Raw genomic sequence first — 72,089 nt, 5'->3', positions numbered from 1 at the left:
CACGGAAGAATATCGTATAATACTACTATAGAGCGTAAAGTAATTCCTTATGCTTAAAAATACGGTAACAGGAGGGCGGGACGAGAGTTCGGTGTAGCTGAGAGTAACGTTTGCTTTTGGAAGAATTAGAAATTGTAATTATTTGCAACTACCAGTACTAGAAAGAAATTCACTGGTCCTCACAGTGGAAGACATCCTGACGTTGAACCAATATTTTTGGAATTCGTCCGTGGAAGGAGGAAAAATGGACAACCTGTAAACTAATTACGCCATAAGAAACAAAGCAAAAGGAGGTGGCTGCAGTTCCTATAATACCGAGGTGAGAGTTTCAGGCTAGTCGTGGATGGGTTGATCGCTTTATGAAAGGGGCGGGCTTATCTCTACGATGCCGTACAACAAAAGCTTCCACAAGATTTTGAGGGAAAAAAAATCAAGAATTTCAGCTCTATGTCACCACACTTCGGCAACGAAGGAATGTTTCGATGAGCCAAACAGGCGACTTTGTTGATACGCCAATTTGGTTTAATATGCCACATGATTACACGACTGATGAAAGGGGAGAAAAGACGTTACCATCAAAGCATCGTGGTGTGAAAAACAGCACGTAACTATAACGCTGGCAGTCACAGCAGATGGGCGAAAACTTCCTCCTCTCTTAATCTACAAGCGGAAAACAAGTCCCAAGGCTTCTAAAAATGAAAAGCTGTTCCCTGTTGACGTCATTGTTCGAAATAAAGAGAAGGGACACGTGACAAATTCTAACGCTTGACTAGCTGCGAAGCGTATGAGAACTCCAAACTACAATTAATGCTATGTCTATACGCATTTCGTGGTCATCTTGCTGATGACGTAAAAAAGAAGATGCACAGTCTAGGCAGTGATCTGTTATTATTCCTGGAGGAATGACTTTTGTGTTAAAACCATTGAACGATAGTGTAAGTAAAGTTTTCTGAGGTTACTTTCAGGAAGAGTGCAAGACATGGTTTTGCGAACCAAACTGTAAACTGACTCCGATACGAAAAATTAAGATTGCTGCACCCCACATTATTACACGCTTGATTTCGGCCTCATGGAGAAAAATCGAAGCACCAATGATAGTAGAATCATTCGAGAAATGCTGCATTTTATATACTCTGGACGATCATGAAAATGGTGTGCTCTGGAACGAGGACGACGGGGGAAAGAGTAAATGAAACTGCTTCTGATGTAGACTCCTCCGAGAATACCGGAAATGATGACATTAGTGGATAATGATGAGTAACGACCGTGATGTATGATCTATTTATTTGTATGTCATGTAGGTAATCAATTTAGGACATATTTTTTAATAATGACTGTGTCACTTAAGAATGGGTGGTGGCTTAAAATTGTTGTTTTGATGCTTCATGTATACATCCACTGACGTGTAAATAAACGGAGCCTACTAGTGATAAGCCAACAAACTCTTTGTTTACAACTTTAACTTGGGGGGTGCATTACATTCCACGGTGCATTAGACTGGCGTAAGTACAGTATACTGATAATGGCATCCTGTATTCCGGGCATAGTCTCTCGGACTAGTTTGCCTACTGACATGGGGTGCAGTCGGGTTACGCTCGGAATTACTCGGAGCTTGAGAGTTCTCTTGAGTGAATACATATTAGTGGGCGTCGTATCGATTCCCAATTTCGTTATTTTTGTGTATTCTTGCGGTATGTTGCTTCTTCAAGTTATCAAAACTCCTAGGATTGGTACATTGACTTTTTCCTTAACCCCCAAACTGTCTCGATGTTTTTGATCGTCAATGTTGACAGTTGTTTTTACACTGACAAAAAGATTGGTTTCTCGTACACATGCTACAACAGAGTTAGTGCTCTCAATGTTGGTTACTTTAAGCTGCGACTTATTGTTGGCCCTGACGCCATTTCCTTAGTTAACAGTTTTCTTACCACGGTATATGTAAGCACCTGTTTCGGGTCCACTGTTAGCCCACCTCGTTTCTTCGGTATTACACGCCAGTGTGCAAATGTTCACCGTCTTCATCCACATCTGTTCCCACACTGACATCTTTCAGTCCTGTATTGTCCTGGTGAACATAACACTCATTTATATCGTTCGAAATAATGTTGCCCATCGCTGATAACACATTGTCTTCTGTAACTATGTTTAGCACTAGTCTTCCAATGTCAGTTTCATGCTCCGACGTCGTCACAATAGATTGTAGGCACAGACGTGAAAATACACTACTGGCCATTAAAATTGCTACACCACGAGGATGACGTGCTACAAAAGCGAAATTTAACCGACACGATGAATGTGGTGTCACCGCCAGACACCACACTTGCTAGGTGGTAGCCTTTAAATCAGCCGCGGTCCGGTAGTATACGTCGGACTCGCGTGTCGCCACTATCAGTGATTGCAGACCGAGCGCCACCACACGGCAGGTCTAGAGAGACTCCCTAGTACTCGACCCAGTTATACAGCCGACTTTGCTAGCGATGGTTCACTGACTACAGACGCTCTCATTTGTAGAGACGACAGTTTAGCATAGCCTTCACCTACGTCATTTGCTATGACCTAGCAAGGCGCCAGATTCAGTTACTATGTCTTCTGAACAGATAATATTGTGACTCATGTACTGTCAAAAGCGACGTTCATCATTAATGGACTAAAGTTAAGTATCAAACTAATTACGTCCGCTTTCTGAATTCTAATTCCTTATCATGTTCCAGACCTCACGTCAGTATAGTCCTTCCCCTTTCACGCCAGCCTGCGTGAGCTAAAACGGGTGCATTTCGGCCTCTACTAGTAACTCGGTGTTGGCTCTTCTGCCAACACAACAAAGAAGATGCTGTGATATGCAAATTATTAGCTTTTCAGAGCATTCATACAAGGTTGGCGCCGGTGGCGACACCTACATCGTGCTGTCATGAGGAAAGTTTCCAACCGATTTCTCATACACAAACAGCTGCTGACCGGCGTAGCGCCTGCGATGGTGTACTCAACGACGAACCTGGGTGCACGAATGGCAAAATGTCATTTTTTCGGATGAATCCAGGTTCTGTTTACAGCATCATGATGGTCGCATCTGTGTTTGGCGCACATTGGCGAACGCACATTGGAAGCTTGTATTCGTCATCACCATACTGGCATATCACCCGGCGTGATGGTATGGGGTGCCATTGGTTACACGTCTCGGTCACCTCTTGTTTACATTAATGGCACTTTGAACATAGGACGTTACATTTCAGATGTGTTACAACCCGTGGCTCTACCCTTCATTCGATTCCCGCGAAACCCTACATTTCAGCAGGATAATGCACGACCGCATGTTGCAGGTCCTGTACGGGCCTTTCTGGATACAGAAAATGTTCGACTGCTGCCCTGGCCAGCACATTCTCCAGATCTCTCACCAATTGAAAACGTCAGGTCAGTGGTGGCCGAGCAACTGGCTCGTCACAATATGCCAGTCACTACTCTTGATGAAATGTGGTGTCGTGTTGAAGCTGCATGGGCAGCTGTACCTGTACACGCCATCCAAGCTCTGTTTGACTCAATGCCCAGGCGTATCAAGGCTGTTATTACGGCCAGAGGTGGTTGTTCTGGGTACTGATTTCTCAGGATCTCTGCACCCAAATTACGTGAAAATGTAATCACATGTAAGTTCTAGTATAATATATTTGTCCAATGAATACCCGTTTATCATCTGCATTTCTTCTTGGTGTAGCAATTTTAATGGCCAGTAGTGTATAAAAGCTCTGTACTTTACTATCGTATACATCCGGTCGCTGCATGAAAGATCCATGCGTAAAAGATGGAAAGTTGCTCAGGTCACAGGAAGGAAGTAAGAGTAATCCGACAGATTACAGACCCGTAACACTGACGTCGATTTGAAGTAGGATTTTATAACATGTACTGCATTCGAAAATCCGCCTCGGTAGCTGAGTGGAGGCCGGCACAGTAGCTCAGCGTGTTTGGTCAGAGAGCTACCTGCCCATTGTAATAAAAATATTGAGTGATCGGATCAACGAACAACCTGAACGAGTGTCATCGGACGTCCGCCACGAACAAATTCAACGAACAATACAGAACAAAATAAGGTCAAAGAAAAAAAGTAGTGGCCAGCGCGGCCGAATGCTGTGCAAAGGGGCCCGGGTTCGATTCCCTGCTGCGCAAGTCGCTGAAGTGGCGTCAAATCAAAAGACTTGCACCAGGTGACCAATCTTCCCGGCAGGAGGCCTTAGCCACACGATATTTCATTTCATTTCCGTTCCAACATTATGAATTACCTTGAGGAAAACGATCTGTCAGAACAAATGCAGGAAATACCATTCTTGACAAGCACAACTAGATCTTTATTCTCATGAAATAGTGAGTGCTATCGACAGGGAGCCTCAAGTTGTTTATATGTTCCTAGATTCCCAAATGGCTTTTGACACAGTTCCTCACAAGCTGTTTTTAAACAAATTGCATGCCTGTAGAGTATCGTATCTGTTCTGTGACTGGATCCATCATTTATTATCAAAAATATCACAATTCGTAGTAATTGAAGGAAAGTTATCGAGTAAAACAGAAGTGATAACTGGCATCACCCAAGGAGGTCCTACTGGCCATCTGCTGTTCCTCATCTATATAAAAGGATTGAGAGACGATCTCAGCAGCCGTCTTAGATTGTTTGCAAATTGTGCTTCATTTAGCGTCTAATAAAGTAATCAGAAGATCAAAACTATTTGCAAAGTGATTTATACAAGATATGTGTATGCTGAAAAAAGTGGCAATTGATCCTAAATAAAGAAAAGTGTGAGGTCATCCACATGACTACCAAAATGAATCTGTTAAATTTTGGATGTATGAATTCAACTACGGGTCTAGGAATTGCAATTATGAAAAACTTAAATTGGAATGATCATATAGACAATGTAGTGGGGAAGGCAAACCAAAAACTGTGTTTTATTGACAGAACACTTAGAAGACGAAACAGGTCTAGTAAAGAGGCTGCATACACTGCACCTGTCCACTTCCTGTTTGAATATTGCTTTGCAGTATTGGATCCGTACTAGATAGCACTGATGGAGGATATTGAAAAAGTTAAAACAAGGGAACCTCATTTCGTATTATAGCAAAGTAGGGGAGAGAGTGTGATGGATATGATATTCGAGAGTAGTAGGAGAAGGGTGGCGTCAGTGCATTTGGTTAATGCGGGTTGTCTAAATCAGGGGCAAGGATGCACTCAGGGGCAAACCGATTGTTCTCCTATGACTAACTGGTCATTAACCTACTGTTCTGCTAACAGGCTCCTTCCTCTTGATTCACAGGCCCTTAACCTATTGTTTCCCGGCACCTCCACCGAGCCCTCCCCAAAAACCCTCAGGAAACCCCCAACCCATCCCCTCCCCCTCGCTGATGCAGGTACACTTTCAGCTCCCAGTTATTCGAATAGCCTCCTCTCATTCTTATCAATTGACTGACTACTTAATTAAATTTATCAATTAATTAACCTCTCCCCCTCTGGTAAACCCCCACATCCCTCCTTCCCCCTCTCCCTGCTCCACCCACAGCTGGAAATTGATGGCTCTGCGGCAGAGAGAAATGATCTCATAACAGGAAATTCAAGGGTATATTCTTTATTTATAAGAAATTCTGTTTGCGGGGTTGGATTTCTCTTGCTCATTGTTCTCTGCTGTTTGGGAACATGCAGGTCTTGTAGGAAGTATTTCATCAAATGCTTTCCTCATTTTTTTCCAATCGTGCAAGGAATACTGTCATGAAACACCTATGACATGTAATTACACTGGTAAAAATTTTTCAAGCGCGAAGCATGAAGCATCCACTGGACCACGCAGAATGCCACCGCACGCACTGCCAGGAGTCAGGGTGCACTGGCAGCCCCTGCAAACGCGGCCATCAGCTGCCGAGCCACGTGCAGGAGTCCATTCATGACCCGCAAGCATGAGGCTGTGGCATCCCTTTCACGCTTGACACCTGAGAAATTCCTGTCGAAACAAGTGTTTTCCTAGCCACCAAAGCTGATGCATGGCTTTCATAGCTGTGGGTCCAGTACCGATCGAGATGTTTGCATAGAGGCTCACCCTCGCAGGATGCAGCTAACAGGTTGTCAGTGTTACACTGACGTCATACGTCTATGTAAATAACAGCCAAGTCTCCCTCTGGATGTACTCTAGAAATCTGATGCAATGTATTCACAAAACATTTACGAAAATATCCCAGAATAACACAGGTTGCATTGTTGCTAGAGATCCTTACGGGATAGCCCATTCGTCATGCATTATGCTGTACTGCCTTCAACATACATCTCAGAAATGGTAAAAATTCTCACCACTAAAAGCTTTCATCTTGTCTGTGCATGGTTGCGAAAACACCCTTTATCATAAGAGCATTCTTGTTATTTGGGAAGAGAGCACTGTCTAAGCACAGATGGGAAATTAAGATGTGGATTTAACTTAATAATTAAAAATCAAATTGGACACTATTAAAACTACGTCTAACAAATATAAGGAAAGAGTTGTTTTCTGTATCTAAAAGTGTATGCTAAAGTTAATAAAGACTTAGTACAAGAATATCTGCTTCTCTTGTTTGCTAATCTACCAAAAATCCTAAGATATTTCCTAAATACAATGATCTGTGGGCATGAATTCAGATGTGGAAAGTGGGTAGCTGAAGACCTTGAAAAGTTGTTGAAACTAGGTAGCTGAAAGTATAGTGAGCCCCTTTTCGTACCTATATGAAGAATTTAGCTGTCAGTGCAATATGGCGACCGGTACAAAATAGGTTTGCCACTGAAAGTCTCGTCTGCAGAAGAGAATGGCAAACAGTGCTGCCACACCGGCAGTAATTTGGCGGTTGAATTCAGGGAGAGCTAACCAGAATGCTCCATTCATTCACAAGAATTCCTTTGTGCTGGGACACAATAGCCTCTACAGACTGGTTCAAACAAGATGGGGGCAAGGTATCTACTTAAAGTTCAGAGAGTAATGTGATGTCTTGTTTGTTCAAGTGTTCAAAGACAGGATGAAGCATACCATCCGTCCCTGGCAGGATTGTGGCATTAGGACATCTCCACTGTAGGTCAGAGCTTCGAATTCTGTTTGTGAAATTGTTCTGAATTTCCCATCTTTGCTTAGACAGTGCTCTCTTCCCAAACAACAAGAATGGGTTTATGATAAACGGAGTTTTCGCAACTACGCACAGCCATAATGAAGGCTTTTAGTGATGAGAACGTTTACCATGTCTGAGACGTATTTTGAAGGCAGGACAGCGTAACACGTGATGAACAGGCTGTCCCACTAGGATCGGTAGAAAGAATGCAACTTGTGTTATTCTGGGATATTTTCATAAGCAGAGGGAGACTTGGCTGTTATTTACATAGACATGTGACATCAGTATAACACTGTCAGCCTTTTAGCTGCACCTACAAGGGTGAGCCGCACCTATGAGAGCTATGCGTCAGCCATGGTGGGTAGGAAAGCAATTGCTTCGACAGGGATTTCTCATGTGTCAAGTATAAAAGGGCTGCCACCATCTCATGCTTGTGGGACCTAAACAGACACCTGCACATGGCCCGGCAGCTGATAGCCACATCGTTGCTTTGTGGGGCTGCCAGTACACCCTGACTCCTGGCAGTGTGTGTGGTGGCGTTGCGTGCAGTCCAGTGGAGAGCACATGGTTCGTGTTTGAAAGATTTTTACCAGTATAATTACATGTCATAAGTGTTTGATGACGACATTCCTCGCACAATCGGAATAAAGAAAGTAAATCAATCAATGTGATTACTCCAGAATGAGATTTTCACTCTGCAGTGGAGTGTGCGCTGATATGAAACTTCCTGGTAGATTAAAACTGTGTGCCGGACCGAGACTCGAACTCGGGAGTTGGAGTCTCGGTCCGGAACACAGTTTTAATCTGCCAGAAAGTTTCAATGTGATTACTTCTTGCACGGCCTGCATCTTTCCTAACAGCAGAGAACAACGAACGAGAGAAATCCAACCGCACAAACTGAATTTTTTATAAATAAACAATATACCCTTGAATTTCCTGTTATGAGGTCCTTCCTCTCCATCGCAGAGCCACCAATTTTCAGGTAGGGAAAGGGTGGGGAGGGGGGGGGGGGGGGGCTGGAGGGATGGGGATGTTTACCAGAGAGGTAGGACTAATTGATCAGTTTAACTAAGTAGTCAATGATATTGAGAAGAATGAGAGGGGATTATTGGTTCAAAAATGGCTCTGAGCACTATGGGACTCAAGAGGGGATTATTCAAATAACTCAGAGCTGCAAGTGTACCTACATCAGTGAGGGGAGGGGGTGGGTTGGAGGTTTCCTGAAGGCTCAGAGGGGAGGAGAAGGAGAGGGAGAGGTGGGGAACAATCTGTTAAGGAACTGTCAATCAAAAGGAAGGATCATGTTAGCAAAACAATAGGTTAATGACCTGTCACCACAACAGGTTGACCCTGAGTGCCTACTAGCCCCTGATGTAGGCAACCCACACTAACAAAATGCACAGACACGGCCCTTGGCCTACAACTTTTGAGTTGGGGTGACAACCAGTAAAACAATGGCATTTTTCATTGCAGTGAAAATTTCCCATGACATTTCAATAAACTGTGTTCTGCTCCGAGTGCAAGAATATTTTGTGAACACCCACACTGATAGGGAGAAATGATCATTGTAATAAAATAAGGACGTCAGAGCTTGCACAGAAAGATTGAAATGTTTGTTTTTACCATGTGCTGTTAGTGAGTGGAACGGTAGAGAAATAGTGTGAAGGAGGTTCGATGAACCATCTGTCAAGCACCTCAGTGTGAATTGGAGAGCAGTTATATAGATATATATGTCGGATATCATTTGAGGTGAATGGAGGGTTAAGGTTCTAGCAAACAATGATAGTTTACTTCTTCTTTTCTGCTTAGTGAAGAAAGTGTTCCGACTCTAAATATCGTTCAGTCGACCAAACTTCAGTCTATAGTCTTCCTTCCTTGAAGCAACAATGGAAGGATCGTTGATATTGCGCATCCCTGAAAGTGCTGTCCAAATAATCAATCTCCCTTATTTATTTCCACGCATCGGAAAAAGAGATACTGACTGGGATTCATTTCACATGTGGCGAAGTATCAGATGCTAAGGGGAACTGTTCCTACAAAAACTGTTGAATAAAGAAATAAAGACACTTAACCTAAGTCCCACTGACTGCTGTGGCTTGAATTGTTACCTTGAGTAAAATAAATATTTGTCTCCAAGATCAAATCTTTTCCCAAACTGGTTCCTCTGAGGCTACTGACAAAAATTTATTTAAAATAACGTTTGTCTGGGGGAGATGAACAAGTCACATAAGACTCATCCCTGGGAAAATGAGATCTACATAAATGTTAATTATTTTGCCATAGGTATCTTAGGATGTAGGTAGGTGCTTGAATATACAAATATACAGTATGCTGAACTGTTTATAGATTTTTCTCATGCACAGTATTGATGTGTCTCACATATAGGCCAACTTCTACAGCTTTTACAATTAAATTTTACTTTCATTTTCAAATCTTCTGTTAATTACTAAATGCCCTTAATATATGTAAACGTTTATAAATCAGAAGGGATGATGGTTAAGGTACAGCTGGAAGGGTGGTTTGAGTTTTGTGCTTGACAAAACAGTTAGAGGTGTGGAAGTCCTTCCCAGTGTATGAACAGGCGCCGACAAGAGAGGTGGCAGCCTCTTTGCTGCAGGAGCTCCTCATAACACAGACGGCAGACAGCAGAAGCAGATAGCAGGGCCGTACAGAACAAGGCTGGCCACACAGCCTGCTCACACACACAGTGACACGGAAATACTTGTCGCACCCACTGCAACACACTCTGACTGTCTTGTGCTTACTGCAGTATACAGTCTAATATTTAAACTTCTCATGTTTCAGGTTCCTCTGGTGAACCTGTATCGTCCTGGATCGGTAAGACCCATTTTAGCTTTTTACTTTTACTTTACATTATCCATAGATATTTCTAAGTACTTTGCCTGGTCACAGGTAAAGTACATTTCTTTTGATTACATTCCTTTCATCATCAAAATTAAACGAGTATGTGGACTTACTCTGGGGCCCCAAGTCCCTGACTGTACCAGATGTCAAAGAAATGATGATATGTCCCAGGATGATGTAGGCTTCAGGACTCCAGAATGTGGTTAGGCCACTACTGGGAAGGGATATCTTCTTCACATACATTTGCAGCAATCCTTGTGTATGTGCTGTATCATACGAATTTGTCTAGTGCAGAGGGTTGTAATGAAGCTGTGTAGAGTGTAGAGGTGACTTTGTGTCCTTGATGGTGAAAGAGGAAGTGACAGCAGATATCACAGCTAACTTATTCTTCTCCAGTATCAAACCAGAGGGCAATAAACATGAGGTCACAATATGACCAACGAACCACAACTGACACTTTTGTACCCAGTAATTAAACATGTCTCTGCAGAATGCCTGGGCATTGAAACCAGGGTGCAGACATATAGTTTGGTGACCAGAGAGTATGTCTGAACATCAGTCTGATGGAAACCTATGGAAACATCTTGTATCATTAGGAATTATACGGAAAAGTCATAGACTGAACGCCTACCCATCCTGTTCATCGCTACAGCCGCAGAGGCTGGTTCCAAAGGCGTGTCAAAATTCTCTGAATCTTCATGTATGTAACGTCTATATAGGCAACATTTATAAAATTATTAACAACTTTTTGCCTTTTTGGCCCTGGTTTATTTTCCAGAGAAACACAAATACGTCATACAGTTTTATTTGGAATGAGAAGCTCTTACGTGGAAATGAGCTATACAGATCTCTACCTGCCCTGTGGTCCTCCAGCCCACTGCTGGATGGAGTGTCATTGTATCTTTAAAAACAATGCTTCGTCTAACAGAGAGAAGGTTCTGTGAAGTCGAACTGCTACCACAACTGGAGTAGATCAGCTGGAGTTTTCTCCAAGACATAGACATCTCGCTCGATGCTCTCCCAGGTGTACTTAATAGGACCAGTGTCATATGATATGAAAACTTACACAAGTGGCCTCATGTGTGTGGAGTGTTCCTCAAAGCATTCACACTTAACTGACAAAAGTAATGAATTGGACTCCTGAAACTACAAGTCAACACTGGGCGCTAAAGGTGGTGAAACAGATTTACGCAGTTATAATCAAACAGTACGTTAAGGTACTGATGGCCGGGAGAAGATGATAGCAGTGCATCAAACACCTCATTTCATCCTGCGTACTGAACATGTGACTTGAACGAATTTGATCACTGCCATTGGTGTGCACCAACTTATATCGTGACACGTTACTCCTGATGTGTATTTTCCAAGCTTATAGGGCAAATATTCTTCCAATCTCCAACACTTCGACCACTGTCGGCAATTCAGAGTACACTACACACCTCTCAATAAGATAGTTGGGACTGAATGAGCTGGTGCTGTGGTCAGACACTGGACTTGCATTTGACAATACAGAAGTTCCAGCTCCATCCCTCACAAACCTGTCTTGGGGTTTCCGTGATGTCCCTAAATAGCTTACGGTAAATTTCTAGATGATTCTCTCAGAAAGAAAGCAACCAGTTTCCTTACCTGTCCATCCCCATCCTTTCCCAATCCAGCCTTGTGCCCAACCTGCAGCACTCTTAGCATCAAGGGGACATAGAACCATAACATTTTTCTTGTGCCCACAGCAATTTCAGTGCTTGTTTTGTGCAGCGAGTGTAGGTACACATGTGGAGCGATGAATTGTCTGTCACAGGTATATGGCAATATGGCTGTTGGCAGGATGCTGTCGTCCAGCATTAAAATGGGTAATAGTCGCTGCATTATTATCCATCAATCCACAGCCACAAGCCACGACAGTTGACAATAACAAATTACAGTATAAATACAGTGTTCACATGTCGACGAAAGGCTGTAGAGGTAGTGATTTTCCTTGAATCGGTGCTGTGTCCTCACAACATTGGCTAAATGGTGACATATGTACTGATATCACAGATCCTATGCCATGTATGCTCTTCTGTTCAGTGTATCCCAACCATGGGTGCCAAGTCGAGTGGTATGATTTATTTTGCTGTGTCCAGAGAGTAAGTTTGAATGGAGTGTCATTCTGTGGACCCGACATGGCAGACAGCCCATATATGTGACTGCTGTGAGTGCCACTGTGGTCGAGCTAGTATCAAGCATGTATGGTGGTATAATGAGTCAGCTGCAACTAGAGGAACCAGCAATGTCTTCCAGCACGATCACCAATTTTTAAGAGGCGAACAAGCCTACAGAGAAGAACCAGTGGCCAAAATGTCATGGTGGCCAATGTGTCCATACTGTGGGGCGGACCTGAAGTGTTGGAGTTACTGGGCAGCTACATGGAGACGAATGTGCAGGTTCTGGGCAGAATTGTTCCTGAGGGCCTCAAGAATTTGATGCACTACACTTCTGTCACCTGAATGTCACAACAGTCTGTGAGGGGCATGGCCACTGTGTGGACATAACAACTTGGTGGAGTGGTTGGTGCCTGTTCACAGCCAGATGGACAGTGATCCCAGTTGAGGCGGAGAACCTGGCTTCAGCATATCAAGAGGAGCACTAACTGAGAACTTTTGCACCTGACAGTTGCATGCTGGTGACTTTATGGTTGGTACAGTGTATCATGTGGTATACTAGCTGTACATTTGGTACATCTGATAGCAAAAGCATTCCACTTGCAAGTTTTTGGTTGTTGTGTGACAAGGTGTGGTTGGTTATTGATTGCACATAGATGTGTGGGTGTGTGTGCAGTGAATGAGAGCACTTCAGTTTGTTAAATACATGATGTGAGTGTGATTAATTGTATTGATCCTAAAATGTTAGCTTAAATTATGCTGTGAACATAACTCTCTTGTTGAGACTATTCTGCTTGAAATTCATCTTGTTACCTGTTCTATGTCAAAAATCAATTCGTTGCATTATTAGATAAATTGTTTCTGAAAAAAAAAAACCAGTAGCAGCTGCAAATGAACTTTTACAGAGCATAATGTGTAGTTCGTTGTGGTATTATATGGTGACAGTGGTGGTAGTAAACAAATACGCAGTTTTGTGTTATGATCCTAGTTAGGTCCTAGAGTGTTTTTATATTCTGTCTTTTGCTACTGAAGTTGTCTCACATATTACTACTCGTTATGTGCCAAGCATTGTAAATTTTTGTCATTGTTAGCTGTGTACGATTGTCCTAAGGTAAGGTTATTTGATGGAAGATACTTTTTATTGGTTGTTTGGAGCCCAGTGTTGGGATCTTTATAGGCTACAGAAATATCTTACTTAAGGAAACTGTATTTCTAATCTGTTGATGTTAAACAAAATAAATTGAGTCCCTCATGTACACAGCTCTCAGTCCAAACGCCACTTCATCTAAATCCTAGGCCACACATGTGACTCACTTTTTTCTTCAATAGCATGTGTCAACACAAGTAATCTGGAAGGCAAGCGTTAAAAATTCCAACCACTGTTAAGGAATGGTTCCTCAAGATATAACGCCAGCAAACAGTCCTGGAACTAGAGTGGAAGAACCTTAGGGAAACTCAGAACAAGCTAGGCCAAAGACATTCTTCAAAATTGGGCAGAGCACTAAGAGCTTTTGTTAGCTGTGCTAATCTAATGAGCATGACTCTCTTTTTTATTACCAGGGTGTCCATAGTAGTGGAAGTTGTAGAAACGTTAGTCAATGTGCAGTCTGGTCATATACTGAAGCATGTTTCTCGTCCTTGCAGCAAGTCTGATGAACGGGTAGCGAAGAACGAAGATTGGTCTGGGCCACCTGCTGCACCACCACCACCACCACCACCACCACCAGCAGCAGCAGCAGCAGCAGCAGCAGCAGCAGAGGAGGGTGCTGCAAGAGAGATGTCCGTGGACAGCCTGAGCCTTGTCGCTGGTAAGTGGGGCAACTTCTTGTATGCAATTTAGTAGGCGCCGCTACTTCCTGCGCACCTGTACCACACCCTGGAAATGTCACAAACGTTCATGTGAGGCAAGCACTGTATGTACTGTTTGGGCCCAATCCTGTGACCTAGCCTTTGCTTCAATCCGCAGAATTTTGCCAGGGAATGCAAAAATTATGGAACCCGTTTTGAGGAACTTCAGAAGTTTCATCCAAAGTCTATGATCGTATATAGCTATAGGTCTCAGAACTCTAGTTGGCTTCATGGAGCTGTGAAGGTTCGATAGATTCTTACACTTTTCTGTGCCGAATAAGTTCAAATGTGGATGAAACATGTCATTTGACTGTAGCAAACGCTTCTGATGAGATTTCCTCGATACCTCTTTCTGAGTAAAGAAATTGTTTGGCAGATGATAAAATTGTCGCAGGTTCTTTTTTTGCGCTCCGGTTTTGACCCAAGCACATAGTGAATTAAATCAGAAACGAGCTTTGGTTAATGCGATAGCAAAAGTATAGTCAACCGCCCCACATTAAGTAGCATATGATTTTTGTGTCAACCTTAATGAAGTTCTGCCACTTCAATCATTAGCAAAACGGTATTCACCATTTTCACAAAACTACTGTTTTAAGTTCACTTTTTTTTTCTCCAGGGAGTAATGATTGATCCATGACTAACCTACAGAAATTCAACAATGCTGAGAGACCTTTGAACTGACTTTGAGCTTTTTAAATGCACTTTTGAAGTTTCTCCTTAGGGCATTTCGCTTCTACATTGACAACATTGAACACCCATTTCGAAACTGGTTCTTAAGACAAAAATTCATTTCCTGCAAGATGTCTACCTTTTTTTCATTCTTTATTTATTTCTTCCCTTATTGTATTTTGATCCCCCCCCCTCCCCCCCCTCCCAGAAGGGGGGCAGGCTGGCAGCAGCATAATACGCCACTCTGCAGCCTACAGATAAATTTAAAAAACATAATAAGAAGATATAACAGTATAAAGAGGTGATAAAATGGTGACTGTTTAAAACTTGTACATGGCAAAAAAGTTGTGAAGAAAAATAAAAAACAAAGAGGTCAGTGATGCTGATTAAAAACGCTTAGGAAACAGACAGGCACAATTAAAAAACATGGTGACAGTCTGGTTTCTGTTCGCAACACTTTAAAAAGGGGACGTACAACACTGAACACTCACGGAAAATACTGCAATATAGAGTACAATGGCATATGGGTATGGAGTGGCGGGGGTGGGGGGGTGGGGCAAATAAGGGGGAGGGGGAAGCCAATAGAGGAAGAGGGCACAGAAAAAGGGGGGGGGGGGGCGGAGCAGGGCGGGCGCGACAAAGGAGTTGGGAAGACAGTGATGTCTACCATTCCATCAAACTGTAGAATCTTAATGCAGTACTCTTCCACTGTGATATCAACAGTTAGGTCGACAGATAGCTGATAAAGCACATATTTAACAAAATCACTTCCAAACTGACTACAAATTATATTGCCTGAAAATAAATAAATTAATTAATGAAGCACCCAGAAGACTTGGCTGGATGTCAAGTGTGACTTTGTATACCTGTACACCATCGATGGTAAGTAAACGATTAGAGTGGCAGTTCTCTGTGACTGGTAGAATGGCCCACCAGAGTGCTCTAGTGTTAGAAATCTTACAGACACAGCTACATACAGGCATTGTATTAAATCCCATGGCGACATGTGAAAATTTGTGTTGGACCAGAACTCGAATCCGGATGCTCCACTTCTCTATAGCAGTTCCTTTAATCACTTAAGGCACCTGAGCACAGCTCCTGCCCTGCCCAAATTCCTACATGCCACACACTACAGATGTAGTGTCCTCTGTCCATTATCTCCCATCACATGAGTCGCACAAGGATTCAGACAAGTAAGTGCATCCCCACAGAAGATATTATTTTGAGGTGTCTGTTCTTTTGGACATGTTAGAAAGAACAGACACCATACATACATACATGCATTACTGTTGTTCATATTTAGTGTTGTTACTAGGCCTGGTAAAATTATAAGAGGCAAAACAGTGTCAACATTAAGTGATGACTGTGAAGGGCACAGAGACTCTGTGAACTGATGTGAAACGGAGTTATAGCGCCTGACAGAGATTCAAAGAGTCCTCATGGCAGGTGTAAGTTTTTGAAACATTCAGATGTGACAGTGGCCCGATGGTGGACTGCAAGGGAATATGAATGTGAGTAAAATGTGTGTGAAATCTTATGGGACTTAACTGCTAAGGTCACCAGTCCCTAAGCTTACACACTACTTAACCTAAATTATCCTAAGGAGAAACACACACACACCCATGCCCGAGGGAGGACTCCACCAGGACCAGCTGCACAGTCCATGACTGCAGCACCTTAGACCGCTCGGCTAATCCTGCATGGCAGGGAATATGAGGGCAGGCATACTCATCGTCATGGTTCCAATGAAACACTTATGATTACACCACAAGGGAGATTCTCCTTATTGTGCATGAAACATATTGTAACCCTTAGATATCCTTGTCTGCTATCTGAGAACAATTAATGGACTCCCTCTACATTCTGTGTCATCCTGCAACATTGGTCAGAGACAACCAGCAGCCAGACTAGGGGATTACTACGCCAGGTGTGGGCTGGCATCAACACCACAACACAAAAGGCTGCATTTAGAGTATTGCTGTGTGATTCTTCCAGTGGAGGGAAAAATCGGGTATCACTTCCGGTCGTGGCTGGTATTGACCAAGGTAACTCTGACAGCACAATAGTACGTCACTTACATCCTGCATCTTCATGTGGTGCCTTCTATGAGACAGTACCATGGCGCCATTTTTCAAGAGGACAACGATCATCCACATGCAACATGCGTCCCTATCAGCGCTCTGTGTTATGTTTAGCTATTAGCTCTGTACCCAATAGAATATATGAGACATCAGCTCGTATGCCATCTCCATCCCAGTGAAACGATCCAGGATATCAAGGACCAGTTAGATCAGCTGTGGACCAGCTAGCTTGTGTCAGGACTGGATCAACAGTTTTATGACACAATTCTGTACTGAACCAATACATGCACCCAGACCAGTAATCTGGCAACCCCTTAAAATTAACCCACAAGAGGTGCACTCCTTTGTCTAGAATTGAAATATTTACGATGAAGTTTTAGGATGCTCTTGCTCGCACTGTTTCATGGTTTATTCACGTCGCAGGCAGCTGGGGTACACTGATTCCATCCCGGAGGGGGGACGGGGGTTATGGGGTGGTGGCAGGAAAGTAATCCAGCCATCCCATAAAATTAACGATGCCAGTTTTGTACTAAACACTGCTGACCCTGTGCATGATGCAGAACAAAGCCAGTCTCAAAAGAAGAAGAAGTAATTAATGAATAAAAGTGAAAAATTCATATTCATGAAAAGTCAGTTTTCAAAATGCAAAGATGTAAGGAGAGAAATGTCTTCTGAAATGTTACTGTCACTGTCAATTGATGCTGCAAGAAGCCAATTGCAATTACACATGCAAATACTTTCATTTCCAAATAAGTTCTTGTTAGTTCCCTTTCTATAAATATTCGTCACAGAGGAACTAACACCACTGATAAAATTTACTGTTTCAGATATACTTCCTCCAATGGCCTGAAACAATATTTTTGTTCCTTTTTGCAGATAGGATAAATAGTTATCCTAATTGGCCTAACATGGTTGAGAGGTTATCGAAATAAGAGATTACCAGGAGCAGTCAAGAGTACGATGAGATCCACAACATGTCATCTGTAATCGAAATAAAATGAAGCATTAAGACACAAACGGATAACATCTTCCTCTATCAGAGGACATCGCTGTAGTGGAGTCTGAGTTGCAATGTTTGACTAAAATAGAGAAATGCCCAGAAAAGGCGGAGGAGACAAAATGAAATTTCATGAGTTGAGAGGATACATGATGCTATTTCAGTGATTAACACACTGAGTCAAAATTACTTCATTTATCAGCAAGATGCTGAAATCCCTCCTGCCTGGATGCATGATCTAAATTGGTTAGAAAGGGTTTCTCCTGAGGCATCCCAACCCACAATGATTGTAATCGTACTTGATATTCTGGATACAGGAATGACGACGTCGTTGATGTTCGAACTGGTCTAAATCATGCACCATCAGAGATAGATCTAGGGATCTTGCAGGCCATAGGGGTATCTCAGTTACGCAGACAGGATATACGTCCATGTGTGGATAGGCATTGTGCTGTTAAAAAAATGCAACATGATACTGTCACATGAGAGATAACGCATGATGGTGCAGCATGTCCATGTCAAACCAGTGTACTATCACAGTTCAGTTAATCTCTACCAGCCATGACCCGAAATGATATCTGATAGCTCCTCTCAATATGAAACCAGGTGCAAACAAATTGTGTCTATCCAAACCAGTGGATGAATGGGACCACTCCCCATGCCGCCACCACACTCGTTGACCATAGTCGTCAGGGTAACGTAGAACAATGATTTATTGCTGAGTGTGTGTGTGTGTGTGTGTGTGTGTGTGTGTGTGTGTGTGTGTGTGTGTGTGTGTTCAATTTTAAACCAATGTGACATCTTGACACTGCATTATTTGACCATCCAACCCAATGGACGCCCATTGTGAGGCTACTTTCAGTCCAGTCAGGAGCTGGTAATGCTGTCTCTCATGTGTACGCAGCATATCAATGTCATTTACAGTGAGCACTCAACATTTGAAGCTGTTCACGTTCCTTATATATCCTACCAGTTCTGGTACAACACCAAACATGAACACCACTAACACAGTTTGGTGACCATTCTGTCTTAGAGAATTGCTACACTAATTTTTTAGAAATATGTGGATCCCGAATGAGATTTTCACTCTGAAGAGGAGTGTGCGCTAATATGAAACTTCAAGACTTCGAGTCTTGGTCCAGCATGCAGTTTTAATCTGTCAGGAAGTTTTAAATGCATGGATTGTGTGAACATAGACGCAGTTACATTGTTATCTGACCGTGGTTTCTGGGAGTTTCACTCTTTTTTTATAAGGCAGTGGATATACGACAACTCCACATGTATACTAGGTGAACTATACTGCAAGGTGCTTATGAAGCATTGGCACTTCTAAAATTCAAGCAATAACAATTTAAACCACATGTTTACATAAGTAGGAGAGTGGGCTCACTATATTGCAATACAGAGTGTGAGATGACGTTAACCACATCGTGTTTGCCTACCAGCGACGGAAATACGGAACATGCATACTACTTCATCAGATTCTGTATGTGGGATACAGGAGACCTTCCACCATCCCGCCGCTTCTGCCTGATACCAATGTAATTGCCTTGAACCTATTATTGAGCATCCTCATTGCAGACAATATGGAAATAAGACAGTTATTCCTAAAAAAAATAAACCCACTGTGATGACCTATGCAGTCAGCAACTCTGAAATTAATGTGTGTTTGTTTGTGTGTGTGTGTGTGTGTGTGTGTGTGTGTGTGTGTGTGTGTGTGTGTGTGTGTGTGTGTGTGTGAGATAGTGTAGTCGAGGGATGAAAATTTTCTGAACTTATGCTGCAAAGATAGAACTGCTTGAATGGTGTGTTGGATGGCTGAATGACTGTCTTAACCAGCATTAAATAAAAGAAAATTTACAGCAATGGATAAAATGCTTACAATCCACTCTCCAAAACACTACAAAATTGCTCCACCACTGCTCAGCATGTAACACAAGAACTAAGCTATTTGCTGTAGATACTCACGCGACATTTGTGTTTTGATCATAATAACATTTGACCTGATGTTTTCTACACTGTAAACTTACAGCTCTCTTGGTGTAAACAGTTGAGATTAAATTTACTGCACAACTAACTAATCAGTTTTGTAAATTTTATTGTGTTCTTACACCAGTTTATATTTCTTACCTTTGTAAACAAGGGTGCATTTTCATGAAAGTTAACCTTTTTCTTTACAGTGCACTCAGGCATGTCAGATATACAGGAATTTGTTTTGCCCCATCCGGAGCCAGCATTCTGTTCGCTAGAGGTTGAGCATGAGAAGTAGACTGGTTAGTATACAATCAACACTGCTGTGATATTGCGTTCATAAACTTGTTTATATTGTTTTAGCTCTGTCAATTTGGGTACATTTTGATAAACTTTATCCCTTTTGTTCACAGTCTTCTCAAGCATGGTAGCCAGGAGTGTGCCAATTTTGGCCCCAAGGAACACCTGTTCTGCACACTCCACAATACGGCCCTCAGGGCCAGCACTACTCAGACCTGTAGGCTGGGAAGAAGCTGGATTTAGTCCAGAGCAGAAAGAATTCCGCTCACCACACGAAACGCCATTCAGACTAGAGCACAATAAGTAGGATGGTGAGTATATGATCCAGTCTGCTTGATATTTTGTACACACACTTGTTTATATTTTTTACCCCTATCGATATGGGTACATCTTGATAACATGTAACCTTTTTGCTCACAGTCTACGCATTCCTGCTGGACAGAAGAGTGACTATACTGGCCCAGAGCAGCAAGTGTTGTGCTGTCTAAACAAAATACCCTTCAGGACCAAGCACTGGTCAGGGCTGTTGGCCGTAAAGGATCTGATTATAGCGTGGAGCAGCAAGAATTCTGCTCGCCATGCAAAACGGCCTTCGAACTCGACCAAAGGAGCTAAAATGGTGAGTACACAATCCAGTGTCCTGTGATAATGTCTTCTTACACTGGTTTATATTTTTCACATTGATCAACTGGGGTTTATTTTAATGAAACATAGTTCTTTTGTTCACAGTTACTCAGGCCTGCTTGCTGACAGTGTGCTGATTTTGGCCCAAAGCAGAAACTGTTCTGAACACTTGACAAAACGGCATTCAGAGCCAACCACTACTCAGATCTATCGTCCGTGAAGAAGCTGATTTCAGCCCACAGCAGGAAGCATTCTGGTCACCAGGCAAGATGGTGTTCAGACTCGACAACAGGAAGTAGAATGGTGAGTACATGATCCAGTCTGCTTGATATTTTGTTCACACACTTGTTTATATTTTTTACCTCTAACGATTTGGGTACATTTTGATAAAAAGTAACCGTTTTTGTTCACAGCCTACTCAAAGCTGCTGGCTGGAGGGCGACTATATTGGTCCAGGGCAGTAGGTATTCTGCTCGCTAACAAAACAGCCTTCACAGCCAAGTACTACTCAGGCCTGGTGACTAGAAAGGAGCTGAATTTGGCGCAGAGTAGCAACCATTCTGCTAACTAGATAAAACAGTCTTCAAACTCGAGCGCAAGAGATGGGACTGTGAGTACATGTTTCAGTCTGTTGTGATACTGTGTTCTTATATTCTTTTGCAATTTTACCATGATCTATAAATATACACTTTGATGAAATGTAACCAGTTTCTTTACTGTCTAATCAGGTCTACTTGGCGGTGAGGAGCATTTTGGTCCAGAACAGCAACTACCCTTCTAGCTAGACAAATTGGCCTTCGGTGTCTAGTACTACTCAGAAATGTTGGCCAGGAAGGAGCTAATTTTACCTTGGAGAAATCAGCATTCCGCACACCATGCAGAACAGCCTTCAGCCTCGAGAACAAGGACAATGGTGAGTATATGTTCCAATCTACTACTTTTTTGTGATCTTGCACTTGGTTATTTATTTACCTTCATCGACAACAGTGCAGTTTGATGAAACTTAATGCTTTCATTCACAGTGTACTTACACGTGTTGGGTGGGAAAGAGTTTTTGTTGACTCCAGAGCACACACAGATTAGTGTCAAACGTCTTCCCAACTATGTTGGACTATTCTTATTTCCTCCCATATCACCATTCTACATTTCTAACACTAACATGCGATCACACATCTTAGTAAGCACCTGCAGACCATTCCGTTTTTTGTTTCTCATTGCTTAACTTTTCAGTTCGGGCTAAAACTACAGAGTTGCTCATTCACAAATTTGGTCCGTTTTTCACCACAGTTAGCGATGTTACAGATAGAAATATTTCATTACAACCTTTTCTCTCTCAGATTGTCACTTTGTGAAAGCCACACTAATAGACACAAACCATTATTTACCGGTAACTTCCGACTGTTGTTTGTGTTAGCTACCTGTGTTCTACTGATCAACAACATTCATTGAAATTTCAACTTAAACTGTAACATAGTTGACCTTCTCTCGGTTATTTTGTGAACATAGTTTATCAATTTGATGTTAATACAAATAAATACATTGGACTGCACTGAGAGAAAGAACCAAGGCAATACACAGCACGATAACATAATTCGGAACAACTTGCATGTGACGGTAATCGACGATCTAACAGGAGTGCAGGATTTCATTTTGTCATAGAACTACGTTGAGTGACTGCATGCCTTAAGTCCAGCCACACAATCCCTACCTATGATGCAGTTCTTTTTATGCTGCACTCCGGTCTGCACACATCACTGAATCTTGGATGACTACAATAACACTTGGAAAAGGGTCAGTGCACCAACAGAGAAAGAACAAACTATCTGGTAAAATCAACTATTTTGTCGAGGCCCCTTACTTGCCAATGAAGTTGACGGTAAGAATGCAAAACATTTGTGCAAAATTGACAACAGTACTTACCTGAGTTCAGGGAGTTTGGGAGACAAACTAATGTGGATACAAAACAATCCCGTTGTGTCATATTTATTTACTCATAGATAACCTTAAAATCTCTTTGATGTTGTGCCATGTAGCTCTTAGGAAAGTTTTGGACTTTGCCTTCAATAAAATCACACGATTTCTTCAGAACAAAAATCACACCAACAACCTAGACTCAACCACACAGCGATCTTCAACATCTTGTTACAACAATGAGCCAGTATACCAATGAAGCCCTCAACCCACTGACCGACAGTTGGTTGAGTCACGATGTATGACCTCCCATATGCTTTGTTCACTTAAACTACCTCCATCTAAGTCTGTAGATATTGCCACCAGGAAAAATAAATACTGAAACGGCAACTAAAAAGATTGCCTATGTGATTGTATCTATCTATGAAATGAACAAATAGAAAGCATATGATGTAACCATGGCGGATTACAGTCCGAAGTAGGTCCGACATCAGCCAGGCCCCAAGACTTTTCTTCCATTCAATGGCCTGTCTGTCTTACCTAGAACTTTTGAGGCTGCTGTGACATCAGGCAAGCCACTTTATCAATTATTTGTCTATCAAAACTGCAGTGTCCTATATTGGTTTCTCCAGTGGATACTCTTTAGCAGCACTCTCTGAAAAATTTTCACTTCATTTTTATTGCCTTAAAATGCTTTTTTCGGAAGTAGTAATTTTTTTCCTTGGTCGTCCATTCCTTGGACTCGTCCGTTCGCTGATTTCCAAGGGATATCTGCCCTCAAAAATTCAATCTTACGAATTGTTTGTGCCTTAGCGAAACCTTATGTCAGCTCTCCGAAACTTTCTGCAACTATGTTCTCCTGCCTGCCCTAATGACATGGTGCCCTTGTCCCCCCTTCCCCCGCCCTTTCGTCCCTATGCAACAATGGTAGCTTCCTCCCTTCAGGTGGTCCTACAAATTCTAATTTCAGTGCTTAGTTGCAACTGATATATCTTGAGATCTAACACTCAAATCACAAAGCATGTTTTCACAAGGCCCTCTCTAATCAAATTGTATGTACATCATCCTGTGATTGCATATACTAATCACTCTCCTTCATTATTTTAATTTATCTACAGATTAGCTATGAGTGTGCTGAGCGTGCAAGAATCTACCTCTGCCATGTCTCAACCTTCTCATATTGTTTTTGAAACATTCATGAGCACTGAATATCAGTACATGATAAACTTCACTTTCTTTATTTCTACGTCATGCAGGTATATTTCATTTTCTCACATTTTCTCCTGCCCCCAACTGGTCACAGTATTCAATTCTGGCCTTTTCATGTCCTTTGCAAGTCTTACCAGTTTTTAGAACTTCCCCCCCCCCCCCCCCCAACTTTTAACACTATATATTTTAAAGAAAACATGCACTGATAGTTACATCATTTTATTTGTCATGAGGATACATATATAAAATTTTTAAGTTAATTCTAATACAACAAATTTCAGTAAGAGTATCTCTTTATGCTATGTATGTAGTGTTATCACAGTTACTTTGTCGTACCACTTAACACTTCACATCTAACTTCACCACACAGTTTCACATGCTAGTGCTGGTGTGTTAACCTATAAGATATGAGGTAAGTGATTATGATCCTCCACCTTGAGATCTAACCCTAGGCATGGGACAAAAGAGAGTATTGCTGTTCACCATGTCTACCATGACACCTTCTTCCTCATCAACGCCATGGTCCACTCCAATCCCTACTCCAGAGCCATCTTTGTCTAATGTGAGATAGGTTCATAAATCTCAGAATAAAAGCCTCACAATAACACCTGAAGGCCACCATTTTCCACACCATGTAACAAAGTTTGTATTCTAACTACACACAGATTAATTTGTTACACTACTTTTTCCAAATATTTTCAGAATAATTTTAGTCATGACTTCAGTGATGGAAGCTTACCATTATTACTCATTATGATTTACTCTGTCCAAGGAATACCACTCATGACTCCATAGACTTTTCCCTGTCCATTATTGTACTTTTTTGGTTTTCATACACTGAAAATCATACTTTCTTGATTGCATTTGCTACATTTACTAAATCATTGGACCTTTTTATATTTATACTTCTAAGTCCACCTATTCTGGTGCTCCACACTGCTCAGTCTCTTATTTCCTTAGCCAAATACATAAAATATGCAGATCACACACCTGTTTGTGACACGAATCACTAATCTTCTTAACATCAGATTCTTGCCCTCGTGTATATTACACATTCCGCACTGTTACTTTAGTTCCAAGTTACATTTCTATTAGATTTATTCCTCTTGTAACCTATTTAACTTAAAACATAAAAACACTGTTCATACTTGTATATCACAGAGCGTTACTTCCAATATCATGATTTACCCAGAATTTTGTCTTGTTTTCACTTCATGTCCCCCTTGTTATTTTCTCTGTATTTCAAAACCCTATTCACACTGTTCTTCTTTCGGGATTTTACGTTTATCATGATATCTTCATGACATCCTGTATCCAACCATTGACTTAATTCACATATTCCCTTGCATTTCAATAACTTCCTCACTTCTCAGTTGTCTATATGTACATACTGAAGACTACCAACAATAGATTAAACAAAAGGGGAAGAGAATAGAACAAGGAAAGAATGCATTGTTCTACCCGGCTCAAGTACGCACAGTCACCTCGCTGTGAAGTTTCCCATAGAGCAGGAACCCTCGTACCCTTTTTAATGTGCCTCATCTACCATCCCTTCATCAACTTTCCACGCATCTGTTTCTGGTCCTCCTTCCAGAGGATAACTCTTACATCCTTTTTCTGCTTCCCTTTGAACTCTAAAACGATATAAACTTATATTTCATATTTCTTTTTCGTTAGAACCTTTGGTCCTACTTGGAAGTTCAAAATTGCCCAGAAATGGCTCCTTTTGCTACAAAAATTGTGTTACTACTGCCTTTTCCTAACTAAACTCTGCGTGGACAGGCACCATGAAGATCTAGCGGTACCGACTGGGCGCCATGTCATCCTCAGCCCACAGGCGTCAATGGGGATGTGGAGGGGCATGTGGTCAGAACAGCACACCACTGACCGTTGGTCAGTTCACATGACTGGAACTGCCACCTCCATCGAGTAGCTCCTCAGTTTACCTCACAAGGGCTGAGTACAGCCCACTTACCAACAGCGCTCAGTAGACCGAATGGTCACCCATTCAAGTCATAGCCCTGTCTGACAGCGTTTAACTTCGCTGATCTGATGACTGCCTTTTACTGCATGCTGAGATTTTGTTAGGAAACGAATATTTGCATACTTGGAAATACACATGGTTTATTAGGTACCGGTTCAACACAAAGCACATACAACAACAACAACATACAGAGAAACCACACACATGTGCGTATTACCAACCACTGAACATGAACTACTGACTTTAGTTATTCAGTTATTAAAGAACACCAAAGATGTGAAACACATTAACGATCTTCCTTATTTAATAACTTGGAAAGTCTAATCTTATTACATAAATATTGATATCTAATGTAAAACAGTGGCTTTTTTAGTATATCAGCATGTTGTTCTACAGTGTCTACTTTTGCAACTGTGATTTCATAAGCGTTGACTTGTTCACAGACAAAGAAATGCCTTATATGAATATGCTTCATTCTTCATTGAAACTCAGGTTTCTGGGGAAGCCAGATAGCAGTTTTGTTGTCAGCCTGCAGAACTGGTGTTGCCTCCAATTGGTCCATTTCTGTCAGAAGCTTCTTGATCCAGACAATTTCCCAAGCAGCGTCACTGGCAGCCACAACCTCAGCTTCAGTTGTGGCTATGGCAACAGAAGATTGCCTTTTGACTAATCCAGAAAATAGGTGCCCCAAAGTACAGACAAAGGACACCATATGTTGAGAGCCCAGAGCCAAGATCACCTCCAATGTGGTCAGCATCACTAGAACACTCTAAAACCTGCTTCTTAGAATTGTTTTTATATAAAAGTCCATAATTTGTTGTGCCTCTCAAGTATCGTAAGATTCTTTTAACTTTCACTACATCACAATCTGTTGATTTCATGATACAACACTGACAGCATATGCAATGTCAGGGCGTCTCCCACACATCAGAAACATCAGTGCTCCAACAGCTTGGCTGTATGGAAAATCAGAGTTGCGAGGACTTTCTTCTGTATCACTGTCATTTATAATGGGTGTAGTTACAGCCTTGCAGTTCTTCATGTTGAAACGCTCTGGTATTTTCCTGTGTAATGAGTCTGACTTACACATACAGTTCCACGTTCTTGTTGGTCAATTTTCCAGACCTAAGAAAAATGATGCAGGCACTGAAGTAATTTTAAACTCTTCTCTTAAATCACTGACAATGTCTTCAAGTTCCTGTTCACTGTGAGCTGCGATCAGACCATCATCAACATAAAGCACAAGGAATATTTTCTTACAGCCTTACTGTCTCACGAAAAGACAAGGATCAGCTTCACTCCTCAGAAAGCCCAATTTAGTGAGATGATTACTGAACTTCTCATTCCAGCAATGTGGAGCCTGTTTCAGTCCGTATAGACTTTTCTTCAAGTGACATGCTCTCCCAGACCCATCGTCACATCCTTGAGGTTGTTGCATATAAATTGTTTCTTTTAAATCACCATAAAGAAAAGCCGTTGAAACATCAATTTGTAAAAGTTTCATGCTCTCACTTGCAGCAACACTTAGTAGTGCTAAAATGGTAGACACTCTAGCTACAGAACTGAAAGTCTGGCCATAGTCAGCTCCTTTCTGCTGCGAATAACCCTTAATCACCAATCTTGCCTTGAATTTATTGACTGGGCCTTCAGCATTTGTTTTGACTTTATACACCCGTCTATTAGGAATGGACCTCTTTGCATATGGTAGGTCAACCACAACCCACATTCTATTTTCTTGAAGAGCTTTTATTTCAGAATCCATAGCTTCTTTCTAGAAATCGTGTTGAACAAACTTCATGGCATCGCTGTCTGTTTCTGGTTCTTGGAAAGATAGTGAGAGGTTCATTACATAATCATTAAATTTTTGTGGACGTCTGAGGGTTAACCAATCACGCAGACATGGTAAAGCTTCTCCACTTGTGACTTCCTGATCTTCCTCCTAAGCGTCTTCATCTACATCCAAGGAACTGCCATCCTCTTCACTCTCACTATCAATACCATTGGTCTTCAGTCTGAGGTGCTGGATCCTGATGATTGAAAACACTCACTGGAAGAGTTGAACTTTTCTCACTCTTCAGTGGCCTCTCCTCGAAGATGACATCTCGTGACCTAATGAGTTTGCACACCTCTCCACAATAAATTCTGTAACCCTCATTGTGATCATATCCAATGAGGACACCTTTCAGTGGTTTTCGGTCCATCTTCCTTCTCTGTTGTTTTGGAACATGAGCATAGCAAGTCTAGCCTATCACCTGCGGATGTTTCAGTCTTGGCTTCTTTCCATACCACAATTCATATGGAGATGTTCCTGGAATACTGGAAGGCCCTGTTCAGATAGAATGTAGGTTGTGGTGTTCACCATCTCTGCCCAAAGTTCCTGTGGAGTGTTTGCATGTGCATGCATTATGGCTCTGCCAGTTTCCACAACTGTGCAGTTCTCTCCTTCACTGCACCCATTTTGTTCTGGAGTGTAAGGCATTGTGAGGCGTTGAATTACACCCTCTTTGTGAAGAATCTCTTTTGCTTGTTTGTTGTCAAATTCTTTCCCATTATCACTCAGAAGTTCCTTGATGGTATGTCCAGCAGCTTTTGCTTCAGCTATGAACTGCCTTAACTTTTCTGCAACTCCAGACTTTTCTTGTATGAAATGTGTTGCCCTAAACTTTGTATAATCATCTTTGAAAAGAATAAAATACCGGTGCCCTGACACAGAAGGTACGTGAAACGGAACACATACATCAGCGTGAATAAGCTCACCTAGTTCTGCTGTCCTCTTTCTGTTGCCAAATGGTAAACGATGAGCCTTGCCATAAATGCAGCCTTCACAAAGTTCACTGTCCATTTCCACCTCAATATTTAATTCGCTACAAAGTACAGACTTCACATCGCGCTTGTATGGTTTCCAAATCTTTCGTGATAAAGCTGCAACGTATTGTCTCTGCTAGTGGTGTTAACTTCGCTGAGGGAGCTAGGTTTCACATTTCTTACAGCAAGTTTAAAAAGGCCTACAAAGCAATCACTGTCACCTACCAATCTAGTGACATTATCAATCTTAAGATGACAAAATTCTGCGCTTGATGTGAATTTACTTTCTGGATGTTTATCCTGTGCTGCAAGAACAGAGAATAAATTCTTGTGAATCTGAGGTACATACCATACATCTGTCAAGGTAATTCTGTTCCATTTTCCTCCAACTGCTGCTTCAGAGTCTACTGAGCCTTTTCCAATTGCTTCAATTATGTCCCCATTAGCTGTAGTAACTGAGTGTTTTGTTAGAAAAGACTGAAATGTTTTGAAACAATTCCTGTCATTTGTAATATGACTTGTTGCACCATTGTCTGTATACCAGTCCTCATTTCTACATTCAGAGTTCATCACAGAAGATGTCACAGAAAGAAGTAGTATATTTGTATCTGTTGTAGGTGGTTTTGGAGGTTTGCCATCTGCTGCCCACTTTCTGCACACTTTAATTGTATGGTTCGGTTTCTTGCAGTAATTACATATTAATTTCTTATACTTCTTTTTCTCCATTGGATTTACTTGCTGAATGACAGCCTTGATGAGTCTGTAGTGAGGACTTCTTGTTTACTAAAATCACCCTCCATTGTACTCAGAGCTTTTTCATGTGCACACAATTGATTTGTTAAATTATCAATTGTTCTGTCATCTCTAGATGTTAGCGTCCAACTAGATTTAAACGAAAAATAGTCTTCTGGTAGTGTACCTAATATTTTACAAATCAAAAACAAATAAGGCATTTCTGAATTATTTACGATATCTTTAGTAATTTCCTGTTTCAATTAACTCCACAAATTTTTCAGTTTGGAAATGTGTGTCACAATATCATCTTCAGGAGCCTTTTTGTAACTAAAGAACTGCAAACAAAGGTTGTACATTTTGTCTTCAGAAACACCATCAAATATTTTGTGTAATTCTGTCCACACTTCACATGCTGTATTTAGACGCATTATGTTCTGCAAAGTTTTTTCCGACATATTTGTAGTCAAAACAAGTAGAGCATTGCTGTCTGCTTTGTTAAAAGTTTCTAAAGCACTTTTGTAGATCGCTCTTTGTTCAACCGTAGCACTTTCTGAAATAATACTAGGTTTCACTAAACTGCCTTCCACAAGATCAAGTGCACCAGGAATTCCTTGTAGACAAATACTTATTTTGTATTTCCAAGTGCTCCAATTTGTTTTGCCTTCCACAACTCCGATGTTGATAATTCTCATTGAATCCATCATTGGTTGCGTGGAATTAACAACTTCAAAGACGTCTTCTTGGAGATAACTTTACAAACCTTTCACACAGAGCTACGTTATTATTTTCGTACAAGTGTCCTTTTAACATGCACCTGGGCCCATAACCTGCTGAGATTTTGTTAGAAAATGAATATTTTCCTATTTGGAAATACACATGGAGGTACCGGTTGAACACAAAGCACATACAACAACAACAACAATATACAGAAAAACCACACACAGGTGTGTATTACCAACCACTGAACATAAAATACTGACTTTAATTATTTAGTTGTTAAAGAGCACCAAAGATGTAAAATACATTAACACTGCACGTACATTATTATACAACACCACTCGAAATTTACATCACAACAATTCATATTAAAAAATCAATACCTGTGATCATGTTGACACTGAGTTTCTGAATTCTCTAATGTGTGTAATTCTGTGACCACAACTTTGAACTGCAAGAGTAGTTTGACTTCATGTTGGATCGTTTTTGGACACCATCCCTGTAGCATCATAAATTTTAACGTTACAGATCAGCAGTAGTACTTTGTCCATTTTGCTGGGTGAAGTCACTGAAATCTGTGAACAGCTGTCAACCAATACCTCACTTTCTAAGCCACCTACTGCTACTCTTACAATTGGATTGACATCAGCTGAAATGGGCACCAACTCTCCTCCACAAAACAACTCTTTTATTTGGCTTTTTTTTACCAAACTCAGTCACAGGCATCGAATTTCTATCTTTGCTCTTCCTATTCACCATTGAGCCTGGGAGTCGAAAATCACACAGCATGAGCACTGTCCAACCTAGATGGCAGTTCATATTTGGAATCTCCATCAAATACGAATTTATAAATCATACGAATTTATAAATCATATTACTTCCGTCCGGAGGCACTCTTGCGTTTTGTAATGAACATGCTTGTTTGAATTCTCTCACTTGCAGTTCAGAAGTGCTTGCTTCCTTGCAGTCTTTAATATACTGTTCTGCAGCCTGAAGTTCCCAGACTTGCCACATCAATTAATTTTTACTTCTTATTGTTCCAGTTCCAGTCAATTGCTTTTTGTCAAACTGTCACACCATCCCTATAGTATCAGCAGTGTTTAATTCGTCACTTGTGTCATAATAATAACTGGTGTGTAAGTCCGGTGGCTTTTCACACACACACACTCGGTGGTGCAGGAATGTCTCCCTCACTCATCAGTGTCTCCATTCCTACCAAGTTCACTAGAACTTCCTATCAACTGCCCAACCAAGCTATTCAGCAATCTTGTTCCCTCACTGAGTGCACCTCCTTGCCACCAAGGTAATCTGTGGCAGCTGCTATCCACACTCTATTTATGTTCTTCACTATTACTTAAAACTGGTCATCACAATGATTGATATTCTGTTGCCTGTCGTGCACATCATCATAAGGGGCACCAGTCTTCCACCTTCCCGCATTTGCTGTGGTATATTTTGCACTATACTGTAAGGGCCATGAGAATATTAGACTCTTTCGAGAAAACGTTCATAATTCTCGTAATTGTCATGGAGTGGTGCTACAAGATCTCACCAAACACAGTATGGTAACAAAAGTTTTATACCCTCAGCAACAACTGTACAGCCACCCCCACATCAGTGCTTACAGAATGACTTCATTGTGCCCTGACCAGGTTGATACTAGTCTTCGGTCCAGAAATCTATGAGCAGTTCTTGCTGAATTGCTGTAGACCAATATTCTTTCAAAAATTGGAGCTTGATAACTTGTAAATGATTCACCTGTCTAAAGACATCATCTTTGAACTGCTCTGCTGTAAAAGAAGCAGACAGTGAATGAGTTGTAGAAAAGGTAGTAAGAGCAACTTGACTTTCTGCAAGTTGTATCCCAGGCTGTATCCTCAAAGTCTTATGTGGATGGCCTTAGCAGCAGCTGGTTCCATGGCTAAATAAAGATGAGGACAGCAACCAGGCAACAGTCAGTTACCACTTCACAGGGGGCTAGTAGCACTTGTCCAGAAACACATGGAAGTATGACTTCTTGACATGGCTGGAAGTACGAGAAGGTTGTACTGAAAGATGTTAGGCGATTAGCCAGTTTCATCCATAACTAGTTTCACACTCTTGGGTATTATGGTGCAACTTAATGGTATAAACAGTAACAAACATTATGAGCACACTGAAACAAACAAAAATTAACAAAATATAGGCACTAGTAACTTCACTAGGCAAAAATTACATCATATCATTACCTTTGTCAAAGTATCATTAACCACTAAGCCACATGGCAAGACTAAAATGTGAGTAAGTCCCTCATATAACTATGAAACGTAGAAACTGTAGCTTATATGTTTGAAATCTGTGGTAACAGCTAAAGAGGCGAAACTTCTAAAATGTAATAATTGTTTCCAGTTTAAAATTTGTTTCAGACTTGGAAACTGACTCCTTTTTATGAACTTTCCCTTGTGATATGCACCTCCATCTTCTCATTATGTGTAAGATCTATGTGTTTTGGCATACAACTTGAAATTTGAGATTTCTCTCGTGTGGCATAGGCACCAGCACTTAAATCAGCATCATTGTTGTCCACAGGTGTGCTCGGTTGTCTTGGACAGGCCTAATGTCCCCTGTGACAGGTCAGCCAGCAGTGAGAAAGTCATTAGTATTGGGGTGGACACCCACCTTCCAGGCAACGGGGACAGCTCATCACCGCCGAGGATTTTTTTCCTATTGTGGTGGGCATCCGCCTACTATAAGTGCAGCCAACACACTAGCAGCACCAGGTGCCGACGTCATGGACACTGACAAGACACCACCTGTTGGATGGAGACGCTGTGGCTCTGCTGCTACCACAACAGAAGCGTTACGTCATTGTGAGGCTAAAATCAGTACAGTCAGTAATGTTTGCCTGGCATTTAAAACTGATTTTTGTTTACAATAAACAAATTATTTGAGCAACATGAGAATACTCATTGAGTGTAACTATTGTTTTTTAATAGTTCTCATAAAAAACCTTCACTGGGATCAGTGTAGGGCATCTGTTTTACCTTTGTACTAGAGCGTTATTTACACACTGGTACATGCATTGGCCTATTCTCTTTCATTCAGCATCTTGTTTCATCAGAAATCTGTCAGCATTGTTGAACGCATTCACTGCCAACTACTAAGCCTATCTGTAGCAATGTATGTTATGCGTCACCAACCTTGCAATTTCTTCATGGCAGAACTCTCAATAGAGATCAGGTTTCCAGAGCTTCATATTTCCGAAGCTATCTTCAGTGAATAACAGTCCCAGATCAAGAGATTATGCCTGAGAAAACAAACTTATAATAGAGAAGAATTTATCTGTGGTTGTCACAGACACAGCTACAAACTAATAATCCTGACTTTTTTCCCATGGAAATCTTAACACTTAAACATCTCTCATGACATACTCTGCCTGAGAAATGGCCACACCAATTTAGTTACTGCAATATGTTCATTCATTTCATGACAGATATTTCTCATGAAAAGTCATAATAAAAAGGAAATAATTTCATGCTTGGCAGAGCTAGTGCACCAGCATACATCATTGGTTCAGGAAATGACGTGTTGCAGTCACCTGAATGGACATCTATCCCTATCAGCCGACTTCCATGATTGGTGGCTGGAGTCTGGTGTGACAAAGTAAACTCTAGAGCACAGTGTTTTGAGCTGGACCACAGCCAACAGCTCTTTTGCACAACATTTTTGGATCTTTTTCTGTTACTAAAAGTCAGAAAGTGAAATACATCATTTTTACTCTTCCATTGCAGCAAATTGATACTTTCAGCTTACAGGGGAATGTAAATACATGTCAGGTATTGCACATCACATAGTAGATATCCACTGCTGTACCAGAACACTATTTCTGGGAAGTTGAATCTTCCCCAATGTGGCAAGAGGTAGTAATAGGTAATGCATCCAGGAACATTGTTGAACATGATTGTTTTTGTGGTGCAGGTGTTAATGGTGGGCAAACACATAATGTTACTTGATCGAACTGACCTCCACGCCCACCTGTCAATGTTATTGCGACACTGTACTTGTTTCCCTCGTTTGCCTTTCTGGAGGTGCATTTGGCACTGGCTTCGGTTTCATTCATATATATTATTTCTCAAGTCAACATCCCTCTTCTTCAAGACATTCTTATCGTACAGAGATGAATGAGGCATCATTAGAAAATCTTGAGCTATCATAGGCAAAAGGGCATCATGGATGCCCAGCATCATACCTGTATTTTGTGAAGCTAACCTCTTACTCAGGAACAAGAGACTCGGTTTTCATATTTTCTTATTACAAATAACTTCTTATTAACTGGATAATTTGTAAACAGCAGTGTCACAGATAATAACGGTGACCACTGCAGTAGTCCATTATCTCTGCCCATCGTACAGTTGACTTTTCTAAATGAATATACGTTTCAAAACGACAAAGATATTAGTCATAATCATCATAAATTGTGATTTACGTATTGTTGCTTCGCCCCAACTTGCTTACGTGAAGTAATAAATGCAATCAAAATCCCAAAATACAGTTAGAATTTATTGAGGTCTTAGTGAATACCAGATAAGAAGCGAATTAAAATTGCATTCGCTGTCACTACAAGCAAATTACAGGCACAAAAGTTTAAAAACACAGGATCGTATTTACCATATCCATTCTTTACTTAGAGGCAGTTGCATGCTGCCATTTCAGGACTAACTAAACCAACTAACATTTTCGTATCCCTTAAGGAAAATCAAAAATATAAAGTTCATGAAGCTCTAATTCTTATATGACATATCGTTTACAACGAGGTATTCTAAAGCCCTGGAAGGAATTTCATTCAAATTTTCTGTGTGGAAATATGTAGAAAATGGTGCGTCATAAATTTATGATTATTATTTCGCTTTTTCAGTTTATTTTTAAAGAATTTTTTTTTTTCAGTTCACACAACTATTCTTATCCCAACTACATTCTTATCCCAAATACTGTCATTATTTAAAATTATGAAAGTGCTAAAGTTTTGTACAGGGCCCCTGATGAATAATAATGTCCAGCTGCATCGAACAGCACAGTTGGAGGTTCTCTTGCAGTGAGAGGATATTTGGCGAATGGGCTGGCCTGTCCGTTCTCGTGACGTAAATCCCATCGAGCACGTGTGAGATCCATTAGGGAAATGTATTGCAGCATATCCACATTCACCAAGGACCATCCAACAGCTGTCAATCCTGCTGGCAGATGAATCAAACACCCTGCCACAAAAACTTATTACCAACCTTGCTGTCATCAGTGGTGATCACACATTCCTTTAAGAACCATGTCCCGCTATTTGTAAACCTGGGGACCATCATGAAACGCAGACACTTTAGTGTAATTCTACTTTGAATGAAATTGTTATTTCTGTTCTTCTCATTGCACACTTGTTTCAGTGACCTTCTTCAACACACTGCAGCAATTCTTTCTATGAGTGGCCCACATTTCATTGAACCATATTACTTGGCAGAGACATATCTAGCAAAAATTATGAACTTTTTGTCCATAGGGTTTGCACAACAGCTATATTGCCATGATTTGATACACAAATAACCATGATATTGAAGATACTGCAAAACATGATTCACAATAAGATTCTACGCAGCTATTATGTTTCTCTACTCAATCGCAATCATAAGGCCATCTGCAATTATCTAACAGAACACCGAGAATAGCCCACACACAGTCATATAGTGATGATAGCTCTACGTACAAGTCCTGTTGTGAGACATGACACAGGAGTATGACATAATTTTTGTTCATCTCATCACATCTTCATCTGCAGTTATTATCACCATTCAAAATTAATTTTTGTACATAAAATACCTCCTACATGATAGTACATAATTTTATTTAGCAATGTCAGTTGAAGCCACAATAAATCTCATTGCATCTCTTGAGGTAGTGTCACCTTGAGCTACACCTACATGAATACTGTGTAAGCCACCTTTAGGTGCCTGGCAGAGGGTTCATCAAAGCACTTTCACTATTCCTCTACCATTCCACTCTGTAACAGTGAAAGGGAAAAACGAACTTAGCTGAAAAGAGATCACTGCTCTGAAAAACAGTTTTGTTTGAATGAATGGAATCATTAGTCATGTATCATGTCCATCTCTCTCTCCCATAATTTTTGATAATACCAAATGAGCTGCCCTTCTCTGAACTTTTTCGATGTCCTCTTGTCAATCCCATCTGGTAAGGGAACCATACTGCACAATCATACCCTAGCAGAGGATGGGCAAGCATAATGCAGGCAATCTACTTAGTAGACCTGTTGCATATTTTAAGTGCTCTACCAGTAAGATGAAGTCTTTGGTTTGCCTCCCCCAAAATATTATCTATGTGATCGTTCCGATTTCAGGAACATTGCAGCATAATTATGAACAACACAGGCACTTCAATATTGTAACCATCCATTGACACTTAGCAAGCGACTTTCAGTTAAAAATGTCACCCCTGTATGGCAATATACATAATTAACATACGAATGCCGGTTGTAGATGCATGGTTGACAACATATGGAAATTTGGGTCTGGCTGTGTGTGGCATAATGACAACATATGGAAATTTGGGTCTGGCTGTGGGTCACACTCAGATAGCCTAATGGTAAAGTGATCACTCCCGATAAGTGGGAAATGCTCGGGTAACCTAATGGTAAACTGACAGCTATTAGTAAGACAGAAATCTGCCGCAAGTCTAGGTCCAGCACAAAAAAATTTCATTGTCACTCCATTATACAGCTAATGTTTGTCCATATTTGCAACTACAAATACATTTCATGTACTTGTCTGACTCAGTTCTGTCCTATGGTATAATCTGCAATTTGTTGAAGTTTAAATGAAAAGAAATATTATTGCCACAGAAGTTGAAATAAGAACATTTTGACAAGTTGACAAGTAAATATCTTGAAGAAGCCTCTTCAGGGAGCTAGGAATTCATATACTTACATAACAGTACATGTACTCCATACTGGTATTTCTGGTTCATGATAAAAGTGAATTTATGGTGAATTCATAAATTCACTAACACAATTTAGAAAAAAATGGTTCAAATGGCTCTGAGCACTATGGGACTTAACATGTGAGGTCATCAATCCCCTAGAACTTAGACCTACTTAAACCTAACTAACCTAACGACATCACACATATCCATGCCCGAGGCGGATTCGAACCTGCGACCGTAGCGGTTGCACGGTCCCAGACTGAAGCACCTAGAAACGCTCAGCCACACCGGCCGGCAACACAATTTAGAATTAAATATAATTTTAATATAGATTACATACCACCTCGAGTATTCAGAATGGAGCTTATTTATTCTTGGGCAAAAAGTTATAATTGTTTATAAATTGGCTTATGACTGGAAACTAAAAATATCCAAATATTTAAAGTCAAAATAAAAGAATTTAGTAGCCATTCTATGTGCAGTGTACTCAAGGGTACTGAGTAATATAAATTGTGTTTATGTTTGCAAATATGTAGGCAGCTGGTTGTGGTCTGCATAAAGTTGCTGAAATACTCTGTTTGAAGTGTTAAAACACCAGCTAATTAATGTATGGGAAACGTAGTTCCCCCTTTTTTTTTCTTTTTTCAAAATAGTTGTTTCCCTCCTAACAAAAGAAGAAGAGCATAATATTATAATTCCAAAGAAAGCAGATGTTGATAGGTATGGATATTATCAAACAGTACATTTAATGAGTGAAATACTAACATGAATTATTTGTCAAAGAATGAAAAAACTGGTAGAAGCTGACCTTGGGGAAGATTTGTTTGAATCCCAGACAAATGTAGGGACATGTGAGGCAATATTGACTCTGTGATATTTCTTAGAAGATAAATTAAGGAAAAGCAAACCCACTTTTACAGCATTTATAAACTTAAAGAAAGCTTTTGACACTGCTGACTGGAATAAAATTTTGATAGTAGCACAGCTAAAAAACAGGGAGCCAAAGGTTATTTACAACTCGTACAGAAACCATATGTCGATTATGAGTCAAGGGGCATGAAAGGGAAGCAGTGGTTGAGAAGAGAGAGAGATGTGGTTGTAGCCTATCCCTGATATTGTTCAATCTGTGCATTTAGTAATCAGTAAAGAAACCAAAGAAAAATGAGGAGTAGGATTAAAGACCAAGGAGAAGAAATAAAAACTTTGAGGTTTACTAGTGAGATTGTAAATCTGTCAGAGACAGCAAAGAACTTGGAAGAGCAGTTGAATAGAATGGACAGTGTCTTGAAAGGAGGTTAAAAGATGAACATTAACAAAAGCAAAACAAGGATGAGGGAATGTAGTCAGGTGATGCAGATGGAATCAGATTAGGAAATGAGGCATTTAAAGTATTACATGAGTTTTGCTGTTTGAGCAGCAAAATAACTAATGGTGGTCAAAGAGAGAGGATGTAAAAATGTGGATTGGCAGTGGCAAGAAAAGTGTTTCTAAAGAAGAGAAATTTATTAATGTTGAATAAAGATTTAAATTTTAGGAAGTATTTTTCTGGAAGTATTTCTATGGAGTGTAGTTCTGTATGTATGTGGATGATAAACACTTTAGACAGGAAGAAACAGAGGCTTTTGAAATGTGGTGCTACAGAAGAATACTCAAAACTGGATGGGTAGGTCATGTAACCAATGAGGAATTACTGAATAAAATTGGAGAAAAAAGAAGTTTGTGGCACTGCATGACTAGAAGAAGGGATTGGCTGATGGGACACATTCTGACACATCAGAGTATCACAAATTTAATATTAGAGGGAAGTGTGAGGGGTACCTTATAGAGGGAGGCCAAGAGATGAACACAGTACTCAGGTTCGAAAGGATGCGAGTACAGTAGCTATTTAGAGATGCAGAGCCTTGTGTGAGATAGAGTAATGTGGAGAGCTGCATCAAGCCAGTCTTCAGGCTGTGTGTGGCAGAATGCAATAGATTTTCATGGTTTAACCATGGACCATGGACTGTGGTGTTCCTCAGCAGGCCAGAGGCCACAGGCGATGGATTTCGGGAATTGCAACTGTCTCAATGCAAGTACATTGAACAGTGCGGCATTTTATAGACTTTTTATTTATTCTAGTACATTTTGGCACTTCTAAAGCAGTTTATATTTTAGAAAGTATGGATGATAAGACAAAGAAAATTGTGGCAGTCACTGCAGTTTGTATTCTATGTACCCATGTATTTCTTGAAAAAAAAAAAGAAGAAGAAGAAATCACACAATACCTCTGGAATAATGGACATAACACAGTGGATAATAACCGACAATAACAAACTTAGTAGAAGCAACATTTTATTGGCAGGCACTTATAATGTTGGTTTACACAACTCTTCCCCACCTTACATATTTTCTTCAAGAGGTTTACTTTTTTCTGAGGTTATTTCGGGAAATAGAGAAGGTATTTTAAATCTGTCTTGCGACTCCAGCAAAGTGCCTATTGTTGTCATCAAATGTGTTTTGCTTTATTTAAGTAAAATAACATCAGTGGTCTTAATGAAACATATATACCATTTTGCTTGCTTTCTCCATCTAAAAACAGTTCATCACAAAAGATGTTGATGTTAGTACTTAACATTTTTGTTCAGAAGTTTAGAAATGCAGAAGTCCTTACATTTTTTATCAACTTACATCTGTCCTTACTCTTGAGATCAAAATTTGTCAGGGAAAAATGCAAAACCTATCTGGAAATCAGAGAAATATCAGGGAATTTCACTTGAGGAAACTTGTGGCAACCCTGGAGAGATATTAAGAAACAGTTGCCTCGATAATTCGACAGTCTACAAATGATTAAAATCCACATAATTCAAACCCCCTTGGACAAAATAGGATATGGGAGGGTGATCGCTTGAGTGGGTCAGACTTCAATATAGGAGGATTCTTTTTTGAATAGATGATTAATTATGTAACATAACAATTATTTTACCATTGTCATTACACACATGCCTTGACCTTTCAGAATCATCCCCAATAACTTGGATCTTCTATCTGTCTTTAAAATGCTTAAAACAACTCACTCCAGTTTTGTAAAGCAAAACTTTACAATCCAGCAAAACAGTGGTAAAATAATCAAAATTTTAAATACCCTTGTGTGGTTTGCAATGATTAGGCTCATAAATTTCAATAATACATTAAGCAAACACAGTGTTATAATTTCTGCCCCAAGTAAGTTATCCAAAAACATCTCGTCAGAAAATACCTTCATTTACTTCCAAGTTGCAAGCATAATAGATTCAAAAACCAAGAACATAATGAAACACTTAAACTAGAACACTTTGACACCAACAAACAGAATTAATTTCTTCGCCCTCCTAGGCATACGACTTGTATTGCAGTGCTCTGGAGCTTCCTTGGAGCTCAATCAACATGGCCACTGCTTTATACGTGAAATGTTGCACAACACCACAGGGTCAAAACCCAGCCCACTCCTTCACAGTCCATCATTGAGACCAGTGTTACATCAACACTGATTTATAAACTTCTGCAACAGTGCACCGTCATGGAATAGGGCTCCCGACGATGGGGGGAGGGACCCAGGAGCGGCACAATTGAGGGGGCGGACAGCTGAATTGCAGGGATGGCTTCCCACGTGCATCCTTGAATTGCTTGTGAGGGGCAGAGGAAAATGTCCTTTGCAAAACCTGCCTGTGACGCGCACCACCATTGGGTATGCTCAGACAAAGAGTCAGAGCAACAACTTCCATGGGCGACAGTGGCGGCATGACGTAAGCCTCAGCATCCATCGACTCAGGCACCACGAAGTAAGACGACAGCGATGGCAGCTGGAGGGGGGGCCATGGCGGTGACGAGAGGCACCCGCCCAGTGCCGCAGACCAGACCAGTGGTGCAGTCAGGGGTGCCAGCACCATAGGCAGGAGCAGCGGAGCCGCTGTTGGTTGAGTTGTGGGCTGTTGCAACGGAAGCTGCAGAGCATCCAATTCTGCTGGAAAAGAACCAGCAGCAAAAAACCGAGGACGTCACAAATGGATCTGGTTATGGCGTTGCTTGACAGTGCCAGAGGGACCACAAATCACACACAAGGCATGGCCAAGCTGACGAAGAACGCGCCCCTGCTCCCAGTGCTGCCTGACAGAGAAAACATGATAGAAAACCAAATCATGTGGCGCCCAGCCATAACAAGGCGAAGCAATCGGAGCGTGCAGCGGTGGGTGCAACACCTGCAATAGCAACCGATGTGTGCAGCCATACAGTGGTTCCACTGGGGAACAGGTGCCATGCAGCTGGGAGAGATATCAATCAAAGGAAGTCCATAGCGCAGGCTTGCAAGAGCGTGTGGCACGCATCTTGTTCATCTGTGACATAAACGTATGCACAAAGTGTTCAACCTTGCCATTCAACTGGGGGTGGAATGGGGCTGAGGTCAGATGGCGAATGCCATTAGCAGCGCAGAACACTTAAAACTCAGAGGACACAAATTGCGGGCCAATGTCGGAGACAATGACTTCAGGAAGGCCCTCAATGGAAGAAATAGACGTCAAGGTCTGAATAGTACTGGCAGATGTGGTACAAGACATAGGTACAACAAAAGCAACGTTGCTGTAAGCATCAATGACTAGCAACCAGTGGGTGCCCCAGAAAGGACCCGCAAAATCAATATGCACATGCTGCCAAGGTGCAGTAGGAGTCGGCCCTGCAAAGAAGCACTGGCGGGGAGCACACTGGTTCTCTGTGCAAGAGCGACAATTAGCAAGCAAATTCTCAATTTGGTTATCAACACCGACGGAAGTGCAGTGATGATACACTAATTGCTTCGTCCGCACTATACCTCAATGACGTATAGTAAGCACAGGATTTCCGACTGCAATCACTAATCCGCATAGCAGACAGAGGCCATTGAGTTCGAATATACTGCAAAACAATCTGCAGAGAAGCATCAGCAGCTGTCATGGAAGCAATGCGACGAAAATCCACTGGAAAACCATCATTGAAATCCTGCGAATCAATGAACATGCTTGGCAATTCCGAAGAATCAAACACTTCGTCAGGACGGACAGGTAGATGAGACAGAGCATTGGCCTTAGGCCAAAACAAAATTTCATAATTGCAGTTTGACAAAAACAAAGACCAACGTTGCAACTTTTGTGCAGTATGGGCTGGAACTGCCTTTGACAGGTGAAACAACGATTGCAAAGGCTTATGGTCGGTGACCAAATAGAACATCGTACAATAAATCGTGAAACTTGGTCACTCCATATACAATAGCTAAAGCCTCTTTCTCGATATGAGAATAGTTTTGCTGGGGAGAACTGAGCAATTTAGACGCAAAAGTGACCGGGCGATCAACAGAAGTAATATGGTGCAACAGAACTGCTCCGATGCCATGAGAAGATGCATCGGCAGCCAAAACAACTGGTTAGCAGGGATCGGAAGGAATCAAACAGCGATCACTCAACAGAGCAGATTTGAGGTTGTGGAAAGCAGCATCACAGTCTGAAGACCAAACAAAAAGAATGTTCTTACCCCGAAGGCAATGCAAAGGTGCTGCAATGTGCACTGCATTTGGTACAAACCAAACATAATATGTAATTCTGCCTAACACAGACAAGTTCTTTCAAGTTCCTGGGTACTGGCAAGTCCCTAATCGCATGGAGATGTGATGGTGAGTGGTGGATACCCTGTCCGTTAATCATATGTCCTAAATACTGAATCTCGGTTTTAAAAAAATTGCACTTGTTTCTGTTACACTAGAGTCCTGCCTGCAAAAGTACAGTAAATAAGGCACGCAAATTCTGCAGATGTTCGTCACGGGTGTGACCTGATACGACAATATCGTCCACATAATTGGAACAACCAGGGACACTGGTGCACAACTGCTGCAAGTACAACTGAAAAAAAGCAGGAGCTGAAGTACAACTGAACGGAAGGCGGCGAAACCTGAACTATCCAAGGTGGGTGTTGATCACAAAATATTGCCATGACTGTTCGTTGAGCGGAATTTGAAAGTATGCGTCCCGCAAGTCAATCGTGGAAAAGAATTTACCTGCACCAAGCTTAACAAAAATGTCTTCAGGGCATGATAAGGGAACTGTAGCTACCACCGTCTGGGGATTGACTGTAGACTTAAAGTCAGAACAAGTACTGAGATGACCATTTAGTTTTTTGACACACACACTATAGGCAAAGCCCATTGCAAAGCAGAAACTGGTTCAAGGACACCACTGCCTTGCAAATGCTGAAGTTTAGCAGCCACAGCGTCGCATTGTGCATGTGGTACCGGACGTGCACGCCAGAAAACAGGCATGGCATTGTCTCTAACTACAATATGCACTGCAAAGTCTGTGGCATAACCAAGGCCCTCAGAAAAGAATTCAGAAAAATCATCGCATAGTGTAGCCACACTGTCTGCATGGTCACAAGCTTTGATGCAAAGTACATTGTCCTGAAATGCAAGGCCAAAAAGTTCAAATGTGTCCATGCCAAACATGTTCGGAGCATTACTAGAGTGGAGAACATAAAAAGACACAGTTATTGTCATCGCACAATACATGGCTTGCAAACTACACACACCTAGCATTGAGATTTCCTGTTCAGGAAATGCAGTCAGTGTGGAACGCGAACGACAAAGTCGGGACAAACCAAGCAGGTCATACATTGATCAGTTGAGTATAGAAACACACACACCAGTGTCCAGCTATATACAAACAGAACGTCCACAAATGTTCAAAGCAACAAAAAGTTTATTCGCATCATGCTGAATGCGAGAGGAAGTGTCTGGCAAAACTTGTTCATGCACACTACGAGCTGTAGAAGCATGTGAAGCAGAAGACTGATGATGGGAACTATGATCACGGCAGTTTCCATTGCAGTGATGCCCACATGAGTCACGCGAACATGAAACATTCTGAGATTTTGTGTGTCTCTTACTACACACACCTTGCACATGCCCTTTCTTATTGCAAAAATAACACTGTGAATGATAGGATGGGCAACTGTCCTGAGGGTGGGCCAGAAAGCAATTCAGATAAGATTTCAGTTGCTTAGTGGGTGCCTGGTTGGAAAATTGTTTACTTGTGCACAAGCAGCGCGGCGTGGCTCCCTGTGCCGGGGCAGGGCGGGAGGACGTGTGTTGTGCCTCACTAACAGTACACACACCTGAGGTCATGTCGAATGTGGAAGTAGCCCTATGTAGTGTATCTTGTCTGTCTAACAAGTCTACTACTTCCTACAAAGATGGGTTTTTAAATCTTAGGAGTTTTTCGTGGATGCGGTGATCCGCCACATTCTGCACTATAGCATCCCGAATCATAATATTCACATAGGAGAGTCCACAGGAGCAATTAAAGTCACAGCTAACCATGAATTATTTGACTGAGTAGGACCATGCAGGGGTCGGAAAAATTTGTAGAGTGCAGCCATCACATTTACACTGTTACAGAAGTGGGAGTTTAAAGCTGCTATCACTTTGGCGAAATTTTTAGTTTCTGGGAGGGTGGTGGGAAACAATTTTATGAGTGCAGGGTATTACATAACACCAACATTGGCAATGAAAAAGGCAAGCTGCTCTGTACCTGGTATGTTGTATGCGGCAAGTTAAGCCTCGAGCTGGGCAATGTATTCTGGCCAGCGTCCAGAGTTCGGATTGATGGCACAGAATGGCGGCACCGAAGGTATCATCTGTGGCACAGGCAGGGGCATCAGAGGTGCCAAGGCAGCTGCAGTTTGTAGTGTGACAAGTCCATTCACAGCAGCAAGCAGTGGCGTCATTTGCTGAGCCTGAAACCATACAATATCGGACAGTGAAGCCTGTTCCTGTTGCGAAGCCATCATTGACACAAAATCATTTTTTAGAGCGAAGAGTGGGACTGCACATTCACTCAGTCACACAGAGATAGCACAAAAAAGATAAAGCAGTGCCAAACAAAAAACATAGGTAAGAGGAGAAAAAAAAAAAATCCCATACTCATCGACACTTTTTTGTATCCCTCCTGGATAGGCGATGCATGGGTCTGCTCCTGTGAACTGCTTCTGTAGTATAAGCTGAGAGTGAAGGAAGCGAGTAGGAGCAGGAGAGCTGAAGCACTTCGGTACTGCATGTAACTTTAACACTTTTAATAGAGTCAAAAACACAAGTAAATATCAAATGCATACATAACTTTGGACAGGGTGAGCACGTAGGTGTGAAGCCATAGTCCATGTCTAATCCTGTGAAGTTAGGATGACTGTTCTGTATAATCTCAAAACTAACAAATACTCATTGCTGTCCAAACTCTAATTGAATGTAACTAATACAAAGTCTCAATAGCAAGCTAGCCCATTTCGTAGTAGATGCGATATTTCCAGCCCATCTGCTCTTGATGAAAAAGGGCCAGAAATCAAGATGGCACTCGCTGAGCTGCACAGCATCTGCCAGATGGCGCTGTGGTCAGCATAGTTAGTCTTCTCTCATAGTGCCAACTTACGAGAGCGTGCACCTATGTTGTTACGTCGTAACTATCGACGCCACATTACATAACGTCCAAAACATTGAGAATATTTGTAGTACAATACCACAATATTTTCTCATCAGTATACTAAAACTACATGATACTGTACTGTTTTGTAGACAAACATATATATTAACATAATAGAAATTTTGTAGCAAAGATGATTTATTTTATAACTATTTTCCTTAAATTCTTGCTGACTTTTTTTAAATTTTATATGGCTTACTGTTCAGCTGAAAGCTCTTCACATGTACACTTAATTGTGAACTATGTCCACTCATTTTGAAGGCCCAAACTTTGGCTGAGGTACTGCTGTCAGTGTCCTCAGTTTCACTTTCTCTCAGCACACATATACCTGGAGAACATATCTCATACTTTGAGGTGAAGAAGACATAAGGCCACACAGCCACCTACTTCAGTGAAGTCCTTCATCTCAAAACTGTACCAGCCTGTACAAAAGACTTGTAGTGGCAACCAGACACTGACAGCTGAACAGAGCCCAACCTACAGTTATATATGTACCCTCGAAGCTTCCACTTACAACTGAAACAATGGTGGCTGCAGAACATATTGTGGGAAGAATAATACACCTTCGTGGCAGAGAGAAACAGAAAAAAATCTGTTAAAACAGCCTTACCAATTTCCCAAAACTTGAAACTGAGGATTAAAAACAACAGGCCGGAAAAAACAGGTCCAAAACCATCAGGCTATGTGATTTTCATCCTATCTGACGGATCAGATGATGACCATGTCATAGGTGGTATCAGTGTCGATGTCTGCCTTGGGGATCAGCAAGTCCTCTCACCCTCCCTCGTTGCAGACTCCCCACAAAGGAGGAATAACAATGGGAAAACAGCTAGGTGGTATCAATGTCGATGTCTGCCTTGGAGATCAGCAAGTTCCTCTCACCAACCCTCGTTGCAGACTACCCACCAAGGAGGAATAACAGTGGGAAAACAGCAGAAAAACCTCACTGCTAAGGCAGCTCTCACACTAAAGTGGAAAATCAATTGCTTTTGGGCACATGTGGTGGGTCCATGACCATTAGCTCAGGAAAGACCAAAGTGTGTAAGATTTCAACAGGTACATTTTAAGCTATATTTCACCATTGGACTACATGGTTGTGGCTACCACAAAAAATATGATCTTAGGACAGAGAAGGCTGAAGAAGGAGTGAGTATTTTCGTAAACAACACAGCCCTGAACAGAGGGTGGAGCATTCACTGCAGCAATGCAAGAGGGTGGAGCATTCACTGCAGCAATTCATTAGTGTCGTTGATTCCTCTTTGTCTTTCTGTTTGCTCTCCATCCCACATGCACACTGCTCAGTGGAAAGTGGTTGATGACTTTTACTGGTGATCACTTCTTGCTCTAGATTCACCTTCCAGACAGAGTGGTGCCCGGAATAAAACTAGGATAACAGGTGCTATGTAAGGCAAACAGGAAAGGCGTCGAGTTTACAAAAGTCAACCAGAACTAGGTTTCTGGATGACTTTTCTAAACTGTACCCCTTTCCCTAAATCTCTCCAGTCCTTTCCCTTCACCCCTCTTTATTCCCCTTCAACTCTTCTGCCAGAAGAAGGAGCCACTACCTCAAAAAGCTCATGAAAGTTAAATCTTTTTGTGCATGTATTTCCCTGCCACTGCTTGGAGAGTAGATTTTTTGTCTGTCCATTTACATTTTAATATAATATAATCTTGACAGTAGTAATATAATATTACCTTGCCCTGTGTTCTTCTTTGTTTGGAGACAACTTCGTCATCTTTTGTGCCTCCTCCATCATTGCAACGACATTTATAGCTCTCCAGTTGCCAGTAATGTTCTTAATTTATTTCACAACTGATTTTGGAGCTTAAAATTTTATCTTCAGGTGCCACCAAATAATTATCATAGCACCACCAACCAGCACCCATCTGAACAGCATCTCACACACACATGATCATGAACCCTAGCTGCTGAAGCTGACAGTCTGGATTCAGTAACCAGACTGTGGTCATATGTGTGTGAGAGTTGGATTTGTATGATTGTCTGTGTGCATATATGTCGTCTGTTTCTGATGAAGGCCATTTTGGCTGAAAGATTACTTGCTGTCAGTCTTTTTGTTGAGCACTGGATGACGAGAAACACATGACGAACAGTGTATAATTGTGCAGTAATATTGACTTGTTGTGGATTATGTCAAGGGGGACAGCACCTTGAGCGAGGGCACGTTCAAGACGTAGGGGGGGGGGGGGGCATGAGAAACCTCGACAGGGTGAGACAGGCGACGGTGGAGAGGTCCAAGGGCCCAGTGGCGAGGGCATGATCATAGGTAAGTTCACGTGGGGAGCATGTGGTCACTCGGCGGAGTGCGTGAGACACGAGTATAGGGTGAGGTTGGAGGAGAGCTCGACAATTGGAGCTGGAAGCCACTCGATGGAGTGTGTAAGTCCAACATGGAGGGAGTGGTTGGAGCGTTGTGAGCCACAACAGTGATTGGTGTGGTCGTGGCCTGAAGGGGGTTAGAAGAAGGCTCGGGAGCATGTGGTCACTCGGCGGAGTGCGTGAGACACGAGTATAGGGTGAGGTTGGAGGAGAGCTCGACAATTGGAGCTGGAAGCCACTCGATGGAGTGTGTAAGTCCAACGTGGAGGGAGTGGTTGGAGTGTTGTGAGCCACGACAGTGATTGGTGTGGTCGTGGCCTGAAGGGGGTTAGAAGAAGGCTCAACATGAGCAGGCTTAAGTCTGCTGAGAGAGACTGTAACAGCTGGATCTTTCATCTGGATGTCATAGGTGTTGGCTGAGTGCCGGAGGACTCGGTACAGGCCGGTATATGGAGGTTGGAGGGGAGCACAGACAGTGTCATCTCAGAGCATGATGTACTCGCAATTGTCCACAGATTTCAGGACGTGAACCTTAGGGCAGGAATGGCTGGTGGGCAGAGGAATATGGAGATTGAATAAGTGGCGTGTGACGCAGTCCACAAAGGAAGGTAAGTCAGACTGAGGGAGAGAAGCAGAAGGGCTCACAAGTTCGCCAGGGAGAACAATGTTCTGGCCATATATGAACTCAGCTATTGCTGAGTAGCACAAGGGGAAGGGCCTCTGTCCATAGAGAGTTGTGGCATCGAAGAGCCGCCTTGAAAGTGCGGTGCCAGCGCTTGACTAGCCCGTTACTTTGCGGGTGATACGCTGTGGTACGGATCTGCTGGATGCCGCAAATGTTACAAATCCCGTTGAACAGGGCCGACTCAAATAGTCTGCCCTGGTCAGTCGTGATGATAGCTGGACATCCGAAACGTGATACTCATGACTTGACGAAAGCTCAAGCAACAGTTTCTGCCATAATATTGGGGAGGGGAACAGCCTCGACCCAGTGAGTTGTTTGGTCGATAGACGAGAGAACATAATGAAAGCCGTTAGAGGGGGAGAGAGGGCCGACAATGTCAATATGAATATGCTGGAAACGCCCAGGAGGGATCAAAAAGGCGCCAAGGGAGGGTGAAGTGTGCTTGTGTACTTTGCAGTGTTGGCAGGTGATGCAGGAGCGTGGCCATTGCTGGCAGTCCTTGTTGTCATTTCCCCACACAAAGCGCTCCGCTACGAGGCGGGCAGACGCACGAACATTGGGGTGGGCTAAATTATGCAATGCGTTGAAGACAGCTCAACGGAACGTGGTTGGGATGAGGGGGCATAACTAGCCCGTACTGTCGTCGCACCGCATCTCACCAGAAATGCCAGGGAAGGTGGTGCGGATGAAGTGTAGTGAAGAAGTAGAGTCTGAAATCAGGTTTTGTGTTTCCTCGTCGGCGGGTTGGAGGTTAGGCAGTTCACAGAATGGACGGCATCGACTCGTGAAAGGAAATCAGCAACTATATTGTCAGCACCCTTTATGTGTCTGACATCAGTGGTGAACTGGGATATGAAGTCCATGTATCTGAAGCGGCGAGGAGGCGGGTCAGCTGGCGGGTTTGCAATGGCCGCAGCCAGGGGTTTGTGGTCCGTTAAAACATAGAAAGGGCGTCCTTTAATGTCAGTCTTAAAAGGTTTAATCATTTCGTAGACCATGAGCAACTCCCTGTCAAATGCGGAATATTTCCATTGTGCATTGGTGAGCTTGCACGAGAAGAACTGCAGAGGCAAAGTCTGGCCGTTGATTGTCTGGCTAAGGACAGCTCCAATGACAGTATCGCTTGCGTCTGTGGTGATGAAAAGCTGTGCTATGGGATAAGGATGTGCGATGGTGCAGGCCTCAGCAAGAAGATTTTTGAGGGCAGTGAAAGAGTCAGTCATAGCTGGGGTCCATGGAACGGGCCGAAATCCAGAAGTGTTGGTGCCTGCCAAGGTGTCCGTCAGTGGAGCCTGAATCTCCACAGCCCAAGGTAGATGTTGGCGATAATAATTAACTGACCCCAGAAAGTGTAGGAGCTCTTTGAATGACGAATGTCTCAGTAGGTTTAGTATTGTTTGCACTTTCTCAGGGGGCAGTGAAATGCTGTCAGGAGAGACCCGAAAACCAAGAAAAGTGACAGCAGGTTGATGTAGCTGCAATTTGTCCTGGTTGGTCTCGATGCCTGCTGGTGTGGGAGTGTTCATAACAGTGTGCACATGTCGAATGTTGTCCTCAACGGAGGAGCTGAACACAAGAATGTCATCAAGATATGCAAAGCAGAATTTTAGGTCGAATAGCACTTCCTTGATGAAACATTGCCAGGTCTGGGTTGCGTTTTTCAGACCGAAGGGCATGAATCAAAACTGAAATAAACCGATTGGGGTGATGATTGCTGTCTTCTTGATGTCTTCAGGTGCCATGGGGATCTGGTGGTAGGCCCATTTGCAATCAATGACAGAGAATGTGGTCGCACCTGCGAGGGAACTGGTAAAGTTGGCAATGTTGGGTATGGGGTAGGTGTCCATAATTGTTCATGCGTTTAGTCGACGGTAGTCTCTGCACATGCGCCAGAACCCGTCTTTCTCGGGTGTCATATGTATGGGCGTAGACCAGCTTCTGGCAGAGGGTTCAATGACGCCAGAGGTTAGTAGTTCAGAAATATGTTTTTTAAGGTCGGAGTGGGGCTCGGGACAAAATCAACATGGGTTACTGGAGATCGGGGGCCTGGCATGAGGCGAAGCTTGTGAACCGCGCCGTTGGTGATGACGGAAATGTTGCCGGTGGCACGGAAGGCGGTTTGTTTACAATGTGTGGCGGGCGGGGCAGGCGAGGCGTGATCGGGGTGTTCGGAGCCACTCGGCGGATCTGACGGGAGACGAGGCAGCGAAGTGTCCCATGAGTCAACGTGACAAGATGGCCGCTGGCCCGAGGCAGTGGCACCATGGTTGGGTGAGCTCGGTAGAGCTCGTGGGCCGTTAGTGAGTCCATTGCCATGGATGCGGCCTGTGGCAGCACAGTCGCGGGCGAAATGCTTGGCACGAGTGCACTGTTTGTGTTGTCAGTGGTGGTTGCATGGCGGCGCGCAGGAGCCAAAGTTGCATAGTTTGAGGTGCTGCCCACAAGGGGCGGGGTAGGGGCCGTCGGTTTGGGAACACGTGACGTTCGTCGCGCATGTGCACTTATGTCTGGCCGAGTGTCAAACGCTGCCGTGTTAGGAGGGTGTGGCCCTGCGGAACTGGCAGTACACGTTATGGCAGTCTTGATAGCACAGTTGCAAGGGTAGGGGGGGGGGGGGGGGGTAAACCCACGGAGGCTCGATTGCTGGGATTGCAAGCAGATTCGGCGGACTTACTGACCTTGCTTTGTCCTTGCTGTAGTGTCTGTAATTCCTTTGCCGCATCAGAGATATGGAGCTGTGTTTCGTGGAGCCGGAGGGAGAGCTCAAAGTTTTCCTTGCATAGGCGAGTGACATGTTCAAGCTCGACAAGGCACTTGTGGGTGGTTTCTTGTAACGTCGTCGACAGAGACGAGCATGTACAGATGAGATGAGGCCGGACCGATGTGTGAAGGGGGAGGGGGGGGGGGGGGCATTGCTCAACGGAGCACAGGGGAAGTGAGTCTTGGACGGATGATGAAACACGGTGTTTCGCACTAGGTATGGTGAAAGTTTGTGGTGTTGCAAGAAGTCAATGCCCAGTATAGGTTCATCAATTTCACACACTAAAAAAGTCCACTCAAGTTTGCAGTTTGTGGAGAGTGAGACGACGTGGGAAGTTGAACCCGAGCATTGTAGTTTAGTTGAATTCATGGCTTGCAGTGAAGTATGATGGGGGCAGATGTTCGACGACACTAAGGATGTAGGCAGCAGCGAAACATCGGTGCCTGTGTCCACTAGGAAAAGGTATCCCGATGAAATGTCTTTAATGTAAAGTCATCCACAATTATCTGGTCGTTCCTGGACAGAATGGAGCACCAGGAGGTGGCACCTGGACCTACCTGCAATTGGCGTTTGGGAAGTAGCAGGGTAGTTTGCAGTTCCATGCCGCCTCACCAAACCGTGTGTGGAAGTAACAGTACGGGTAGTGAGGTTGCATTTCCTGTGGAAAGTTCATTGCCAGTGGCAGTGGCGGAGGTTAGGTGGCAGCGGCAGTTCAGTTGCAGGAGGGGGCGTGACCGTGGGCAGAGCCAGTGACGTCCCAGTTGCTTGTTTACTGCTTCCCGGAGCGAGTGGAATGGTCGGCTCAGTACGGCCCCAGCTGCATCCGGCCGCAGGGCGATGAGCGTGAACCTGAGACTTGTCAGGTAGGCAGTGGCTGGTGAAATAGAACAGAGATGCATCATGTAGCTTGCGGCAATTGTCATTCTTTGCTCGACAGGTTCAGGAGACCTTTGAGCCAGAGCAAAGGGGATGTGAGGAAATAGTTAACCTGACCAGATGGCGAGGAGAGCTGTGTCAGAGTGTAGATCGGCGCTGACCATAGCACGCAGCCATCTCCAGAGCTGGGAAGGTTTGTCATTGCCTAGTTGCTCGACGTGGAGCACTTGCCGTATTGCTGCCTCAGTTGAGTGTGCAAGCCGACGTAGAACTGTCTTTTTGGCTAGAGTGTACCAAGTAGATGAGTCCGGGGCGTCGACCAGGTCAGCAATCTAGTCCTCCTGGTCATGCAGATGGGTGATGAGGCACAGAAGCATGGTTGACTTTTTGAGTTTGTAATGGTCGAACACTTTGTCCACAATTTTGAACCAGGTTGTTGCTCTGTCGGGATTAAATGGCGGCAGCATTGGTAAGTGTTGTAGAATTTTCGGAAGAACAGGTTGCATTGAATTTGTCGGGGCACTGCCTGAATTGAGCTGTTGTTGCTGTAGTATTCCAGGAGAGTGTGCCTCCAGGGGATGTGACGACGATGGCTGGTCACGTGGCAGCGTGAAGGTGACGCATTGTGGTTGAGCGTGATCCGTCACAATGCGGAACGCCGACATGGTTGAGACACTGTAATGTGTCAATTGTAGTTGCGGAAGCTCAAAACGTTGCGGGTGTGTTTGGATTGACGCATCGTGGAAGACTGGTGCAGATGAGGCACCGAGATGTGCCGAGAACGGTAGTGGAAGCTCGACTGGAGTCGGCGCGGGGGTGACAGGTGAGAAAAAGTTCAAAGTTTGAGAACACGTGTTAGTCCACGGAAAGGTCGACGTATGATCAGAGCCGGGGCCACCTGTGTTGCAGGGAGGCTGCGGAGGTGCAGGCTGTCCAGAAGCACAGTGTGGGAAATGATGTCGAACGTGGGACGGAATGTGTGAATGTTCACTGTTCATAGTCACTCCACTCAAAACGGTGTGCGGATAAGGTGAATGTCGTGGCACAAAACACTGATGCGTAGCAGTGGGACGGAGGTGGAGGTCAGGCACAGATAACAAGTTATTGTTCCTGTTGCAGGCCGAGGTATCGAAGTAGGATGGCATGTGCTGACGCTGAACCAAGGCAGGCGCGGGCGTGGTCAGATGCTGAGGAGATACACCTGTGAACGAAGCAGTTCCGGCCACATAGCAGGTATTCATGTGGTACTGCACAGATTGCGGCATGGCAAATCGTTGTCTTGGCGGTAGTAAGTTGTCCGTCGAAGCATTTGCAGAAATTGGCATTGGTCCCGCACTGCACGGAGATCCATAAGAGGTAACTGCACAGTCGATGAGGGAGGGCACATGAGGTGGGAACAAAGGCGTTTGATGGCTGGAGTCATGTGCACTCCTAACCTCACCTATTGTTGCAGGCTCAAAAACGTCTGGTGAAATCGGCGGAATCATTGAGTGAAAGGCATCGCGTTGCAGTCCTGGTGGGTGTACATCACTCGCAACACGATGCATGTTGATCACAAAATCCGGCGTTAGGCGCTGGGCCGAAGTCATTGTTCGAATGCTGTGTCGATGTAATACACGTGAAAATAACGGGCGCGGAGCTTGCAGACACAGTAAAATGGCGAAAACAGAAGACGTTGCAACTCGGGGTCACCAGTGAGGAGGATTACCGGGTTGGTTGCACGAATAATCACACCCTTTTAGCAATAGTTCATTTATTAACCTTAACACATACAAGGATCACAAATAACTGAACTGAACATGGCAGAACAGCCAAAGATAATGCTTAGAGTCCAAAGATGAATGCATATCGATGTTGGTGTTAATTTCATTGGTGCCACAAATAGTTTACAACACATGACCTGGGATAAAAATTATAGTGAATTAAATGCTGAAGTAAAATTTAATTTATTCCATGATAAAGTCATATAGTTGTTTGAAAACAGCTTTCCTCGTAAAATAATCAGAAAGGACATTAAACATCCAAGTAAAGAAACTTGGATTACTAGACAAATTAAAGCATAATGTGAAAGGAAAAGGGAAATGTATCTGTTGGCAAGAACAGGTAAAGATCCTGCAGTAGTTGCATACTCCAAAAATGACGCAAGGTGACTAAGAAAGTCGTTTCAAATAATAAATGTGCACCTTACATCAAAAATCATTCCAACAACAGACATAAGCCATATGGAATGTAGTCCTATATGGAACATAGTGAAATGAGGGACAGGACAGCAGGCCACAGAACAGGATAACATCATTGTTGGTTCAAATGGAGGGTTTATGCATGATCAGTCCCAGGTAGCAGGTATGTTTTTAATCTATGTATGTTTGCAGATGGGGATATTCAGCTGGAAAATAATTGTTAAAATTCATCGTGGACCTTCATCTGCACAATTCGCTTCACTACTAGTTTCAGTCAAATGAACATTATGAAGCATAAGCTGCCATAAACAGCTGGAAAGTTATACCCTAATAAGGAGTAATTTGAGTCCACCATAGTAGTGAAACAATTTCTTTTCAATAATGGCTGTGTACAATAGTTATTTTTGGAGAAGCAGAGCTCACAACAGAAAGTAACACACTGACCTATTTAGATTATACAACATAACATCACAGGTTGGCATTTTCCGTGATCTGTCTAAGATGTTTGATTGTGTACATCACAGTATCCTCCTAGATAAAATAAGGTTTTGTGGAACTGGTAGTATCAGTCAACTGATGGATAAAAAGTTCCAACACCAAGAAATAATAACTGTAGAGTAATGAAATTTCAGGAATACACTTTTCTAGGAAACATATTTAAGTGATTATGTTGCAGGATCACAGGTTAATATAAACATGAGAAAAACCAATGCAAATGTGAAATGTTGATACATTAATAACTAACATAACTGCCAGAATGTTGAATGCAAACATGCAAACGTGCATTCATTTTGTTGTGCAGCTTCTGGATATCAGTTTGTTGAATGGAGTTCCATGTCTGTTGTACTTGGTCAGAGTCAATACAGGGATAATTAATGCTGGTTGTGGATAAAGCTGGTTGTCATCTGATTATCTCCCATAGATGCTCGATTGGAGATATACGTGGTGATTGAGCAGGCCAAGGCTACATGTCAACATTGTTTGATGTTTAGAATATTCCTATCTCCCAATTGTGGTGACAGGCACTGCACACATATGAGATTTTATTTCAGTTAACAGCACCCTGTCCAACTCTTTGCTCACTTGTTTCACAGCAGTGTTGACTCAGTGCTGGTCATGATACTGCAGGACTTCCACAAAACTCATGCTTGCGTCTGCAGTTGCTACTCATAGTCATTCATTGATTCTGTCATGAAGTACACAAAGCAAGTGTATACTCAAAATCTGAGTTTTAGGCTTGGTGGGAGGGGGGGGGGGGCAGAAAGATAGTAAATGTTAATTTTTGGACAAATGATGAAATAGTTTTGAGGTATCACAGTAAATGATTCTGGGAACACTTTCTGTTAATGAATATTCATGACATATTGTGGCATCTGTCTGCCAGGTTAGGAATGGTGCAGGTTTCATTTGTGGCGATTTTTTGTAGGCAAGAAGAGAGGGGCAACTACTCTCCCCTGCCCCTTAATGGCTACATCATTGATACAAACTATTGCATACACCTGATATTTAGCCTTTCATAATCTAATATGTTTTGCTAGAATCTAGCCTCCAAATCATTCTCTTGTAACCATAATTTTCAGACCTTTAAGTGCACTTATGAGCAGATTATATTGTCACTACCAGAAACTGGATACAGTCAGGCCAGTTCACATTAACCACAGTTCTTTACTTTCCCCCAGTTGTGAAATAAACTGAGCTGCTGGGAAATGGCCTTCTGTTATTAGTTATTCAGTTTTATTGGTGTATCTTCAATGCAATTTATTTTCAAAAAAGTATTACCCATAGACCATATGGTATGAACATTTATGCATTCAGGGCATAAATTTGCTATACATGCTCATTTGAGGCATTAAAAACATATTTATAGTAAAAAATCGCGTTCTAAATTCAGTGAACTTAGGCATTAATCCATTGTAATCAAACCTGAATGTCTTATGGAGCAGAAACTTTAATTTTAAATAGAAAGATGGATATTGAAGAAATTTAAAAGAAAGAAGAAAGGTTATTAGGAAAATATTAGGCCCCCAATATTACTGATGGAGAAACTCATAGGCTGAGAAGTAATAAGGAAATAGAAGAATACGCGGACATAAATAGTGACATGAGAAAATGAAGATTTAAATTTTATGGGCACATTAATGGAATGAGAAGCACTAGGATGACAAAACAAATAGTAAAACTCAACAAAAACAGAAGTAAGGGCAAAACTGAGCAAATTAAATGGATCACTGCAATTAAGGATGATCTTAAAGTAGTCAGTATAACTCAGGCAGATGTTACAGATAGAAAAACATTCAGACAAAAGATATTCCATAGGAAAGTTTGTCAGAGGGAAATTAGAAAATGGAATGGAACACCATGGTCTGACGAAAGAAAAAGACTTCATTCTGAAAGGATGAAACAAACTTGGACACAAAGAAAGTCCAACCATCAAAAGTGACATTGATTGATTCTACCTCGCATGGTCCTATTGGGTCCATATATGAATAATAATAAATAATAATATTGCTCTTATTAATGTATACTCTTTCATCTGGCATGTTATCATACAACATGAAATTCCCATCCTGTACAGCTTGTGAGTTCAGTAAAAACACACTTATATCCAACTCACAAAAGTTACCTCACTTGCATTTTAATAATTTTTCAGTACACATAGTGGAAAGATATTGTTACAAGCTACTCAAAACTATTTTTTATACTGCATATCATTTTATCAAGTAGATTCTTCAAATTCCAGTTTCTGTGATTCTCAACACATTGTTCATTGACATTTTCTGACACAAAAAAGCCATATATATTCTGCTGGTGTCTCAAAAGGCAGCTGCTGGATTGCAGTCGCATGGCACTAACTTGTCATGGCCGAAAGTTAGTGGCACCAAAACGTTTGAACAAATTCAACTTTTAGTGACACCATTGAAATCTGATAATTTCTCTTGTAGTATTTGTGATTCACTTCAAGTAACACCACTTTAATTACATGTGGAACCCATCTTCAGCCACTGCACACATAATTTGCATTCTTCTCTTAGTTTGCAGTCCATCACTGTTTCTCCTGTGTGTCCATCTGTCAGTGCACAAGTTGTTGGATCAATTTCCTACTTTGTCTGCCAAGATTATCCTTCCTCTGAGCTCTAATGGACATCCTGTCAGTGTACTAGTGCATGGGAAAAAGGAGTTTTGAAATCTTTCAGAGCAAGCTATGATTTTTCTGATTTTATTATGGCAATCACTTCTCTGTAGGTGGGTACCAACAGAATATCTTCACAATTGGAGGAGAAAGTTGGTGATTGAAATTTCATGAGAAGATCCTGCCACAATGAAAAATGCCCTTCTTTTAAAGATAAGCACCCCAATTCACATATCATGCCCATAGCACTCTCTCCTCTATTTTGCAATAATACAGAATCAGCTGCCCTTCTTGAATTTTTTGATGTCTTCCATGAGTCCCAGCTGAGTAGATCCCACACCACACAGCAGTTCTCCAGAATAGGACAGGCAAGCATGTGTAAACAATCTCTTTTGTAGACTTGTTGCACTTCCTAAGTGTTCTGCCAATAAACTGCTGTTCTTGGTTTGCTTTCCTCAAATGTTAAAATGTGTGTGAAATCTTGTGGGACTTAACTGCTAAGGTCATCAGTCCCTAAGCTTACACACTACTTAAACTAAATTATCCTAAGGACAAACACACACACCCATGCCTGAGGAAGGACTTGAACCTCCACCGGGACCAGCCGCACAGTCCATGACTGTAGGGCCTTAGAACGCTCGGCTAAACCCGCACAGCGGTTTGCTTTCCTTAAAACATTATCTACGTGATTTTTCCAATTTAAGTTATTTATAATTCTGATCGCTAAGTATCAGGTTGGATTTATGGTCTTTAGATTATGCTGACTTATTGTGTAACCAAACTTTAGCGGACTTCTTTTAGTACCCATGTGGATGACTTCATACTTTTTAATTTTTTAGAGTCAGTTACCACATTTTACATGATATATATTGTATAAATCATTACACATTTGGTTTTCATCAGCTGAAGACCTTACCTGATGGTAAATGATGGCTTCTTCTGCAAAAAATGTAAAAGGGCTGCTCAGATTGACTCATAAGTCATTTATGTAGATCAGGAACAGCAGGTGATGTATCACATTTCCTTGGGAAATGCCAGTTATTACTTCTGTTTTACTCAATGACTTTCTGTCAGTCACTATGAACTGTTGTCTATCTGACTGGAACTCAAGAATCCAGTCACACAACTGAAGCAATACTCAATAGGCACACAATTTGTTTAGAAGTCACTTGTGAGGAATGGTGTCAAAAGCCTTCTGGAAATCTAAAATATATGTAATCAATCTGACATCTGCTGTTGATAGCACTCATTACTTCATGAGAATAAAGAGCTAATTATATTTTACAAGAACAGTATTTTCTGAATATATTGTAGCTATATGTTAATAAGTCATGTTCTTTGAGGCAATTCATAATGTTCAAACGTATTTTAAATTGGTTCTCCTCAAATGGTTTCTCACTCAATGCAAATAAAACTCATTATATGAGGTTCTGTACATCACAAAGTAATCTCAATGAAATTAACATAAAATGTAGAGATCAACCAATACAGAAAGTTGAAGATACAAAATTCCTGGGTGCTTATATAGACAGCAAATGTAATTGCTCAGTTCACATTCTCCATCTATGTAAAAAACTTAGCTCAGCAACATTTGCATTACGGGTAATTTCTTCAGTGGCTGAAGTTACTCCATTAAGGTTGCCTACTTTGGCTACTTCCACTCATTGATCTCAAATGCTATCATATTCTTGGGGAACCAACCACTTGCAAAAAAAGTTTTCACCATCCAAAAAAAAGCAATCAGAATAATGTGTGAGGTCCATCAAAGACACTCTTGCAGGCACTTGTTTCAAAAGATAGGTATCCTAACAACTGCCTCACAGTACATTTTTTCCTTGCTGACCTTTGTGTGCAAAAATTATTCTATCTACCAAGACAACAGTAAATTCCATGGCTACAACACCAGAAACAAAAACAATCAACATGTCGAAATGAAACATCTCATCTGGTACAAGAAGGAGTTTACTACTCCAGCATTAAGCTGTTCAATGCTCTCCCACTACATATCAAATGTGTTCATACAGAACTGCCAAAATTTAAACAAGTTCTCAAGGATTACCTGACAGAGAAATCTTTTTATACTGTGGGTGAATATTTGAAAGAAAATGTATACCATCACTAAACTTATTGTGTCTAGAACTAGTTCAACTGATTTTATTGAGCATTTGAGCATTGTCACACTTTTTGTAGCAACAGATTGGCTGTACCTGTATTTACTCTTGTAGGCCTAATATCTGATTTAACTTCGTGCTCTTATTTATAACCTTTATTTGAAACTCCCTTTCCTGTTAAATTGTTATGTTATCTAGTTGACATTGTATCTATTGCTGTATTTATAGCATATCTTACTTAAATTATGTAAAATTTGGCATTGAATTGCCCTTGTATCTATTGTAAGTTTAAATCAAAACCTGTAAAATTTGACATGTTCCATGTCCTTGTGATTGACTCACTAACTGGATCTACGGAACATGAAATAAATAAGTAAATAAACATAGTATATGTTCCAAAATCCCACTGCAGATGACTATTTTATATGCCATGCTGGATCACTCCTTTGCTAGCTAGGCTATGGAATAGCTGACAATTCTTGTTACCATTGCTTATACTGTTCTCACTATAACACATGCTAAACAGTTGCAAATCATGGGCCTGTGATTCAATATTTATTAATGACACTGGGCGTTTTCAACGTCTATTATCATCATCTTGCGAAGTTATGATCTGAAGATGGTTGTGAAGAACAACCAAAACTAATCACTGTCCTTTGACTATATATTGAAAATTGTGGCCTTTGCATTAAAAGATTTTACGTTAAAATGTTTTTGTTCAGTAAATTATATTAAGACTGCCACGTCCTCCCTGACATCCAGCTTCGCTAAGAATGAGGCTTATTTCCAGAGTATTTGTACCTCTGAATTTCTAGAGACTTGTAAAAGAGTAATTTGCTATTCAGTATACTACTTGAGTGATCTTTTTCTCCATATTGTAATAAGAATACTTTCCAGATCACTGCAAATGGATATAATACACACTGTGTTTCACAGTACACACTGTTGCCAATTTAGTTAAATGAACTCTCAAAATCTCAGGTATTAAGCCAGGTGGCATCATCCAAATGGTCCAATATTTCAGGAAGCTAACTTGCCATTTTCAGGTGGCCATGGCCATCAGCACCACATACTATCATCTGCCACGAGAGCCTAAAAACACAAATGAGTTCTTACTTCTTCAACACAATGGTTGAACTTCAAAAATTTTAAGAGACTGTCATTTGTTCAGTAACAGATACAATTAACTTACAGAACGATGGTAATTGTAGTAAAAATCCAAACAGTTCTCTCTCTCTCTCTCTCTCTCTCTCTCTCTCTCTCTCTCTCTCTCTCTCTCTCTCTCTCTCTTACTCACCCTTTCTTCCCCACCCCAACCCGCCACCTGACCACCTCTCTCTCTTGATACTTCCAGTTTTGCCCAGATATTATTCAGTAACACCCATGAAACATGGACCTTGCCTTTGGTGGAGAGGCTTGTGTGCCTCAGTGATGCAGATAGCCGTACCATAGGTGCAACCACAATGGAAGGGTATCTGTTAAGAGGCTAAACAAATGTGTGGTTCCTGAAGAGGGGCAGCAGCCTTTTCAGTAGTTGCAAGGGCAACAGTCTGGATGATTGACTGATCTGGCCTTGTAACATCAATCAAAACGGCCTTGCTGTGCTGGTACTGTGAACAGCTGAAAGCAAGGAGAAAGTACAGTCCTAATTTTTCCCGAGGGCATGCAGCTTTACTGTGTGTTTACATGATGATGGCATCCTATAGGGTAAAATATTCTGGAGGTAAAATAGTCCCCCATTTGGATCTCTGTGCAGGGACTACTCAGGAGGATGTCATTATCAGGAGAAACAAAACTGGCATTCTATGGATTGGAATGTCAGATCCCTTAATTGAGCAGGTAGGTTAGAAAATTTAAAAAGGGAAATAGACAGGTTAAATTTAGGTATAGTAGGAATTAGTGAAGTTTGGTGGCAGGAGAAACAAGACTTCTGGTCAGGTGAATACATGGTTATGAATCAAATGTGGATAATCCAGGAGTAGGTTCAATAATGAATTAAAAAAAAAAAATAGGAAAATGGATAAGATACTATGAAGAGCATGTTGAATGCATTTTTGTAGCCAAGATACACATGAAGCCCATGCCTACCACAGTAGTACAAGTTTATATGCCAACTACCTCCACAGATGATGAAGAAATTGAAGAAATGTATGATCAGATAAAAGAAATTGTTCAAAAAGTTAGGGGAGATGAAAATTTAATAGTCATGGATGACTGGAATTCGATAGCAGGAAAAGTGGTAGGTGAATATGGAATGAGGGTAAGGAATGAAAGAGGATGCTGCCTAGTAGAATTTTGCACAGAGTGTAACTTAATCATTGGTAACACTTGGTTTAAGAGTCGTAAAAGAAGGTTGTATATGTGGAAGAGACCTGGAGGCACTGGAAAGTGTCAGATAGATTATATAATGGTAAGATAGAGATTTAGGAACCAGGTTTTAAATTTTGAGACATTTCCAGGGGCAGACATCAACTCTGACCACTGTTTATTGGATATTACAGAAGGTTAAAACTGAAGAAACTGCAGAAAGGTAGGAACTAGAGGTTGTATAAAGTTTCAGAGGGAGCGTTATGGAACAATTGACAGTAACAGAGAAAAGGAATACCATGGAAGAAGAACGGCTAGTTTTGAGAGATAAAATAGTGAAGGCAGTAGAGGATGAAGTAGGTGAAAGGATGAGGGCTAGAGATACTGGATTTAATTGATGAACGAAGAAACTAAATGTAATTATGTAGAAGCATACACCACTAGGGGTAACATAGATGCTACCTACAGAGAAATTAGAGAGACCTTTAGGGAAAAGGGAACCACCTGTATGAATATCAAGAGCTCAAATGGTAAACAAGTCCTAAGCAAAAAAGGGAAAGCTGAAAGGTGGAAGACGTACATAGAAGGTCTATACAAGTATGATGTACTTGAGGACAATATTAAGAACATGGAAGAGGACATAGATGAAGATGAGATGGAAGATATGATACTGCGTGAAGAAGTTGACAGAGTACTGAAAGACCTAAGTAGAAACAAGGGCCCAGGAGTAGACAATATTCCATTAGAACTACTGGTAGCCTTGGGAGTGCCAGCCATGACCAAACTCATCTGTCTGGTGGGCAAGATGTATGAGACAGGTGAAATACCCTCACTCATACTTAAAGCAAAATAAAATAATTCCAATCCCAAGGAAAGCAATTATTGACAGGTGTGAAAATTACTGAACTATGAGTTTAATTAGTCACGATTGCAAAATACTAACTTAAATTCTTCACAGATGAATGGAAAAACCTGGTAGAAGCCAACCTAAGGGACGATCAGTTTGGATTCCATAGAAATGTTGGATCACACAGGGCAATACTGACCCTATGACTTACATTCGAACATAAGCTAAGGAAAGGCAAACCTACATTTCTAGCATTTGTTGACTTAGAGAAAGCTTTTGACAATGTTGATGAATTATCCCTTTCAAATTCTGAAGGTGACAGGGGGAAAATTCAGTGATCAAATGGCTATTTACAATTTGTTCAGAAACCAGATGGCAGTTATAAGAGTTGAGGGGCATGAAAACAAAGCAGTGGTAGAGAAGGGAGTGAGAGAGAGTTGTAGCCTATCCCAGATGTTACTCAGTCTGTATATTGAGCAAGCAGTGAAGGAAACTAAAGAAAAATTCAGAGCAGGAATTAAAATCCACGGAGAAGAAATAAAAACTTTGATGTTTACCAATGGCATTGTAATTCTGTCACAGACAGAAAAGGACCTGCAAGAGGAGTTGAATGAAATGGACAGTGTCTTGAAAGGAGAATGTAAGATGAACATCAACAATAGCAAAATGAGGATAATGGAATGTAGTTGAATTAAATCAGGTGATGCTGAGGGAATTAGATTTGGAAATGAGACAATTAAAGTAGTAGATGAGTTTTGCTATTTGAGAAGCAAAATAACTGAGGACAATCAGAGTCGAGAGGATATAAAATGTAGACTGGATATGGCAAGGAAAGCGATTCTGAAGAAGAGAAATTTGATATAGATGTAAGTGTGAGGAAGTCCTTTCTGAAAGTATTTGTATGGAGTGTAGCCATGTATGGAAGTAAAACATGCACCATAAATAGTTTATACAAGATGAGAATAGAAGCTTTCAAAATGTGGTGCTACAGAAAAATTCTGAAGATTAGATGGGTAGATCATGTAACTAATGAAGAGGTACTAATAGAATTGAGGAGAAGAGGAATTTGTGGAACAACTTGACTAGGAGAAGGGATCAGTTGGTACGACTTGTTCTGAGGAATCAAGGGCTCCTCAATTTAGTATGGAAGGGAATTGTGGAGGGTAAAAATCATATAGGGAGACCAACAGATGAATATACTAAGCAGATTCAGAAGGATGTATGTTGCAGCGGTTACTTAGGCCGGTATTACACTATCAAATTTCTTTGTCAAAGATTTGATCAAAGATGTGATCAAATATTCTGTCAAATATATTCGACAAAGATCTTTGACGTAGCGCTAGAAGGGGTATTACACTGTCATCAAATTTTTCGTCAAAGTTCAAGATGGCTGACAACAACCTGTTATTAACCGCAACAGTTGCACGTACAGCGATTGCATTGTGTGCACATACGGAACAGAAGTGGGGGGGGGGGGGGGAGGGGAGGGGAGGGGAAGGAACCATACATACGAAGTTGACAGTCTTAAATTCCTGGGATTACAACTTGATAATAAATTCAGTTGGGAGGAGCACACCACAGAACTCCAGAACCGCCTTAACAAATCTGTATTTGCAATTCGAGTGTTAGCAGACATAGGCAACATAAAAATGAAAAAGCTTGCATACTTTGCCTACTTTCATTCCATAATGTCATATGGGATAATATTTTGGGGTAAATCCTCAAGTCAAACAAAAGTTTTCAGAGTCCAAAAGCGTGTAATATGTATTAATTGTGGAGTAAATTCACGGACATCCTGCAGAAACCTCTTCAAAGAACTGGGTATACTAACTACTGCCTCGCAGTATATTTACTCCTTAATGAAATTTGTCGTAAATAATGTATGTCTTTTTCCAACAAACAACTCAGTTCATACATACAATACCAGGAACAAAAATGATCTGCACAAGGACTTAAAAGGACTTACTTTAGTTCAAAAAGGGGTCCACTACTGTGGAACACTCATCTTCAATAATTTGGCAAACATAAAAAATTTAGTTACAAATAAAGATCATTTTTAAAGGAGCCTGAAAGACTTACTAGTGGCCAACTCCTACTCCATTGACGAAATTTTTAATAGAATCAAATGACGTATTTATTCATACTATTAGTATCGTTATTTCAGGTTTTAAAAAAATTGACATGTTCCACATCCACGAGGATCTCCTCAGCACAGATCTATGAAACGAAAAACTAATCTAATCTAATCTGGGTGAAGCAGTGGGTTTTATGACGACACGATAAAAGCATTCAACAAAACTTGCTACGTGAGCTTACAGTGGAAGACGTCAAGTCATACATCAATTACTTAAGAATGGATGAGCATACATTTCTGTATGTGCTCAGTGAAGTGTATCCTCATATCACAAAGCACAATATTCACTTAAGAACTGCTACATCTTCAGAAGACAGGCTCACTGTAACACTCCGATTCCTTGCTACAGGAGAGGGTTATGCTTGGTTAGGTTAGGTCAGGTCAGGTCAGGTCAGGTCAGGTCAGGTCAGGTCTCCAATCTTCTTAATCTATTTTTGTATTGAGGGTGCCTCACGTTGTAAATCGCCTCATCAGCTTCATACATCTCTATTAATTTTATAGTTGTCAGCATACACCAATTGTATTTACCGTCAATGTTTATAAAAACACTACAGACGACAGAACGGTGCAGCGATGCTAGTGCTCCATGTGGTAACATGTCACATTGCAGTGAACAGAAGACAAGCGATTTCTTTGATCAAATCTACAGCGAGGTCCTAGATTTGATCAAATATTGGACAACATTTGACAAAGTCCCTATTACACCATCAAATATCTTTGACAAAGATATTGGACAAAGAAATTTGATAGTGTAATACCGGCCTTAGAGATCAAGATACTTGCACAGGATAGAGTAGCATGAGGAGCCTGTAATCTCCCCCCCTCCTTCCTGATTCCAATTTATTGTCCACTTTAAACAATGTCCAGCAAAGTCTTTTATGAAGGTTTGAAAGGAGCAAAGCTTACAATAAACTTTATAGTGTACTTAGTGTGTAATATTGAGTTGGCTCCCATTCTTCTTGTCTGGGGGTCTGATTCTTGAACCTGAATATTTCACAACAGGTCCTCATAGTTTGTTTGAACTAAATAAATCTTAGGATTATTGTTGCTGCATTTTTTATGGAAATATATTTTCTCATATTTTAGTATATCATACATTATTTTGATTTTTCATGTTAACAATGCTAAAATTACATTGTTCACGCAAATATACAAAAATACTTCTGATCACACCTCAGAGACATGTTTAGGACTCTCACACTGAGTGGAAATAAAAATATTCCAAAGGGCTTACAGTTTTTCTTATCAAATGAGTTTCTATTAGTTTCTGTTACATTATTAATTTCAATTATTATTTCATAAATGAATCCAGAAATAAACATAGTAAATAGTACAGGATTGTGTAATTAATAATAGAAATTTTAAGTGTGCCAATAATTTCTAATTTCAAATGTTTAAAATAATAATAATAATAATAATAATAATAACATGCACCAATTAAACAAACAGAGGAAAACGAAATCTTAAGACAGCCACCAGAACAAGCACAAATAGAACACGAAGTGACACAGATGTTAGATATAGAAGAAAAATTTCAGCTAACATATATAGAATACAAAGACACAAATACAGACATTAGACCATTCTTGCATAGACCACCAAATAACCCACAAGTCGAAACAACAATAAAAACTATCAACACAATCATACACAACAAAATAAATGAAAACACAACTATGGAAGAGTTACAACTACTGGTTTATATAGGAGCACTCACTACACTAAATATACACACTAGGCAGAGATCAGAACCAACCAACACACAGAAGAAACCCACAAAACCAGCATGGCAATACAGGCTACAGATCAAAATAGAAAAACTGAGAAAAGACATCGGACAGCTAACACAATTTATAAGAAATGAAATCTCGGGAAAAAAACGAAAAAGGTTAGGTAAAATCTCACAACAAGAAGTGACAGAGCAATTAGACGAAAAGAAGCAGAAATTACAAGCATTAGCCAAACGACTCAGAAGATACAAAAAAAGTGAAAATAGAAGGAAACAAAACCAAACATTCAACACAAACCAAAAGAAATTTTACCAGACAATAGATAACACACACATTAAAATAAACAATCCACCAAACATAACAGACATGGAACACTTCTGGAGCAACATATGGTCAAACCCGGTACAACATAACAGGCATGCACAATGGATACAAGCAGAAACAGACACATACAAGATGATACCACAAATGCCTGAAGTGATAATTTTGCAACATGAAGTCACCCAAGCAATTAATTCTATTCACAATTGGAAAGCCCCTGGAAATGATAAAATAGCAAATTTCTGGTTAAAGAAGTTCACCTCAACACATTCACATCTAACTAAATTATTTAACAGTTACATTGCAGACCCATACACATTCCCTGATACACTTACACACGGAATAACATATCTGAAATCTAAAGATCAAGCAGACACAGCGAACCCAGCTAAATATCGCCCCATAACATGCCTACCAACAATATACAAAATATTAACTTCAGTCATTAAACAGAAATTAATGACACATACAACACAGAACAAAATTATAAATGAAGAACAAAAAGGCTGTTGCAAAGGAGCACGAGGATGTAAAGAGCAACTGATAATAGATGCAGAGGTGACATATCAAGCTAAAACTAAACAAAGGTCGCTACACTATGCATACATTGATTACCAAAAAGCTTTTGATAGTGTACCCCACTCATGGTTACTACAAATATTGGAAATATACAAAGTAGATCCTAAATTGATACAGTTCCTAAACATAGTAATGAAAAATTGGAAAACCACACATAATATCCAAACGAATTCAAATAATATCACATCACAGCCAATACAGATTAAGCGTGGAATATACCAAGGAGACTCATTAAGTCCTTTCTGGTTCTGCCTTGCTCTGAAACCACTATCCAACATGCTAAATAATACAAATTATGGATACAATATTACTGGAACATACCCACACTAAATCACACATTTGCTATACATGGATGATCTAAAACTACTGGCAGCAACAAATCAACAACTCAACCAATTACTAAAGATAACAGAAGGATTCAGCAATGATATAAGTATGGCTTTTGGAACAGAAAAATGTAAGAAAAATAGCATAGTCAAGGGAAAACACACTAAACAAGAAGATTACATATTGGATAACCACAGCGACTGCATAGAAGCGATGGAAAAAACGGATGCCTATAAATATCTAGGATACAGACAAAAAATAGGAATAGATAATACAAATATTAAAGAAGAACTAAAAGAAAAATATAGACAAAGACTAACAAAAATACTGAAAACAGAATTGACAGCAAGAAACAAGACAAAAGCTATAAATACTTATGCCATACCAATATTGACCTACTCATTTGGAGTAGTGAAATGGAGTAACACAGACCTAGAAGCACTAAATACACTTACACGATCACAATGCCACAAATATAGAATACATCACATACATTCAGCAACAGAAAGATTCACATTAAGCAGAAAGGAAGGAGGAAGGGGATTTATCGACATAAAAAACCTACATTATGGACAGGTAGACAATTTAAGAAAATTCTTTCTAGAACGAGCAGAAACTAGCAAAATACACAAGGCAATCACTCATATAAATACATCAGCTACACCACTGCAATTTCATAACCACTTCTACAACCCTTTAGATCGCATAACATCAACAGATACGAAGAAAGTAAATTGGAAAAAGAAAACACTTCATGGCAAGCACCCGTATCATTTGACACAGCCACACATCGATCAAGACGCATCAACACATGGCTAAGAAAAGGCAATATATACAGTGAGACAGAAGGATTCATGATTGCAATACAGGATCAAACAATAAACACCAGGTATTACAGCACGCATATTATTAAAGATCCCAATACCACAACGGATAAATGCAGACTTTGTAAACAACAAATAGAAACAGTAGATCACATCACAAGCGGATGTACAATACTAGCAAATACAGAATACCCCAGAAGACATGACAATGTCACAAAAATAATACATCAACAGCTTGCCTTACAACATAAACTTTTAAAACAACACGTTCCTACATACAAGTATACACCACAAAATGTACTGGAGAATGATGAATACAAATTATACTGGAACAGAACCATTATAACAGATGAAACAACGCCACATAACAAACCTGACATCATACTCACCAATAAAAAGAAGAAATTAACACAACTAATCGAAATATCCATACCCAATACAACAAATATACAAAAGAAAACAGGAGAAAAAATTGAAAAATACATCCAACTGGCTGAGGAAGTCAAAGACATGTGGCATCAGGATAAAGTTGACATCATACCAATTATACTATCAACTACAGGAGTCATACCACACAATATCCACCAGTACATCAATGCAATACAGCTACATCCAAACATATATATACAACTACAGAAATCCGTAATTATTGATACATGTTCAATTACCCGAAAGTTCCTAAATGCAATATAACACATACCGTACAGTTAAAAGGAAGTGATGCTTGATCAAGGTCCGCGTCACTCCATTTTTAACCGGACTTAACGTCTGAGAAAGTGAAGGAAGATAATAATAATAATTTTAACTGTACATTCGGGACTAGTACTTACAAGTTATATCATCAAAACTGCAATATTTTATAAAGTAATTCCTTTTCATAAATTTTAGCTTGAACTATAATACAGTGTGGTACTGTGTATAAAATTATATGGAAGTTTTCAGAAAAGCAGCTGAGATATTATTGGCCCGTCCAAAATTCAAAAAATAATACTGATATCAACAACTACTGTTGAGAAAAAGTATATCTACAGCAGTAGGTGCCATTACAACATGCCCCTCATATAATATGGGAACAATGTGTTTAAGGTTGAATGATCGTCATTTCCCTATGAACGTAAGTATAGGTTAGCTTACAAAAAACTGCAAAAGGTATATAAGGAAATACATAGCATCTGACAAATTTCTGCTTACAATAAACAGAGTTCTTGTTGCATACAATTTGTCTATAGTCCAAATAAGTGTGAAACCAGAGTAGTGAAGTGGTAAAATTAACATATGGCAACAATTTCCAAAATTGTGGACAAAATTCACATGAAGTTGCTCAAAACATAAGAAAAATATCTACTATACACGTCACAATCTATACATATATGAGGACAAAGCATTCAGATTTCCAGATCTATGGAACATTCTGTCCCAAAACAAATGATACAAAGTCAAAACTACAACATTACAACACCAAACTAGAAATAAGTGCAGAGGCAACTTGAAGTACTAGAATTAAAAATTGCAAGTTTACATCTATAAAGTTACACCCTCAAAATAATCAAAAGAGAAGAAAAAATTTCAGAGTCTAAGTCTATGATGAGTGAGCCAACTCGAAAAACTCACAATAATGGACACTGCCCAGAAGAACATACTCTATCACAAGTATGAGTATAGCACAAAATTAATCAGCTACATAAACCAGAGAATGTAAGGGTATGATGGTTCACGAAAAGAGAAAATAATGAAAAATATTAGGACCTATGCTTGCGATATGTGGATTGACCAATGAATCCAAATCAAACCGGGTACACGCCAGCAGAAATGTTACAACACTGCAAAACGAATAAAGTTCATAATCATTTATCAATAAGTTCAATAATATATAAAAAATAATTAGAGGAAGCATCTAGCCTCAATCAACAGTTGCACTGTTGCACTGTGTGATACCGCCTCTAGACTTGATAATGTCCTCAATTCAGTACGGAAGAAAGTCAACAAGTTTTCTCACTTACGCTGTGTCCAGGTGAAACCCCTGACGGATTAGGTTCTTTAGAGCCAAAGGAATGCAGGGATATTGATCCCTACATTTTATCTTTTGATCCAGCCAGCCCCAGGCACATTTTCAGTGGTACTAAGATCAAGTTATTTAGCTTCCCCCCCCCCCCCCCCCCCCCTACCCTCCTCCACCCCAAAGTGTGATTTCAGTGTACTACATCTGCACTTGTGGTCCAGGGCTAGCGTCTTTGGTTAGTAAAAATGATTTCTCTCCCAGGTTCAAATCCCACCACTGCTTAAATTTTGATTAATAATCATCATTGAACAATGAATCTTCTGCATATGAGACCCTCACAAACTGACCATGTTTCGAGACACCATTTACTCTGCGAATGTCGATATTGCACTCCTGCTGGAGGTGTCAGTCACCGACTTCCAAGTGCCCACCGGGTACGCCACCCATGTTGCTCTTGCCTCCAACACTAGCAGCGGTGTCGCCATCCTCTTACATGATGGGCTCCATGCACAGGACGTCTTATACCTCCCCTCCACATGGGGGCTGACCCTCACTCTATTTGGCATGTGTATCATTAATATCTATGCACCACCTGACTCTAGTTGCCATCATGACCGACATAACATGCTTCACAGAGAAGATCACACTGTTCTTCACAGGTTCACAAGATGATGTGATGCTTGGTGGGGACTTCAAGTGAACACAAGGGTCTGCCAACCAACTCCAATGGCATTCAACTTGTGCGACTCTCTCAGTTGTCATTGATTGCCTGCAGTCTATGTTGATTTTCGAATGAGAACTGTCAAATGGGACTCTCTTCTGTGCCGAATTGAGGACATTATCTTTGTGCAGGTGTTAACGAGTTGCAGGCAATTGATCCAATAGGAGTGCAATATCAACATTTGCAGAGTAAATGGTGTCTTGGATCATGGTCAGTTTGTGAGGGGCTCATATGAACAAGATTCATTGTTCAATGCTTATTATTAATCAAAATTTAAGAAGTGGTGGGATTCAAACCTGGGAGAGAATTCGTTTTTACTAACCAAAGACTCTACCCCCGGACCACAGGTGCAGATGTAGTATGAAATCACACATGGAGGGGGGGGGGGGGGGCGGTGGCGGGGGGAGGGGGAAGCTAAATAACTCGATCTTAGTACCACTGAAAATGCCTGGGGCTGCCTGGATCAAAAGGTGAAATGTAGGGATCAATATTCCTCCATTCCCTTGGCTCTACGGAACCTAATCCATCAGGGGTTTCACATGGACACGGCATAACTGAGAAAACTTGTTGACTCTCTTCTGTGCTGAATTGAGGACATTATCAAGTCTAGAGGAAGTATCACACAGTGTTAACATAATGTCTCCTGGAACTAGTTATCTGTCTGGTGCTCTGAAGTTCAGATGAGCTGCACTCCGCATAAGTGTGTGCTATCTCTCTTATATCATGAAAGGCCTGTGGCACTACACAGCTATGTAGGAAGCAATGTGCCTAGCAATTTTTGTTCTGGCAATCCTGATGCCATGGTGCAA

General features: G+C 41.2%; 1 long non-coding RNA gene across 1 annotated transcript; it reads left to right on the top strand.

The window, feature by feature from the left end:
* The first annotated feature begins 20,757 nt into the window (after positions 1 to 20,757).
* LOC124545214 lies at positions 20,758 to 32,797 on the top strand. The gene is made up of 4 exons (XR_006967596.1): positions 20,758 to 20,891; positions 21,002 to 21,198; positions 21,317 to 21,501; positions 32,518 to 32,797. It is a non-coding gene; the product is annotated as an uncharacterized LOC124545214 (long non-coding RNA).
* Positions 32,798 to 72,089: the final 39,292 nt, after the last annotated feature.

Source organism: Schistocerca americana, chromosome 8, assembly GCF_021461395.2.
Source record: "Schistocerca americana isolate TAMUIC-IGC-003095 chromosome 8, iqSchAmer2.1, whole genome shotgun sequence".
Lineage (NCBI taxonomy): Eukaryota > Metazoa > Arthropoda > Insecta > Orthoptera > Acrididae > Schistocerca > Schistocerca americana.
Note: the sequence above shows the minus strand (reverse complement) of the source record. Positions and strands in the feature narration are given on the sequence as shown.